The sequence below is a fragment of the Strongylocentrotus purpuratus genome, unplaced genomic scaffold (assembly GCF_000002235.5).
Source record: "Strongylocentrotus purpuratus isolate Spur 01 unplaced genomic scaffold, Spur_5.0 spur5_scaffold_16, whole genome shotgun sequence".
NCBI lineage: Eukaryota > Metazoa > Echinodermata > Echinoidea > Camarodonta > Strongylocentrotidae > Strongylocentrotus > Strongylocentrotus purpuratus.
The window spans coordinates 34,825,908-34,886,855 of NW_022145601.1; the positions used below are offsets into that span (position 1 = coordinate 34,825,908).

Here is a 60,948-nt window from a genome sequence, read left to right on the forward strand (position 1 = left end):
TGATACTCTTTGGATAGTCTACTTTGACATGACAAAATTGCCGTCCCTGATGGCTGTCCCGTTATATCAGAACTCACAAATCCACTTACAGAAACTGATGTTGGCTTCGTCGGGGTTTTTTTCGTACCCAAAATGGTAATGGCATCTGCGTTTTTGTCAGGATCAACTCTAGATGCGATGACTGTTGCGTGTTGCTTCTGCATTTCTGTCATGTTAGATGTGGTATGCGGTTTGCGACGTAAAAGGTCTGCATGAACCTTTGCCTGCCTGCGTAGGAATATAAAGATCTTGCAGTAGAGGGACAGGGTTAGGAGCATGACGACAATAAAGACGGTAGGGTATAGCACTTGAGATAATGCTACGACCCAAATTCTACTCCTGGCATCACAAATGGCATTACTTAGCGGTGTGAGCTTCGTAGCTCTGACAGCTCGAATTTTAGGGGTCATCAAAAGAAATCCGACTGAAATGCAAGATATTGACAAAATACCTGCACACTTTGTAGACAGTCGACATCTGAAAGGTCTACAAGCGACCATATAACGGTCACAGCATATAGCTAAAGTCAGGAAAAGAGTAGCAAAGGCAGCTCCTTCATCCGCTATTTCAATAGTTATACAAAGGCCGTCATTTACTAGAGATGGGAATCCTACACGCAACATTGGTAGTACTTTGAGGATACTTGCCGTTAAGTCTGTAGACGCTAAAGCTAGTATTAAGTTGTCCGTGCTTGTGCGACGCTTCTTCTTGAGGTAAACGGCGAGGATGAAAGCATTACCAAAAATTCCAACGAAAAAGAAAATAAAGAGAAAAACCAGTTGAAATATATCCGTCCAAGTAATACCAAAATCGATATCCTTCGGAAAATTCGTAGAGTTTCCTTCCATTTTGTCATAGATTATAATACGCGTAGTCTATCATGGAAATTATTCTACCCGCATCATGTTAGTCCGGTCGCTAGGCTGTAAAATCGTTTGTCAGATTAAGCCAGCGGAAAGTCAATTTAAACCATCTTGCAATATCCATGTTATCGTAACTGACTTTATGTTGGAACATGGGGTGACATTTTGCATAGTATTACTTCTTGTCATGTTGACACAAGCAGAGAGATGCAAGTGTCAATTGACACCTAATCGTGACAAAATCCCGAAACGCGTGGGTTCTGCATATTGGTTCATCAAAATACTATTTTGATACCCACGTCAATCATGTCAGTTGAGCCGATTCGTGTATATTATACAAATATTGCATGCTCCAGTGTTAACAAAATATGTGAATCGACAAATTCAGAATTTACCGACCGAAGTTATGATTTCGGCAGAGGATATTTACTGTCAAAGGTAAACATGCCAGTATTCCCAGGATTCAATAAAATGTCCTCATTTTCCTTTACATAAGTTATCATCAATCACATTATTCTTTGATAAGGCTACAATGAGATTTAAAAAATAAAAAAAAAAAAAAAAAAAATGTTAACAAAATAACGCTCGATAAGCCTTCCTATAAAACAATTCTTACCACAATATTTAAAAAAACTACGTTATATGATACATGTGCCGACAAAAAAATAATCGATTTTGTAACACCGTAAGTATTGTTTACATAACCCCGTCGTTGCATATATGGGCCTGTAATGAAAGTTCGTACAATATGTTAATGGTTACATGTAGATCAACTGCGTCAGTAAAATCAACGGATGCCCTATGTACATATCGAATGGTAGTCTGTAATCTGGCCGGTTCTTTATATTTCCTACACTTGATTCAAGCCGCCAAAGGACTATTTTTTTTTTAACTCAACGGGGGGGGGGGGGGGTGAGCACTTTTTTTTTCTCAACATCACCCCCCCCCCCCCACTCGAACAACAACAAAAAACAAAAAAATTCTAAAACACTCCCTTTTGCCAGGGGGTGGGGTGTTTGAACAACCAAATCTCTCCCTCGCTACGCCAATGCTGATACAAGAATACTTATTTTAGTTTAAGTCATCTCGAACAATAACATGCAGTGTATGATTCGGTTACATTACAAAACATGAGAGAAAAGAAAACCTAGATGTTTTCTGAAACCGTATCCGGACACCTACCCCCGGGACATCCACCCCTGGATAACCACCCCAAGTCAACTACCCCCTAGGGCAACCACCCTCTAGGACGACTACCCTCCGGGACAACTACCCCCTAAGATAGTTGTCCGGGGGAGTTGTCATAGGGGTTCGTTGACTTGGGTGGTTATCAGGGGGTGGATGTCCAGGTGGTAGGTGTCCTAGAACCCTCTGAAACATCGGGCGCTGTAATTGCTTAATTCTTACCGTGATCATGCCGCTGAATTTATTCTTGGCTGGTTAATAGTTGGCCCTCTGCCATTCTAGCTCATATAGTCGTATGCACTACCTAATAACTATTAGGCTCTCAAGTATTCAACGAAATTCTCTCTTAAAATCCAGGGTATGCCTACCTAATGTGGATTGATAGTATAATAGAGTTAATTGGCTTGCCTGGGCATGTGTTCGAACCATATTCAATGTCAAATATAGTCCTCTGATTTATTCCATGTAGACATTATATCGATTTTCTTTATATCGACAATTATTTCCATGGTTAAATAGTACGACAGGTCATTTGCTTTCACCTAATATACCGGACGCTTAACGCTATTTCTTCCTACAACATAATAGGTTATCAATGAAGTTTCTCGAAAACTTTGGTATTGACATGCAACTAAAATGACGATAAATGAAGTTCACTATCTGAAGTGGTGAATCAACGAAATTGCCTAACCAAGAATGCCTTCTTTTAATACCGGACATTCAATTTGTCGATGAACTTAAATCAAACACTGAGATAAAATTCAGATCAAGTTAGGCACAACTTGACAATACTCTTTGGTGGCTAAGGACAAAACAAAATATACGCCGTGCTGTGACCATCTAGAACCAAGTTAGTCAAACTTTGTAAATAGAGGTTGATGGCTTTGAATGCTGGTCAGCAAAACTGCCTTCATACAACTATACGCTATAGGGAGTTGTCCTTCTAGTAGTTTGGGTGGTAGCCAACGAATTACTTATTCCACAGTTATGGAATATCCTACCTTTTATTTTCAAAAAAGGCTATTCGACGCTGTGTTCATGAAGCAAAGCAGCATAATCATTTTATCATTTCGAATTGAACTTATTCGGAGTGCCTTTCATCAGTGATGTGCGTGTGGGTGTGTGTATGTTTGTTTCTGGTGATGGAAGGGGAAAAAACAACTTTCGAGAGCCTTTCATCATTTTTCCCCAAGTGAAAATATATTACATTTATACAGTAGCAATTATTTGTCCTGTTGCGGTCTGGACTGATTGGACATTTTACAATCTGCAAATGGATATCACCTTTAAGATATGAACGTGAGCAGGTAATCTTGCTGTATGTTTAGAGTTTATGTTTGTATGTATGCGTATGGGTTTGGGGCGAGGGTGTTCTGCCGTGTGAGTGTATGGTGGTTTGCAAACGTGCGTGAGTGTGAATGCGTGTACAAATTTTATTTTGCAGAATTATTTGTATTGTTTTGATACTGAATGAAATTAAACTAAAATATAACATGAAAAACAAGGGTGTGTCAGGTTTCCTTTTATTCCAGCATGAAATAATCGAATATTATTGTTTCCTTTTTCTTCTTATCATACAGTCTAAAACAAGTCTGGTAGCATCAAACCTATGTTCAATTCGAAAAATACATCGTAAGCTGTTCTATTCTTCATATCTACCTTTCCCGCGGTATTTGAAGTAGGTCCATGCAAATATTAGTCGATGAGCACCGCTCGAGAATCGTGAGAAAATGCCTTTGCAGGAAAGATGAGAAGTCCATAGCAGCAGCAAGTCACAATTGTAAGCTTTAAAAAGAAATAAAACATGAGAGAGAAAGAGAAGGGGTGGGTGAGAGATAGGGAGAGAGAAGGGGATGAGAGAGAGTAGGGAGGGGGCAGAGAGAGAGAGAACAATCAGACTGATGCACTCCGTTTAAAACATGTACATAGCAGGAGACAATGACCTTATACTCTTTTTCAACTCACAGAATTTCGGAGATTTGCTAATTCTCTGTCTAATTGAGAAAAGTGTCTTTATTCTCGTACTAGTTATACCCAGTATTAAAAATATTAGAATTTGCTTCTATTGTAAGTTTCCATGTGATACGTGCATATCATGAAACACATCTTCCGATCAGGGTCAGGTACAGGTTACGTGGAACTCTGGGAGTATCTCCTTCCAGGAAGTATATCAACGCTAGATCGGATAAAGTATAGTTGATTTCCTTCATATTCACACAATCTAGATAGAGGATAGATGAACCAGACGTCTTCTTAATCACACTATCAGGTAAGTTAACAACTTCATATATTGTGTGATTGATATTTATTTAAAGTGTTTAAAGTGTTTGTCAATTGATGGCATGGCCAGTTCTATTTCGAGTTGTTTCTAAATTTATTACAATGAATTTTATATAGGCCTACTGATTAGAACTCGAATGTCTTTTGGGGAAGTTTTTTCTTCTTCCTTCTACTTCTTCATATCGATATGTGTAAAAAGCTTTAAACTCTTTGTTCATACTTTATAAACACAGATTGGATTTACTTACTCATAATATTTTTCTACAAATTGACCGAGCTACGCTACCACCCCAATATATCTCTTTCTCTCTCTCTCTCTCTCTCTCTCTCTGTTGTCTTCGTTTACTTGCTAATCCCATTCTCCCCACATGAATAATTATCTAACAACGAACAACTTATTTTCATCAAAATATTAGGAAGCTCCGAATAACACATTATTGTTCTTTGGAGAACGTTTCACACCATTCCGAGTTGCACAATGCAGTTCTGGATGGACATTGTACCGTTCAAAAACCTCTAATTATGTTAAAGGTTGAAGACAATGCTTTTACGTGCATACGCATTGTAACAGTCTGCTGACAAGGAAATCGAAATACGAAATTTAATTTTCGTATGTAATTTTATACTTCTACGACTACAGAATTTTGGCCTTCGCTCAAGATACGAGTGAATAAGATTTTCACGGACTTACATGAGCATTGACAAAAAGAAAAGACTCGGCGTGATCAACGACTACGAATCTCGGAGTAACGATGACGAAAGTACAGCTTAGTGCTTTCATCCTGAGTGTCATTGCCCGGGGATGTATAGGTAAGTATACATGAATATCATCGTTTAGAAGAGTAATGATAACGACACCGAACAATGAGGATGATGATTATAGTGATGATAGCGATAGTGATAGAGATGATGATGATGATGAGGAGGAGGAGGAGGAGGAGGAGAAAAACAACAATGGCAATGTTATTGACAATGATGCGGTATTTTATGATTTTACGTATGTGATTTTCTTTTCTAAATTGCTTTGCAGTTCCCGTTTATGAATATGCGTGTTACAATTGGTTTTGTTAAAGTGACTAGGTAACATTGTTGAAGATTGATGAAAAAACTGCGTAATTTGTATATGATATGTTACTTATTATATTCCTTCTACTGCGATAACCCTCTAACATGCAAAACATTCTGAAAAGTTTTCAAACCACAAAGATGTTTATGGTTTTCTTTGAAGGCGTCACTGTGCGACACCCTCTAACAGTAAATTCTCCCAAACATTTTTTTAATTTTAATAAGATATTAAATAAGACATAAGACAGGCTTCCAGATCTTTCAACTCTGAAATGTCTGGAATATTATTTGAAGCCAATGTATTGCATTGTGACGATTTACATTTATATTAAATGTAATTAAATTGTAATAATATAGTTGGGAGAATTAAGGAATCGATCAGATCAGTTTTTTCACATTGTTATCATTAATAATAGTTTGTTTTCACTCAAACTTTCAGATTATCTTTAATTGTACATTTAGCATTAACGTCACTGTCTTAGCATCATCATACCTTAGACAAGTAAAGAATATTTGTGTTAATGCTTTGCAGTTCCTGTCTTTGAATATGCGCTTTATAATCATTTTGTTAAGGGAAACGACAATACGAATGGTCTCGTTCTTAGACACTTTATGACAATGAGACAACAACACATCTTGTTTTGATCAAAATTTATCGTCATAGTAGTAAACAAGAAATCCATGCGCAATAACAACATAAGGGGCTACAAGCCGGTTGTTAGTGGGAACCCCCACCCGCGCACCCCCACCCCCCCCCCCCCATATTTATAACAACTTACTAGATCATGCAACGTATAGATCGTTTGAAATTACCGTCCATCCACGTGTTTCCTATTAAAGTGGGACCATGGATATTCTAGTGACACATCATATACATTATTTAAATAGTGAAAAAATAAATTGATGAATGAAATGCCTCTTTATTTCTTCCAACAAGCTATTGACAAAATATTAAAATATAGACTCGAAAGTGATCCTGCACACCGGACGTGCCAAACGTCGCAAACCAAAGGAAGTTCTCTTGTGACTTCCTTGTTCAAGTTCTTGAATAAAGGGATCGTTTTCAAAGAAAGTCCAATTCAGAGGTTCTTTACCTCATATTAGGTTCCTGCTGGTGAATAGTATACTCTTGACCAGATAATCTTACATACTCCAACACCTGTAAACAGGATACAAGGTAGCAGGGGGGAGGGGTGTATCTTTCCTCGTCAGATATTTGTTGTTGCAAACGCAGTCATTGTCGCGACTCTTGTTCTTGTTCTTCTTCTTGACGTTGTTGTTGTTGTTGTTGTTGGCTTCGTTTTACCTTTCTTTATTGCAACAAGCGTATACTGAACCGGCCGAACCTCCAACGCTAGCTCTGATCCGATATATTTCTCCTAATTCTATGTTTTAAAGGTATAGACCGGTTCTGGTCAAGCGATTGCATTGTGAAAGCATATAAGTATTGGTGTGTACTGCAAGGTTTTTGAATCATCAAAATGATAATAAATTTGGCACATTCTTGGTAAAGTTACAAGCACTGTACACAGAAAGATGTATCTGGGACTACCCTATATCTATCCAGGCCGGATAGATATGATAATTTACCAAATAAATCCAGTAGTAGGCGGTTTCCCGGCAAAATTTGTATCATCACTTATTAGTCAAAACATAATCTTTCACATCATTGGTAATAAGAGCTTCCATCTCATTTTTTGAGAGGGGGACGTTTCCAAAACTGAACTATACCTTTAAACGTGTCATTCCCAGTCCCGACTTGCTACACGTGGAAGGGGAGGGGGAGAAGGGAGGGGGAAGGGAGGGGGAAGGGGAGAGAGAGAGGGGAGGGGAGGGGTTGGGAGTTAGTAGGAAGAGCAAACTAAAGAGAGTGAGAGAAAGGTGGAAAGTAAGATCTCTTATCGAAATAAGCAATTACAATAAACTAGTTTTAACGCCTTGTTTTTTAAACTAATGATTTCCATTTATGTATGCCAACAGAATGTACAGAAGATGTTACAGCGAGTCTTGATAGAAATATATATATATATTGGTATAGAGAAGAGTTGGTGGAAGGGCAAAGGAAGGGTGAACCGTGCATAACGATTTATAGTAATAACCATTATCAATCTATCAACATAATATGACGAAAGTTTAAGGTGGATAGAGAGGAGAGAGACAGAAAAAGAAAGAGAGAGATAGAGAGAGAGAGAGAGAGAGATGGGTAGATATATGGGGGTGTCTACTATCGAGAGAGATAGAATTCATCTTAGGGAGCTGAATAAGAATCACGGAAATGATATACAATCACTGTACAAAGCTCCGCTTCTCTCATGTTTATCTTCATAAGTACAATTTATCAATCTACAGCACATGCATATTGACCGTATAAATAACGATGATAGTACACAGTCAATACAACGAACAGAAGGAATGATTCTGATCTGATGTTTTTACATGAATAGTTTTGAGCATAGTTTTGACCTTCAGTCTCAGGATGCGGTGTAGTATTGCGGGGGGTAGGGCAAAAGCACCAAAGGCCGGTTATAGTGAACACTATATAGGGGAGGTTATTGCGCTCTGACATGGAAACGCTTCAGTTAACCCACATAACAGCAACATAATATCCTTACTACCCTCACATTATTAACCAAGTGTCAAATCGAAATAGACAGTTCCCGGAATTAAATGGTATCTGATTATAGGTATAATGCTTGTGGTACATGAGCAAATCCCCCTTACTAATAACAAATATGTGGGGATGGTAGATGGGATCTTTTTCCAAGTTGTGATAGCCCAGGGCCCCGTCATAGAAAAATTGCAATTCATTCAAATTGATCGTTATTTCAAATTAATTGCAACTCCGTACTGAAGATGTAGGAGTTCTTAAGTTTGCTATTGATTGGAGGACTTGTGTTTGAATCTAGATATGTCGCAACTCTTAACCTACTCAAAGACGGGATCCGGGTTTATTTTGGAGAGCTACACGCCGCTTACATGTTTCTATCACAGCTTTTCTACACAAGAATGTAAATTTGTTTCTGTACTGTTGAAAATGAATTCATGTTCCTCATTCCCCCTTTCTAAATAAACCGCTATACTAATAACACTTCATAAAAAAACAGGAAAATTAACTTACATTCTTCAGAAAATAGTCACAGATATCTCTGTATTATTCACATCTGGTTTGAAACCCTACACTGGCACATGTATGCATGGGATGAAACTCAATACCCGCCAGGCATTAGATCATCATTTTAACAAGGTATAGCTTTATAGGTCAACGACTATTCAGTATGATTTATTACATTATAGTATTTAATAACAAATAATATGATCCTGCATGGTTACCGTGGTTTTTCTTCATGTTGCTTGGGGAATTGAAACATGGATGTGGATGAAGAGCTCGAGGGCATTTAAAAACATTTTAAGGTCTCAATTTGTATTCAAAATGTTATCCCCAATATAGTTGATAACTTATATAGATTATAAGTACATGTGATCACTATAGAGGGGAGGCATTGTCATTTGATTCGATTCATTTTTTCTTCTGGCTGTGTGGTACGAAAAAAGAATCCAGATTATTATTAAAATAATCCCTTTGATTTATATTTATTTATTTATTTACTCAAGTTTTATTTAAAATAGAGGGTAGGTACATTCAGTTTAACAAAACTGCTTTCCAAGTACGCCCTCTGAATGATCTTTAATGACCACATTTCATGGGCATGATAGAGTTCTATGCTTTTTTTTAATGTGATGATTTTTTAAAGAACATGCATGATTATGTGTAAATTCATTTCATAAGACAATTTTGGACTAAATTTGCAGTATATTGACAGGAAAAGATTATTTGTTTTATAAAAACATACCTCTAAATGTATTCATTTAGTGAGATATTATGGAAATTCAAGCGATGAACTTTGTTCAGGTTGGTCTACAAGAATGCAAAACCGAATGTAGCAACAGGATCTGGAAATGTTTGCATTATCAGGCCTACTACCCGCCTTAGAAAATACAAAATATATGAACTCTGTACCTACTGTTGATGAATATCACCGGAAACAAGCAACTTGCAATGGCATAGTTTCATTGTTAAAAAAAACAGAAACCGTCTGATCATTTCTCCCCCAAACCACGATTCGGACATTTTGAACAAAACGAGATATAATTTTTTGAAAATAATTTGACCTTCGGACATAGAAGTCTTCGTTTGGATCACGTCATGTTCGGTCCAAATGAGGATGATAAGAGGAGACAGGAGAAAACTTTACTTTAGTTAATTATGTCATTTTTAGTTTTAAGGAGCCTATCCACAACAAGCTCTGCTTTTCCATAGGCTCCGCCACTTTATCTCTTAAGTTAAACATAATGGACAATATTCTGAATAGTGTGTACCGGCATTGTATGTACATGTATAAAATAATCATTTTCAATATGTTGTTACACTCTTTGTAAAATTAGATATTGTGGAAACCAATAAACTATCTATCTACATGTAGATAAACAGTCCAGACAAGAGAGAGAAAGAGAGAGAGAGAGAGAGAAGGAGAGAGAGAGAGAGAGAGAGAGAGAGAGAAGGGGAGAGGAAAGATGGATATTTCTCCCCCTCCTTTTGATATATAGGTCTACATACAATTTATCGTGCTTTCATGGAGAATACACCATTTTTTTAACATTCACAATTATATTTTCTCTGTTAGGTTTTTCTTCAAATCATACAGCTCAGTCGTTCCCTTACGGATCAGCAGAAGGTGATACGTTTCTTCCAAAAGGCGACGATGGAAACTCCGGTGAAATCCCCATCTCCAACATTTTTACTTTCTTTGGTGTACCATACGAAAGCTTATTTGTGAGTAAACTTTGGTTCCTATCTGTTGTATACCGTCTTGACCTTATATTTTATTTTAAAGGGATCCGGTAACTTTGTCTCAGATTCTTAAATAAAATCCTGGATTTAGCTCATGCTGCAATGAAAATTATAAGCATTTAGGTAAGTCAGGAACCCCATAACTTTTACAAGCCGATCGCTTGCCTGATCATCAAGATATTTATGATTGGAAATGGAAACCAAATTTTGCGTTTGGCAAACAGTTTTCATAACACTACAGTCTATTGGGGGAAACGAATATGGTAAAACCGGTCACTCAAAGATGTTTTACTTTTTGAGGCACTTCTTGATCATTTTGAAGCGCGATTTTTTTTTCAGGGCTTCAATATTACACCATATCACAGTCACCATGTTGGCATTTTGAATACCTGAAGGGGAAAAACGTAAACAAGCCTTTTGGATATAGAATACAAAGCAAGCTGGGAGAACGTATAGAAACGATAATCCCCTCACCATTTCCACCATGGTTGGAGATTTTCCAACAAGTGACAAAAAAGACGTTTTACACATACAAATTTGCCAATAATATATTATGCTCTTATTTCTCCCGGACTCCCACCCGCTGCCATGACGTCCTTGACTGTAATATGATTTTTGTTGTTATCTTTGTGTGAATAGGTTAATATCAATGGCGCTGTTTCGTTCTCCAAAGGAATTGAATCCTACACTCCCGAACGTTTCCCTCTTGGTGATGATCGTGTGATTATCGCACCATTCTGGACTGATATCGATACATCTGCGGGTCTAGGTCATGGTGACGTCATGTACAGACAACTACTTCTAACCAATCAGACGTTACCATTGTTCGATCGAGCCAATAGGATTGTACGAAATGCGTACGCGGATCAGAATACATTCACAGCGACCTGGATGTTCATCGTAACTTGGGATAGTGTGGCTTATTTCGATGCATTGGATCCTGCTGCACGTGTACGTATACAGTCAAGCAGGCTATTCAAAGTGTTTTAAATCTGTCTTCTGATTGTTACAGTAATACAGTCACTCATAAAATGCGATAGGAAGCCAGTATGCATTCAGAAAGAGGGCTTCCATAAATATTGATATTCCCCTCGCTTACATTCGAAAATGTTACGCTGCCTACCAATCAATCTCTGCATTCTATACACTTTATCTTTACATACAGGATAAGTCATTGTTCTCTTTGTTAGATCTTTATTGTTTTCTATGTATGCTTTTGTTTACTCATTTTCCTTGTATGATCTTGTTATATTTTAAATATGTATATTTTTAAAGCGCATTGAAAAGTCAATAGGCTTAAAAATGCGCCATAAAAGCATAGAGTATTATTATGATTACGTATGTTGCACACGAGGCGTCGTGGCTGACGTTACGCACGGTCTTTGACGCTCTGTGCAAGAGTGATATCGTACAAAAGAGTAAATTCAAATTCGACAGTTCAAGCATTGCTTTAAATTACTGGCGCTTACCCGAGTAGCCTTCACATGTATGATTCAATAGCATATATTATGTAATCTTCTCTTATACCTGCAATTCATGTTCGTATGTTGTGCTATTCATTTATGTGAAGTCACACGGATTGGGAAAGATGATCTTTGGTTTATAGTTTTTTAATGCTACGTTTACACTATGTTCCCGGCGGCCACGGCAGCCCCGTTTTCCCGAAACGTAGTGCGCCGTGGGATTTAGACAAATTTTATCTCTGGATTCAAGTTTTGTTACGTCTTGCCAAGTTTTCTCACGGTCTACCACGGTATCCGTGACGGGCCGTGGGGGGAAGGGGCTGGTGAGTCCCGGAGGCTTCAAGGCGCACTACGGTTCGGCCCGCGTTCTACCACGGATGCCAGAACGTTCCCTGCCGGCCCGTCACGTTCTGATGGGGTCCCTCACGTTTCCCACGTTCTGATCAAGGTCTGACACGTTTTTCACGTTCTGTCAAGGCTTTGTACGGATGAAACGTGGACGCAGGGCAGCTTTGGAGCACGTTTGTGCCGGCGGTATAAAAATAAGGTCTCCCAAGCAATAGCAATCATGGTATTCTGAGACCTCGCGTTGTGTCAGACCGTAGTAGAACGCAACGCGCCGTAGCGTGCCGGGCGCTTAAACCGTCCCACTACGGACCACCCCCAAGTTTTGTTACGGCCTATTACGGACTGTCACGTTTTGTTACGTTCATCCCGGTTTATCACGGCCTACTAGGTTTCTCATCCGCACCGTGACTGCCGTGGCAATTTTTTTGACAGTTTAAAAATCTGACACGGTATCCACGGCAATCACGGCCTGTCACGTTTGCCCATACGGTCCCCCGCGTTGTGTCACGTCAATCTCGTTTCGTCCACGGTGGCCTGAAACGTGGTTGCCGTGGCCGCCGGGAACATAGTGTAAACGTAGCATTAGTTAATCTTTTTGTTTTTCCCGATATCCATGTGACACACTTCAAAATCTACCATTGTTCTGTATTCGTTTTTTTCTTTGCCGAATAAAATTGTAATGACAATAATATTAGTAACAACGCAATTAAAAATTACGAACGTTGTGCAAATGTCATAATAGAGGCAATGACTTCATTTGTCTATCTTTCATGTTATCTTAATCCCACTTAAAGGTGAATACATTTCAGTGTATTCTTATGACGGATGGTGATTTCTGTGGTGTGATAATGGTTTATGATGACATTGATTGGGATGGTGACGAGTCCGGTGACGAGTCTATAGCTCCAACAAGTGATACGGATGATAAGACTGCACAGGCAAGTATACTGAATGTTAAGAGATGGAGTTTATGTTGATATTGAAAGTACCCTCTATAAGCTTCCTTTGTCTGTTCTCCTACCCCATACCCCCTCCTTTTCTCTCTCTCTCTCTCTCTCTCTCTCTCCCTCCCCCCTCTCTCTCTCTGTCTATCTATTTTTATCTCCATCTCTCTCTCTCTCTCTGTCTATCTATCTATCTCCATCTCTTCCCTTCCATCTCGTTGTCTCTCAGGCCCTCATGTCTCTCCCTGTCCCTTTACATTTCTAGTCCCATTTTCTTTCCCAACATACCACTGCATACCGAGTTCACCCGATAAGTTCCCCTTTTCAACAGGTTCATCGACTGTCATACTGATTCTTATCATTGTAAATCTAATTTAAGTACATTTTTATTCGTGCTCTTTGTAATATGTTACATTTTGAATACGTATAAGTTGCAAGTTGTTCTGAAAGAGCCGATACAAATATGCAATAAACTCAAAAGCACAAGACATAATTGTAACACAGTGTCACGTCCAACAGTCTTTTGCAATCGTGTCGTATTTGTATTGTGTTTTTTCCCATTATATTCGTTTTTTGGGGGTAAGATCACGGTAGTATTATTGAATTTAAAATCAAATGAAAATTATATTTCATTAAAACTGTGTTATGTATTCATCTGCTTTGTCAGGCTGGGTTCAATGCTGGTGACAACATCAATTATTATATGATCGAAATTTCTGGACCAGTCGGTATCATCGACATCGAAACGAGGTCGAACATTGATCAACCCGGGACATGGGTGTTTAGAGTCGACGGGGTTGACATAGTAGACGCGGCTTGCCAGAAATCAGGTATGATATCAACTGGAGAACAATTAAAATGTATACACTAAACTCAATTATTTCAGATATTTATGCAATTAACAGTGGGTATTTTTTATAGCGGCCATATGTCCACCATACAAGGTGATCATGGTGCTTAATATAAGCCCCGCTCTAGATGAGCTACTAATTTCGGTGCTCACAGTATTCAAAGAATTCCTTTTTACCAGTGCCCAATCAACACCTGGAAATAAACGTTTTTCTTGTCTTTTTCCCTCCCTTCCATTTAAATAACCTATTGTATCTAAATTTCATCGCTTTTCCTTTTGTCATTCATTTCACCAGATGAACAGCTGACTGTATATCCCAAGGTAGTTCCTATGTTAGGGGGTTCTCAGGTTTTTATATCAGTCCCATGTCTGAACCCGTCGAGTGACGTCATACATTGTGACTTCGGTGGCGCCATCGTAAACGGAGCTGTGACGTCGACCTCAATTGCTACTTGCGTGACCCCTGCCATGTTTGCTTCCGGGGTCATTGATGTCCATCTCTCACTTGACGGAGGGTCGACGTTCCCTTACGCTGGAACCATCATCGTAGGTAGGTGGTACAGACTTATCAATTGTCAGGCTTGGTCAGTCGGCTGCTTCGCTGATCGATTGAATAATTGATAGATCTATAAGATAATTCCAATGTGTGTTTAATAATGATTGAATGACAACCTGCATCATTTGACGAGTAATCCGAGTCTTTTCTTTGTGTACTTGTAGATGAAGGCGAACCATCCCCTGTAACCTTCTCGGCAGCACCAAATGGTAATTTGACTATAACATGGAACCCTACCGAACTCGATGGTGTTGACGCAGTTGAGGTCGTTGTTTATGAGTTTTCCAGTGACCCAAACAACTTCATCAGTTGGGAACCTGTTTACAATATAACACGGGTAACTTCAAACGAAGCCGGGCGTCTCGAGGTCACTGTTAGTCCACAAAGCGAGACAGATGATTCCTCTCTTAAAGTTGGAGCTCTTAGCATTATTGCACTAGATACAGCAAATCAGTCGTGAGTTCATAAGCTTTGTGTTTTGTATTTTCCATCCTATGTCCATTATCTGTCAGTATTTCCCACTACCGTTCTTACTTCCTACACATATACTACGTGATTTAATATCAACACCAGGACCTAAAGTCTGCCAATTATTCGATTGGGATTAAGTCGTAATGTTCGATACAATTATTTATGACATAGCTCACCAATTAATCAGCAGAATCCACAGTTGAGTCTTCATTAACATTCCGAATTAACGATGGAGCTCTGAACCCCCCGCCCCCCCGCCCCCCCCCCCCCCCCCCCCCCCCCCCCCGCCCCCCGTCCCCCAAACAAAATGATAATAATAACAATTACAATAATAACAATGTTAAAGTGAACAAATAATGAATAACTATACAAAAACTTACTTGAACAACAAGTCAAGAAATATGTCGAAAAAGCTTGGCACACGTAATTATAAACTCATCCATTTCACACACAAAAACCTGTTTTTCGAGTCAGTACAAAGTTGATATTTCATATGAACATAAGATATTAAACATATAAAATTGACAATAGATTTGTTTTCGTGAGAAACATCTGAATCTCGGAATTACAATACGATTTATTGTAATATCATGTGTATATTCTTAGAACCCTTATCTTTATATTAGCTTCTTATAATAACCGTTCTTCCTTTTCAGACTCGAAAGGAGAGCCATTTGGAGCGAGATCCACCCTCTCAATTGGTTGTATCCTATCAACATGACGTCATGGTGTAACTCATGGATAACTCGAGAACTCAATGAGCTTAATCAATGGCTCCCTCAACGACCAGTCTGCCCATGTACAGAGAGACAAGCAAGGAGAGATATAGGATCATTCACCGTTTCCTTAGATTGCCGACTCAGCAGGACAGACAAGGACTGTTCAACAGACAGACCGGGTGCGACGTTCTGTGTAAACTCCAACTTTCCAAGGTGATCCACAGTGATGATTTCTGATTCAACATAATTCTTACCAATTTTTTTTTTACTACCTTTCCTTTCATTTCATTTCCAACGTCATGCGAATATTTAATGAGGATATTTATACCACTGTGGTTAGAGATAAAACGTCCCAACGTTTAAATGCACATACCATCAAGCCTCCGTTGGCCATTTTAAAGGTGACACAATTGTATTTATAAAGTTCTTTCTTTCTTTCTACATCTTCATCACATTACTTAGTTGATCGAAATAAAGAAACAAATTATATGAAAGAACTAGAAATAACAGATTTAGAATGGTACTATAAACACACTATGTGTAACATAATGGATAATATAATAACAGACAGAGGTGGTGCAATATAAGGCAAAGGCTTGAGGCGTGCATACAAACCCTGATATTTACTTATCAATAATTATCTAAATCAAAGTTATAGAAAGGGGAGACCGTCAAATATCACCTAATTAACTAATATTTATATTAAAAATAGGAGAAATATGCAAAAGGGTTAACAAAAATGAGAAATCTTTTGAAAGATTGCTAGGCCTACACGTACAGTTCACATAATATAAAATAATGAAAACGAATAATCTGAAAACAGTCAAAACAATGTGCCTGAGAGTCCTACTGTCATTCGTCTGTACGGATTTGTACAGAAATAGGTTGGAGAGGTGAAACTGACATCGCCCTATGATTTTTCCGTCTAATTTCCATATTTCTTATTTACCACAATTACATACACTGACTCGCTGCGTTTTTAAATGTGTATCAATAAACAGTGAACACTTGTAAATAATACTCCAGTATCACCGGTTTCTCAAGACCGACTCCACGCCACTCATGTTTGGCCATTGAGGGTAATGTAATTGGTTGTTCGGTCCGGTGTTGGTCTGGAGTCGGTCCGGTGTCGGTCTGGTGTCGGTCTGGTGTCGGTCCGGTGTCGGTCTGTTGTCGGTCCGGTGTCGGTTTGGTGTCAGTCTGTTGTCGGTCTGGTGTCAGTCTGTTGTCGGTCCGGTGTCGGTCCGGTGTCGGTTTGGTGTCAGTCTGTTGTCGGTCCGGTGTCGGTCTGGTGTCGGTCCAGTGTCGGTCCGGTGTCGGTCTGGTGTCGGTCCGGTGTCGTTTTGGTGTCAGTCTATTGTCGGTCCGGTGTCGGTCTGGTGTCAGTCTGTTGTCGGTCCGGTGTCGGTCCGGTGTCGGTTTGGTGTCAGTCTGTTGTCGGTCCGGTGTCGGTCTGGTGTCAGTCTGTTGTCGGTCCAGTGTCGGTCTGTTGTCGGTCCGGTGTCGGTCTGGTGTAAGTCTTGTGTCGGTCTGGTGTCGGTATCGGTCTGGTGTCAGTCCGATGTCAGTCTGTTGTCGGTCCAGTGTCGATCTGGTGTTGGTCCGGTGTCAGTCTTGTGTCGGTCTGGTGTCGATCCGGTGTCGGTCTGTTGTCGGTCCGGTGTCGTTTTGGTGTCAGTCTATTGTCGGTCCGGTGTCGGTCTGGTGTCAGTCTGTTGTCGGTCCGGTGTCGGTCTGGTGTCGGTCCAGTGTCGGTCCGGTGTCGGTCTGTTGTCGGTCCGGTGTCGGTCTGGTGTAAGTCTTGTGTCGGTCTGGTGTCGGTATCGGTCTGGTGTCAGTCCGGTGTCGGTCCTGTGTCAGTCTGTTGTCGGTCCGGTGTCGGTCTGGTGTCGGTCTGGTGTCGGTTTGGTGTAGGTCTGGTGTCTGGCATCGGTCTGGTGTCGGTCCGGTATCGGTCTTGTGTCGGTCTTGTGTCAGTCTCGTTAGTGTGAGTGAGGTGAAAGAGGTTTAAATGGTTTTCACTTCAATTAATAGTCATTCAGGTGCAGGTCAGGAATGCTGCTACAACAGAGACGGTCACCTGATTGAGTTGGATGCGATAGGAGCCGGGTTTTCACACCGTCAACATGAGCGCGTCACCTCGCCCTATCTGTCTGCCGGACTTGGCCCATTACCAGTTCTGTCCCACTATCTGGCTGACACAATGCCATACTTGCAATGCTGTGTAGCCGATCAGAGCGAGAACGAGCAATTTTGTGATCTTTACCGCACCGTCAGACCGCCAAACAGCTGCTACGGCTACCGCCCGCCTCAACCAGGTAATAATTATACGCCCGGGCCCAGTTGCACAAAACTTACCATTGATAGTAACTATGTCACCAATGGTAACTACCATGGAAACCTTGATTTTGATTGGCTATTTAGCCCTGTTACCATGGTAGTTATCATTGATAGCAAAGTTACCATAAATGGTAAGTTTTATGCAACGGGCTCCTGTACTGTAGGGTTTAATTCTAGTCCATTTTCTTTTGTTTTCCCTCTTTGAATAGTTCTTGCTTTCTTTCCCAATTTTGCTACTACATGTGTATTTTTTTTCTCCCTCTTAATACATTATTTTCTCTTCTTATCTGTGTGTTTTTTTTTTAGCAGATGTTTCTGCATTTATTGATAAATCAAATATAAAACATTCAAATAACAATAATAGTATATAATATAATTGATTTACATCAAGAGTGACAACTTAATACACACAAAATAAAATATTTTTAAAAAAATACATAATTAAAAGCTTGAAAGTATGGAGGTAAGTAAAAAATAATCAAGATAAATGCAGAGGCCAACTATCATAAGCAAAGAAGCTTGAGTCGATAGCAGCCGGGAAGGGGGGGGGGGGTACATGGCGCTGTTTTAGGAGAATGTAGGGGAATAGAGAGTCACATATAAAGATTTTGTTCAGAAAGTATCTGAATAAAAAGTGGAAAGAAATTAATAAAAGAAAAAAGAAGATGTGTGATCATAATTTCTTCTATTCTATATCTTCTATTGTCTATTGTCTTCTATTGTCTATTGTCTTTCAATTTTTATTCAAGCGTTTGCCTCATTTTTTCCCTATTTTGTTTTCATTTGACTTATATCAATGCAGTTAACATCTCTTAGAAGTATATAACAACCATAGAGGTACTTTTATATCCATGGAGGTACTTAAAAAGTCCACCGCACATCTGATCAGATACATTCATGTTAGTAATAAAGTTATGCTCTCGTGTTCATATTTTATGTCCAGAAAATTAAAAACCAAGCAATTATGTAGAGCAAACTCTGTTCACTATCACTCTTTACTGCATAGCGTTGGCTTTTGGAGACCCACATTTCATTACATTCGACGGTCTCAATTACACATTCAACGGATATGACGAATTCACTCTGGCGAACTTGAATGAAGACGAGTTTATACTACAAGCAAGGAGCCTACCTATGAAAGGTATAAATACTGAATGCTTTTGCGTCTGTAAAGTAATATGTCAGCGTTGTTGTTAGGGTTTCTTTATACACTATTTGGTTTATATATTATATCTACGAAAACACACACGTGTATGTATTATGTATGACTTGGGTTAGGTTTCTTCTAGTAATGATACATATATTAAACTAATAGATAGGGGAGGAAGGATATTAAAGTTCGAACACGGGGATAACAATATAAGTCTTCCATTTATTTAAAATTCTCTGTGATAGGTATCATTAGGATCAAATAACCAAACTATTGAAGAATAGATAACATAATTGGGGCGGGAAAGATAAAGACGTATTTCATTTGATAGATTCGTTCGGGCTTAACATGATGGATATGTTTACTTGAACATAAGTTCATGGCGCTATATTCATGCCACTATTTTTCCAGAAACACCGAACGCTACAATATTCACCGCAGTGGCCGCAAAGACTAACACCAGTGACGTCATACACGTCGAAGCCAATCAGAGACGAGGAATGACTGTACTTTTCCGGAGGGACGGAAGATACTTCGAGGAAATGAACCTTGATCAGAAGAAAACTTGGTATCTTCGCGGTAAGTCATAATTATTAAACCAACATTTCCGTTGACCGTCAAATGGTGAATGTAATCAATATGCTTTACAGACTCCTTGGCAGGTTTTATAATATAAATTTGATTTTTTATCAAATATAATCTATTTATCAAAATATTTGTGATCTGGATCCAAAATTCCTTTTTTTTCTAGAATCATATTGAAATTATTACAAAAATTATTTTAAAAAGTGTATTTGATTTATTATGTAGATGTTAAAATATTATTGTATTACAAGTATATATATATTTATATAATACCTTTAACAAATACCGTTAAAAATGGAGTAACTATTTCATAAAATACTGATAAAGCAAATGAAGTTAGACAAAAAAGTGCTAAAGAAAATAATACTTATCATGAATGAAATTTGCATCAAACCAGGTGTGACTGTGAAAGCAGAAGATGATTTGAGAGCAGACGGTTTATCAGTCGTCTTTGATAACGGTATCGCCCTCAAAATGACCACACACGATGATGCGCTCACCATACTGGTCACCGTTCCAAACAGGTTCAAATACAACACGCAAGGCATGCTGGGAACATGGAATGATGATCAGAGTGATGATCTACAAAGACCTGATGATGACGTCATCATACCGGCAACCTCATCCATGGAGACAATATTCCATGAGTTTGGAAATCTTTGTAAGTATACCTTTTCCCTATTTGTTTATTAATAAGCTTGCAAGCTGTTCTAGATCTTGCGTGATACTCCTAATTTCTGTTATTGCATAAGCTTTACATTTAAAATGTGTGAAATAGCCCCCTGTTTCATATTCATTGATGTAGCGGGATCCAGTAATTTTATAAAGTACCGAAGTGAATAGTCGTATTAACGAAGCTGTCAAGGCTGCTGCTTCCAAACAATTTGTTGCTAAACAATGGACGGTGTGGTTTTTGCACCAGCTCTGAAAAACTGAATTTGCCCAGCTCTAGCCCGTTGCATGAATGATTTTGCGGTGAACCGCATGCACAGGCTCTGTTGTATAAAACAAGTAACCACAACGACGGACGAATATGACGTTAGCATTTCGTTACTCTATGGAGGCACATCATCATCGGAGATAGTGGTCTTTCCAGATAGACAAAATGCGAATTACATAGGACATATACGACGATGTTGCGGAAAGGGTTCTATAATCGTATATTCATTAGTAAAAGGACGGTTACCCCCAAGGAAATCCAGCCCCGAGGATAACCACCCCCGAGAAAAATAACCCCCGGAAATATCCCCAAGGACAATTAAAAGGCGCTATATCAAATATCTTTTGGATTGGATTGGATCCCCTTAGGAGAATAACATCACATAGAACAATTACGCCCCCCCCCCCCCAGGACAACTACTTCTTTAGGACAAAAACTCCGAGGACAATTACCCCCGTGAACACCCCCCCCCCCCCTCCCCGAAAAATAACCCCTTGGACAATTACACCCTGAGGATAATTACCACCTAGCATAATTGCCCTCAGACATGTATCCAGAAAACTACTCTCCGGGCAATAATACGTCCTAGAGATTACCCTCCCCCCCCCCCCCGAATAGATGACTACCATTTTCACAATCGTCACCATTAATATGCATGATTGCCTTCCAACCGGCTTGCACTGTTATTCATTATGATATGTTTATGATATATAAATGATGATTAAAACAATTGAGGAAAAACAACTTTATTATGACCAGTTTCAATTCTATTTCTTCAGATATATGATACATGTTTTTTTTTTATTATCATGATGTACTACCTATCTATTGTTGCTACCATTACGAGTATACCTACTCTCATCATTCTAATCTCATGTAAAAATAATGGCTTCCAGCAATATCACTGAATTTTTGTGAGTGTTTTTCTAAACGTGCACGCACTCGCATACCTTTATTTTCCTCTCTTCCTTTATTTCCCATTCTTTCCTTTTATTATTATTCTTTATTTGTTTTTGCTGGTCGATGCGTCGCCAAAAATTCTATTTTGTAAAAGCCAACGCTTTAACTCCGGAAGAGAAGAAATAACACGCTTTCTTTCTTTACATATGATAGGGCGTGTCAAGAAGAACGAGTCTTTGTTTTACTACATGCCGGGATACAACCAATCATCGTATACGAACTATAACTACACACCTTCTCTGATTGATCCAAAATTCTTATTGGATAGTCGTATCCGTCACGTGTGCGGCACTGACCAATTATGTGCCTTTGATTTGTTGGTGAGTGGAAGCGAAGGGTTTGCTTCACAGACGTTGAACGCCATCAGTCTGTACAGGTCTACTAGTAATGATCTTATACCAGGTATGCTATTTATAAAGCTCTCTTTTACTACCAAGCTTCCTAGTAGTTTCGTTTCACTAGTATAAGACCACATAAATAATGTAAGCAGGGCTCAGAGTAACTCTTCAGTTTTAATCCACCAACCCAAAACACAGCAGGTTTTCCCCCATTTTGTAAACGCATCTTTAAGTGTCATGTTTACAGAATTACACATTCGTTTAGCGCAAACATTTTTCCCGAAATGTGCAAATTATGAACATGTACAGATATTCCCTTGTTTTTTAACGTTATCAGATAAACTACCTCATTTGAAAAATATGCTAAGTACTAACCTTTCACTTAAATAAAAACAGTACCCGAATGCATGTTAAAAACATAAAAACCTAAACAAATGTAACTACATATTAAAGCAAGAAAAGCGACATATTGGATACAATTAGACACTGAAGTAAAACCAACATGATCAAAGGTTATGAAACCTAATATGATTTCTCTTGAGTGTTTCAAACCGAAAAATTGCAAATGGATATACTAATCGTATTTATTTCCTGTTCCGAGCTAAGACGTTATTTCAATAATAATAATCCCCCCCCCCCAAAAAAAAAAAAAAAAAATGAAAAAAAAATGAAAAAAAATGAAAAAAAATGAAAAAAAATAATAAATAAATAAAATAAATAAATAAAAAAATATTTTAAAAAAAATAAAAAAATAAAAAAATTAAAAAAAATTGGAAAATAATCTTAATTTAAAACACCTCTTTTATGCGTTGTAGAGCGCCACGAGCGGCCCAACAAGAGGCGGAGAAGACGCCATCATCATTATCATCACCTTCATAATATACTCATACTAACATTGTACGTTTGTAAAAGGTCACATAGAAGATATGTATCTTATTATCATTTATAGTAATTGGGAATTGGGGAGAAAGGAAGAGAACAGGACATATAGAAGATACTGTATAAGGAGAAAGGGAAAACTATGTTAGAATGTGCCAGGGGCGTAAATCCGTACCGAGGAGTTGGGGGGATGATCGGCGATAGCCATCACATACTAGCACGAGCACACGCCCACACTAATTTACGCAAGCGCGCGCGATCGCGCACGCACAAACACACAACACACACACACACACACACAACCGCACACACACACACACACACGCACACACACAAACGAACAAACAACAAACACTATTAGAGAAAGAAGACGATTCGTTGTACCGTTCTCGACTTTTAATCCTCATCTGAATTCAGTTTTTCCCTTCCCTCTCCCGCGCGAAGCACGGAAGCTTTTACGTTTCATTAAATCATTAGAGAAAGAAGACGATTCGTTGTACCGTTCTCGACCTTTAATCCTCATCTGAATTCAGTTTTTCCCTTCCCCCGCCCGCGCAAAGCGCGGAAGCTTTTACGTTTCATTAAATCATTAGAGAAAGAAGACGTTTCGTTGTACCATTCTCGACTCTTAATTTCTTTTAAAAGGGGGTGGGTTTTTTTTTTCTTTCTCTCTTTGGACTCCTGAGAAATGTAAAAAGAAGGTTATAAAATATCTGGAATATCATAGAAAAATTGATCAAATCCCGGGATCAAATTCCTGAAATTCCTGAGCTTTGAAAGCTCATTCAGGATTATTTCATTTTGAAAAGTAAAAACATTGGCCCCCAGTCCCCTCGATCGACTAGAGCTCACCTGAAATTGGGGGGGGGGGGGGGGGGGGTGGCACATTTAGCAGTGTTCCGGATTTTTTTTTTTTTTTTTTTTTTTTTTGGGGGGGGGGGGGTCTCCAAGGCAGGAAAAGCCAGCGAAAAGCCGGCGAAAGGGGGATTCAGAAATGTTGGCAGTCCTGAGATAGGGTGGGGGTGCTTTCAAAGGGAAGGAACGAGCATACGCGTACCCTAAATAACACTAAGTGGGGGGAGCCGGGCATCTACTGTACATGATTGCATTTTTTAAGCGCTCGCGCGCTGGCGCACTTTACGTCTGGGCTATAATAATACCTTGCAAAATAACGAAAAATTATTCTGAAGTTTATGAAGTGCTTGTTCGCGCACGTCGCGAAACTACTCTCAATGATCGTGACATACTGTATACGTGTAGGCTATACAGTTATACATACATTAAAAAAACAAACTAATTTCTCATGCATTATGCTGAAATTGAAACAATCACATTTTTTCTTTCTTCTTCTTCCTTTTTTCTCTCTTTGTTTTGTAATATCAGGGGGGATGATTGTACAGGCCACCCCCCCTACTTCAAGCCAGGGGGATGCAGCCCCCCCCCCCCCCATCCCCCCGGGATTTACGCCCCTGGAATGTGCAGCATTCTAATTCTCTGCAATTTTGTTTCTTATTTATTTAGTGACTTGTCCATCACTAACATTGGCGAACGGTCGTATGATATCAACCGAATCCTCGCCGGGATCTCTGGCTACGTTTAGGTGTGATCCTTGCTATGAATTACGGGGGCCTAGCAATACTACTTGTGCTTCTACTGGCACCTGGTTATATCCCATTCCTTCATGTAAACCGATAGGTAAGTTTATCTGTTGCTGTCGCTGTCAAACAAAATATTTTTAGAGCCCCTCTTTTAAATTAATTTGTAAAGACGTAAGAAAGGGACGTCAGTAGAACAGAAAAGTTGGTGTCATTTTATTTTTCATTCTTCAATTTCTTTACAAAGACAAAACAAAAAAGGAGTATAATCTCACACATAGATTGCAATCAGATCACATACCTAAATTTCAAAGTCGGTAGCTTCGAATATTTTTCATTACCAAATGACAACTTATCCCCCCCAACAAGCGTAGGCAAACCTAGCCATATCTAGCTATGTCGAGTTATGACACTGAATTCCATGATACATCAATATGTTTGTTGTTCGTATTATTTAATAGAACTTGACTGTGACACGCCCCTAGCCCCGCCCAATGGCCACGTGATGGTTGGTGGTTGTCCAATCATCTACGCTACATTCACATGTAAAGGAGGGTATGATCTCGTCGGAACATCAATGATGGAATGCATGGCAGATGGTCATTGGTCAAACTCATTCCCCGTATGCAAGAAGATGGGTAAAGGTATATAATCAACACTATTTAGGCAATGTCATTATGATGTTGATAAATATGATCAACAAATTAATATCATATTTTTTCTGTTATGGTGAATTGCACTCGAAGACGGACCAAACAAGTCCGGCTAGTGGCGGGGATCCCATGGAATATGTAAAGAAGAAGTAGTAGTAAAAGCAGTAGTCATTTTGGTAGTAGTAGTAGTAGTAGTAGTACTAGTAGTAGTAGGAGGAGGAGGTGTAATAGTATGGGAGGTATTGGTAGTAGTGGTGGAAGTTGAAGTAGCTGTAGTAGTAGTGGTAGCAGTATAGCAGTATAGCAGTAGTAATAGTAGTAACATAGTGGTAATAATAGTAGCAGTAGTCGTCGTTATAGTAGTCGTATTAGAGGTGTCGTGGTCGAGTGGATATATCACCGGACTGTGGATCACAAGGTCCGCGGTTCAAGTCCCACCGCGGCACTAATTTCCTTTGGTAAGACATTGATCTACATTTGCCACTCTCCACCCAGGTGTTAAATGGATACCCGGTAGGATACGAAAGTTAATGTGGTTGGAATAGCAGGTGGCGCTTGTACAATGGTGGCTGGCTGGAATGCTCCCCATGTAGTGGAAAATATGCACACAGTGTGTGTGAACAAGTATTGAATCCAATGACCGGGGTATATCTGTAAAGCGCTTACAGACATTTGTATTAAGCGCTATATAAAAGCGGAATATTAATATTAGTAGTAGTAGTATTACTAGCATTAATTGAGTGCTGATATTTTCTTGCACGAAATGTAATTCAATTATAGTAATTGATTCTCCTTTTCATCACGTAAAAGGTATGACTATGACACTTAGTACAGTGCATGCAGCAGCAATAGGAGGAGGAACGGCTGTCTTTCTTCTTTTTCTTTGTCTCACCATCGCCTGTCTTGTTACTAGGCAACGACATCTACAAAGAAAACGAGAACTTAAGTAAGAAATGTCTTCCTTTATCATCACATATTGATTTTAATCTCATCTGCTTTACTTATCCTCCATTCATCATTATCCTTCTGCCTCTCCCATCTGCATTCCTCTTTGTTAACTTTTTACATGTTTCCCTCCCACATTCCTCTTTCTCTAATCTCTTTTTCTCTCTATTTCTTTCCCTTTTTACAAGAAAGCAATATACAGGTACTCGAATATATGAGAAAGTTGAACAATCCCTTAAATGTGACGTAAAATTATATGTTACTCAAATGTAATCATATACCAATTGAAATCAGTTGTAACTGAAATTACAACTTTGTTATAAGTGTTATCATAAAAGTTATATTACAACATTATGAAAAGACTTGTAGCATTCGTAGTATGATCTAAGAAAATCTAGTCGCGTAATAGTGCAAAGTTATATAACTGTTTCATCGTCTGTTTGCTTTATTATTTGTGCCTAGTATTTTTGAGACATTACATCATTATTTCTAATAATGATTCGTGTTTTTTCTACCGCTAGGAAGCGAGCATCCAACACGTGGTCCACTACTAGAAACCCTCTCTACGATCCTAAGAGCTGAGCCAATGGCATTGCATCATAGCCCAAGACTCTAGCAACCCTCTCTTTACGATCCTAAGAGCTGAACCAATCACATTGCATCATAGCCCAAGACTCTAGCAACCCTCTCTATACGGTCCTAAGAGCTGAACCAATCACATGGCATCATAGCCCGAGACTCTAGCAACCCTCTCTATACGATCCTAAGAGCTGAACCAATCACATTGCATCATAGCCCAAGACTCTAGCAACCCTCTCTATACGATCCTAAGAGCTGAACCAATTACATTGCATCATAGCCCAAGACTCTAGCAACCCTCTCTATACGATTCTAAGAGATGAACCAATCACATTGCTTCATAGCCCAAGACTCTAGCAACCCTCTCTATACGATCCTAAGAGCTGAACCAATCACATTGCATCATAGCCCAAGACTCTAGCAACCCTCTCTATACGATCCTAAGAGCTGAACCAATCACATTGCATCATAGCCCAAGACTCTAGCAACCCTCTCTATACGATCCTAAGAGCTGAACCAATCACATGGTTTGTTAAAACTTCCTATAGGTGCAGTACTAATACAAATTGAACTGGATATTTGAAGGTTATCCTAGGTATAGACTTTTTGGTATATTTATCACAGATGGTTGAACAGAATTATTGTAAAAAGATGTGAACATTAAAAGTCAAATGAACCCTTGGTCGAAAAGTTCATTGACCCCTTAGGACGAGTAACCATTGTTCAATCGTTATTTATACCCAAATTAAACTGTCTGCTTCTATCACTTCCAGAACCACACTCACAAATTATTGGATAGGTAAATCGATGATTTTACTCGTTTATATGGGGTAATAACCCTGACAAAATAAGAAGAACATAAATATGTTACTTGCATAAGGATGGTGGAGTTAATAATGACAGATACTTTCATACGTATGAAATCTTTTTGGATCAGAAGATCTTTAGATGAAAACTTTACTTATCACATGTTTCTTTCGTTTTTGCCTCCATCATATTCTCTAGAAGGTAAGCATGGTGTTCGTATTGTCTGATTCCTTATCAAACAACTGTCGATATAAATATGAGGTGGTTCCAGTTAAATATTTTAAACAGAATACGTTTCATGAAAGATTCATTGCTGAAATGTCTAATAGTCGCTGATAAACATTTTACATTTTGTAACAGCAGTGAAGAGACAATTTTGCATATTTTTTTTACTGCCCATATTCAAATATAATATGGTAAAAACTTGAACAATGTCTTTTCAGTAAGACCGCTTTACAGGCCAAACTCACAAACCAAAATAATTTTTTTGGCTTAAAAGGAGGTCATAGCAATGCTTTTTATTATATCTTAATTATTGTAAGAAATGAAATATATTCAGCCAAATGCAAGAATCAGATACCACTGTTTGAAAATGTTTTGTCAGCTGTTAAACTTATTATGATATGGAAAGATATAGAGAAAAACAAATCTTAAAGAAAATAATTTCGTGAAAATAATGGTTTAATTTTATCAAACGTTTCTGAGTGTCCATGTTTAGTATGCTTGTTTGTTTTAGAATTTTAGAATTTATGTTAAAGAATTGATGTATACATTATATAGTGTCAAGTTTAATATATTATATGTCGGTGTGCGTCCGAGGTTATTTTGTAATATTTTATTTTTTGATTTTGTATATGACAAGTCATGGAATAGTACATGTTTCGGTCTTTTGTGAAAATGATTATGTTAATAATTAATACTGGAACCCTGTAAAAGGATGAATAGAAAAGAAAACAAAGTGAGTGCATTACATATTGTAAAAAATCGTGTAAATATTTTGCACTACTGTTAATATTTGTCTGTTCTATAATCCTCTTTATGCAACTCCAAGTTTAGAGGATATTAGAGAGTCTTAGATTTTTCTCTGGAATTAAAAAGTTGATTATCTGTTTTCACAAATGTATGTATATAAAACATGTGGGCAGAAAACTAATGTAGAGCATGTACAATACTAAAGCTGTTTTTATAAAATTAGATAAAACAGCTTATACATGTTTATTTATAAGTCTTCTTCTCTATTATCTATAAGATACGATGTGAATAACTAATTATCAACAAAAATATGTATTGACAATTATCACGCATATTTATATCGACTGAGAATATGTACAGATAAGAATTAAAAGAATAGGAGATATTTTCGCCATCTGTGCAGCAAACTATGGAATAGCTTGCCAATAGAAATAAGAAGCACTCCATCTCTCAATGTTTTTAAATCCAATTTAAAAACTTATTTGTTCAACTGAGTGATCTTATTTTGTATAATTTAGTAAAAAAGGAGCTCTTAACCAGCGCAGCTGAATATATTTTGTATAAAAGCTGCGCTATATAAATTTATTATTATTATTATTATTATAATGTATATTGTTTTTGTAAATATATCATGACGTAGATTACTCCTCAACGATGTGAATGAACAATTTTGTATGAATTCTTAGAAATGAAATAAATTAAAAGTAAACTGCTACAATTTTTGAAATTGTTTGTAAGTTATATTCATGGGCCGGTGTGTGTCTACTTTCAAAAACAAAAAAGCGTATTTAATGATCGGTACATAACAATATCATCTGTAAGTGTTACCTATTAAGCCTAACCAATGCATTAGCGTATTCAAATAATGACTCCAGTCATTGTCAGTGGGTGAATGCTAATGCAAAATATGGCTTTGGTATAATAAATATAGATTGAGCGTGTACAGATCTTAATTTCAAAAATTAGTCTCATGCACATCGTTATTAGTGTCAAATATTTCTAGGCAAGGGTCACGCTAAGTAGCGCTTTTGCGTCCCAGACTCACTAAAAACCGAATCCAACGCACAAACTTTGCAAAAGCAGTGAGTAATTGCGTCTCGTAGGACGGAATAAAAATGTCCAGGTTGGATTCCGATAGAATCATTTTCGCACAGTGCCCCCAACACTGTTGCAGTTACCCTCTAAAGTGCCCCTTTTGACATAGCAAAGGTGCCCCTTTTACTTTAGATATTGTGCCCCATTTCAAATCTCAGAGGTGCTCATTTTACAAGCGCCCTTTTCTTTTGTAATAAGTGCCATTTCTCACCTCTGATAAGTGACCCTTTTCCTTCCGATAACTGCCCCTTTGCCTCTGTGATAAATGCCCCACTTTGTTGTGATAAGAGCCACTTCCCTTTCTTATGCCACTTTTGACACCTCTGATAGATGCCTCTATTAAAATCTCATAGATGCCCGTTCTCCTTCAACAAACGCCCATTTTCCTTCCTAGTAAGTGCCCATATTCATCTCTGGTAAGTGCCGCTTCACCTATTGCAATAACCTCTTAAAAAATCTGAGAGGTGTTCCTTATATTTTGTGCCTCTTTTCTTCTGTATGCCCTCTTTTCATTCTTATCAATTTCCCTTTTTATCTCGGATGAGTGCCCTTCTTCAAATTTAAGAGGTGCTTCCTTTAACTCTGTAATAAATGGCCTATGTCTTCTTTTCTGATAAGTTCCCCTTTATTTTAACATGTGCTCCTTATCCCTCCTAATTAGTGTCATTTTTCTTCAGGGTTTTAGGCATTTAATAACCACCATATGAACATCTAGGGGCCCGCCAAAGGGTGGGTTCCTAGGGGCAGAGCCCCGAGAAGCTCAGGGGTTTAAGGCATTTAATTACGGTCAGATAAGCATATTTTGTTACCTTATTTGTGACACTTGTAGGTCACTAATTGTCGTGGGGTCCACAACTTGTTTGAGGGAAAATTGCAACTCATACCCCTTATTTTCTTTTTCTTCTCCTTCTTTATTTCCTCCCCTTTATATCCTCCTTTCTCATTTTCTTTCCCTTTCCTTACTTCTTTCTTATTTTCCTGATTGGGGGGGGGGGGGGCAACAGCTGGGAGGCAACCCCCCCCCCCCCCCCGATCTCCTTTATTTCCCCCTTTTATTTTCTTCTTCCTATTCTTTCTTTCCCTTTCTCTCCTCTTTCCCTTTCCCTTCTTTTCCTTCTCTCTCTCTCTCTCTCTCTCTTTTCGCTCCAGTGAATAATCACTTGGCTTGTGAAAGTCTATAGGAGTGGACGAAAGCTACTAGAAGCTAAAACTACATGTTATAATTACCCCCGATTACCAATGACAGTTTTCTGTATCAAGTGGGATATTATTCCTCGTTTTCGGAGCAGTCACGTACAAAAGGGTTTTTCGGTAGATGAGAGTCTACTAGAGTCAATAACTTTTTCGGAGTTTCTGTTACAATCAATTCACATGACCAGTTTCCTTTGTGTGTATCCTTTCATATCTCTAGGCTCTTATACGATGTACGGTTGAGTTAACCTATGACGTACCATTACAATAATTTCTCATTTTTTCAATGACCTTCGCATTTTATTAGGACAAATAGAATCGATGAGCCTTAAACACAGTACTATGCCTTTTATCAAAATCGTTACGGCGTGCAAAAAATAAAACCTGATAACACTGCTTTCAAAATATAAGGACACGATCGAAGTACCCATCCGATTTAGAAGAATAGGACGCCATTTTAAAAACAAGCTACTGCAGCAGTCTTACAACACGAAATCATTCTGGTGACGTATCTTTCTACACATTATCCTTTTCAACATAATCATGGAGGGGCGTGTGATCACCTTGGTGTGTTTGGCGTTCGTCTTTGACTTTGGTCTCAGCTGGGAGTTCCCTGGTCTCAATGAGCCAATGTTTATGGACCGCGATGCGTCGAGATGCTTTGTTCCAAAAGTTGAGCTCAAAGCGGTAAGGCTATAAATCACTCTTTGACTCTATGCCCTATCCTATCCTATTATCTCTCTATACTCTAGCAGTGTATGCTTCGTACTTTAGATTTGCTTTTGGTTATCGGGCGGTCACACAATTAGGAGACGAACGGGGGACGCACGGCCCGCGCATTAAAAATGTGCTATTTTGGCCAGTGCGTCGTCGATCGCTAGGTGTTCGTCATCATTCGTTACTTGTTCTTCGAGCGCTGTACCAACGTTATGCATTCGACGTCATTCACTGTGAACGTCGGGATTTATTTAGCATGCTCCAAAATGTGCGCGGAGTTCGACGCATGAATGTAAACGCAAAAGAGACACCATACTTGCATACCTATAGTGCGTTTCAAACGCATGCCCAGCGAACATGCAGCGATTATGAGCGTGTCTCTATCGCACCCAACGTTCTTATTAACATAAGAAAAGGAATATCATGGGGGACCAACATGTACCGATTGGGGAAGTTTTTTATAAAGAGGAAGCAAGTAGCTACAAGTAGGACAGTGTGGTTTAAAATGTTTTTTGTCGACAACATTAAGTTTTTTCCAGTTAAAAAAAAACTCCCATTTAATTTTATTCTTAGTAATTAAAGTATTTAAAGACTGTTGGTATATCCCATTCATTTCTATTCACATTTGTTCGTTCTTTCCTTTACTATATGTTTTGCTTTGCACAGCTCAAACCAGGGATACACACTCATCGATCATCGACCAGTCGGTCAGGGAGCAGGACGTTCCAACAAATGAAGTTTGAAGTATGGTACGACGAGTCAGTCATGCATTCATCGATGAGGGACCTCATCATGGTAAGTGATTTTATGCCACATCTACGGACCGTAAACATGAAACAAGAGGGCGACTTGTTAAACTCACCAAGGTAGCCTACCTTGATTAAGACGAGAAGGTTAGAAGGTGACTTGTTAAAGCTCGTCAAGGTGCCTTGCTTAAAACAGAAGGCGTGAAGGTGACTTGTTAAAACTCGCCAAGACGCCATGTTTAAGTTGAGAAGGCGAAAAGGTGACTTGTTAAAACTCGCCAAGGTGCCTTGTTTAACACAGAAGGCGAGAATGCGACTTGGAACTCACAAAGTCGCCTTGTTTTCGGTTTAGAAGGGGGGAAGTAGCCTTGGCGAGTTTTTGCATCTCGCTTTTTTACCTTCATGTTTTGAATCCCATCTGCACTATTTTCGCCAGGAGGGATTAGACTTCCCTGCATGGTCAATGACAGGTGGTTATCTCATCAAATCAGCTCTCAATTAACATAAGAATAGGGGGACCAAGTGGGACCAGCTGTCACCGATTAGGATTTGTTTGCTATATAAAGGGCGCAAGTAGCTATAAGTAGTGCAGTGGTGCTTTAAACAATGCGCCTTCGTGAATCTTAAAAAGTCACCTTTTTGCCTTATTGGCCTTAAAGGCACTATGCCCTATTCGCAGGCCAAAATATAAAAAGGTTAAATTCCAACGGCATTTGAAAAACAATACGAATGTAGAACTTCCCTAAACAAGAAGGGCTTGAAAATGCCTTTAAGTGGGAAAATAAAGAATATTAGTTGTCTAATCGACGCAAGTGCTACCAACTCGATCCTTCGTGACTAGGTGATTTTGCGAATGCAGGAAAGCTGAGAAAATAATATTCACTTTAAAAAGATATTGAACAAACTATTGTAAACTTTTGAAATATGGTATGATTATTAAATCTATTCCATCGACTTTGACGCATTTAGGGACAACGCCCCGAATCGCTGTGCAATTAATACTTTTCAATCGGGACTGTAGCATATTGACTTTGTCGACTTTGTTTCACCCATAAAAGCTTCTCTGATAACTATCCAGGGTGTTGTGTGTTTTCAAGATACATTGACATATGTTAATATTTCTATGTTAATATTTTAAAAACATTTTGGGATTTTATCATTCAAATGTTTCTATTAAATGTTTAAATGATATCAAAATGTATGGTCTTAGAAATAGATGGCTCACATTTTAAAAACATTTCCTTCAAACATTAATAAGATATCATTACAACATTTAATTAACATTTCTAAAAATAACATATTAAAAACATTTAAGAATAACAATATTGTAATGTTTCTTTGAAATGTTATAATGATATCAAAATGTATGGTCTTAGAAAAAGATGGCTCACATTTTAAAAACATTTCCTTCAAACATTTAAAAGATATCATTACAACATTTAATTAACATTTCTAAAATAACATATTAAAAACATTTAAGAATAACAATATTGTAATGTTTCTTTGAAATGTTATAATGATATCAAAATGTATGGTTTTAGAAATGATGGCTCACATTTTAAAAACATTTCCTTCAAACATTTATAAGATATCATTACAACATTTAATTAACATTTCTAAGTTAATATTTTAAAAACATTTTGAGTTATTATCATTCAAATGTTTCTATTAAATGTTTAAATGATATCAAAATGTATGATCTTAGAAATAGATGGCTCACATTTTAAAAACATTTCCTTCAAACATTAATAGGATATCATTACAACATTTAATTAACATTTCTTAGTTAATATTTTAAAAACATTTTGGGATTTTATCATTGAAATGTTTCTATTAAATGTTTAAATGATATCAAAATGTATGGTCTTAGAAATAGATGGCTCACATTTTAAAAACATTTCCTTCAAACATGTATAAGATATCATTTCAACATTTAATTAACATTTCTAAAATAACATATTAAAAAAATTTAAGAATAACAATATTGTAATGTTTCTATGAAATGTTAAAATGATATCAAAATGTATGGTCTTAGAAATAGATGGCTCACATTTTTATAACATTTTCTTCAAATGTTTGAAAAATATCATTAATATGTTATATCAACATTTTTGATAATATCTTATTGATATTGTTATAATGTTTAAGCTTAATGTTAAACAAACATTTTAAAAATGTTTTTTTGATGTTGGTGTTGAATGTTATAAATATGTTTTCTTGATAATCACAAGACCATACATTTTCATATGATTTTAACATTTGAACAAAACATTTCCCAAACGTTTAGCCAAACATTATCATGATGTTCTTATAATGTTTTTGTGTTAGCTGGGATGACCGCCGACATGGTGGATGGCATATGTTTAAAATGTCTCCACTTAAAAAAGAAAATCCCGCCTAGGATAGTTGTCCGGGGTAGTTGTCTAGGGGTAGTTGTCCTAGGGGGTAGTTGTCTACAGGTAGTCTACTGGAGTAGTTGTCCTAGGGGGTAGATGACTGGGGCGGTTACCCTCGTGGTGAATGTCGAAGGGGTATAGGTGTCCTAGAACCATCTAAAGCACTAATGTAGACGGTATTTCGTATTCAGTGCTATAAAACCAGATTATTATTATGATAGTACATGTACATGGCATTCAACCAACATATATTCTCCATTTGTGAAATCTAGAATCTAACCCGAGAGACAGTGGACTTGATATCCCGACAACTCCAAGTGAAGGAAGAATTGAAGGACTTTATTTTCGACAGGTAACGTTACCAAGGTTATTTATTAGTTTGTTTATTTATATAATGTCATGGTTTTGCCGCGTCATATCTGAATGAGGCCTTAGAAAAAAAATCACTGTAACTTCGCGTGTCAAAGCAAACACTAGATATCACAGGAAAATAGTTCTCAAGTAATCCCTCTATCTCTCCCTCTCTCTCTTGAAATAACACCCAACAAACAAACAAACTAATTAATAGATAGATTTCTAACATTGATATTCTACTATTTCTCTCAAAACACAGGTCTTGTCGAACTGGTTGGGATATGAACAATGGAACAGTGGTCAATTGTACATGTGCTAATGTGACAAATTGTGGTACAGCTACGTTGCCCGAACACCATTTACTAGTAAGTGATTGTATTAAAGGTAAAGACCAGTTCTGGTCATGCGATTGCATTGTGAAAGAAACGTTGTGGAATCGATCAGAAAAGGTTGATCATCTAGCATATATTATGGGAGTGTACTGCAAAGTTCTAGAATCATCAAAATGATAAGAAATTTGGCCCAGTCTTGGTAAAGGTACAAGCACTGTACAAAGAAAGTTGTATATGGGACTACGAAACACGTGCGAGATATCTAGCCTATCCGGTCCGGATGCGTCTTTTTCGTACCACGGCGAGCCCAGATTCCTGTTATATCATGAATATTCATTACGCAGGGTCGGGGAAAGTCTCGATTATGTTGAATATTCATGTCTGATCGAGGCGGGAATTCTACTACGCACGTGCGTACCATGCGCAGCATCAATATCGTGTGTTAAGAGGCTTTTACATATACACTCCGGGGCCAGTACGGCGAGTAAAACATACTTTTGGGGAATTTTTGGCCGGTGTCCAGCTAGCCTTTAGTCAAGGCACTCGTGCTGTTATTTTCCTAAACGCGCCTGAATACATAGACTAATCGCGCGACGACTGCGATTCGTGGGACGTGGTGCGTCAGCATCTCGGCCTTTACTAACCTGAGTGGTTGTTGCAGTTTATTTCTTTTGTTTTGTATTATAACCGGTAGACAATTAGATGCAAAGTAGCTAATCCAGATTGCCGGCCGAACCGCCCCTTCCAATCCAACGCACCAATCAGAGTAGACGATTCTAGAAAACTTTATGAATATTCATTATCAACATACATATTCATAAATACATTTTTGAGCGATTACAGAACATGGCGAGCGGCGAAGGAGATCTGGCGCTTGTTCAGAACCCTATCCCGAATTTGACCCGTAACTCCGGCGTGGAGTTACCCAAAATGAAGTAATATTCATTAAATGTCCAAATAAAGATCATGAGTTAAAAGTCGTTATGTTTATTACCTGTTTGGTGTCAATTATCTCGTTATTTTTGGAGTATTTTTCGGATAAACGTTGATATTAGTATACACTTATCTGTTATCTACCATAATGAGGATCTGAGACATTACGGTAGATAACTTTACAACAGAAGGCGTCTGCCGTCCGGGTGCCATTTGAAATAAATATTGCCCGTGCGGGTCCATCACGGCGGCATCTCAAAATGTACAACGTAGCTTTAAATATAGGAGGCGGGGATGCCAGAGGACACATATTTCAGTGCACCGGGAGCCATGGGTGCACCTGCTCACGGACGGAGCCCATAATCTTACCGGCCGGCACTCGGGCGGCACCCTGCCGGCACCCTTACGGGCGCCTTGCATTTCACTCGACCAATTTTCACCGGGCACCTCCTGGGCGCCGCAGAATATGTGATCACAAATGCAGTAGAAATGAAAATCGGAAGGTTCCTGTACGGTCTATAAATCCACGGCAAGCCGCCGGGTAGGGAAAATCGTACGGGGCCCGGCTTATATGTGACCTAGGCATTACACGTTGGATTAATGGTATACAAGGACATAGAAAGGCAATTTCATGGTCATTTAGATAATACAGTCACAAATGCTGTGTTTAATTATTAGTAATAGGTCACATTTGTCGCGGCTGCCGTGCGGTCTAAAATATCAACGGCCAATAGCAATTATAGGACCGCCGCAGCATTCCCATGGTCACATACGGTAGCGATCACATTATGTTATGGTAACCGCACGGCGTCTTTTGAATTTGTGGAGACAGAAAATATGTGATTTCCGCTCGGCCTTTAAAGTGATGACGCATGGTCGCCTTTAATAGTCTCTGCGGCGGCCGTAGCTTTTTACTTAAACTAAGACAGACGCAAGGGTGCCGTAAGGTGCCCGCAAGGTAGCCGAAGGGGAACCATACGGCGACTGTGCGTCCAAACTGATGCTACCGCTTCACCCCTAGAGTATATAAAACGCAAGGCTACCGTAAGCCCGACGTACGCTCGCTGTGGAACCGCCTTGCGTCATGGCTACGGCGTGTCTAATCGCTATGGCGAACCTAGGAATGAAAACAGTTATAATTCCGCGTTATAATCCAACGGCGACCCGTACGGCCTTTACAGATAGGGATACAAATAAATCCTCATTCGTTTAAAACGAAAGAGTGTCTTTACGAGGATAAAGTACGTAGCTATAATACAAACAAATATCCCTAGGAAAACTACCCCCGGACAACTACCCCTAGGATAGTTGTCCGGGGGTAGTTGTCTTCCTAGAGGATGGTTGTCACAGGGGTTAGTTATCTGGGGTAGTTTTCAGGGGGTCGTTTTCCGGGGGGGGGGGGGTAGTCGTCCTAGAGGGTGGTTGCCCTTAGGGGGTATTTGTCCGGGGTGTAGTCGTCCTAGGGGTAGTTGTCCTAGAGGGTGGTCGCCACAGGGGGTGGTTGTCCATGGGTAGTTATCCTAGGGGGTGGTTGCCCTAGGGGTTAGTTGTCCTCGGGGTAGTTTGCCTAGACGGTGATTAACCTAGGGTGGTTATCTGGGGGTGGTTGTCCACGGGGTAGGTGACCTAGAACCGTCGGTTTACTTCCTCGCCAAAGTTGTACGCTCGCATATTTTTAGAACTTGGAAAGTCGGTGTTCATACCAGAAATAACAGCTGACAAATGTCGTGCTCTTACTCCGGTGATATCGTAATAATATTCCGACCATGCGCCTCAATCGTTTGTGTTGTGGTCCAGTGGATAAGTCTCCGGACTGTGAAGCACAAGGTCGGGGACTTGAATCCTACTACTGTCCTCTGGCAATACATTACTCGTATTGATTACCGTACTCTAAATTTGCCAAACTCCAACTAAACTCTATTAACAATGCTCGAGCGCTGTAATGGCAGCCGTGCTAAAGCGGGGGTAATGATATAAGGATAATGGAGCGCCAGGAGTGGCAATGTGCCAGACATGAGGTCTATATAAGACTCGACGACTATTATTATTAAAGGCACTTTAAAATGAAATCTGTGATATTGTTAATGATATGCAGCGGGAATAGGTTTTTAACGTCTATTGTATGATATTTATTAGCCATGAAAAATCAAAGAAAAACGCAAACCTATCCAGCTAGAAGATGGCTTTTAGCACAAGTTCAAACTTACAACAACAAAAACTATTACAAACATTAATAAAATCGGAAAATGAACGGCCCTGCGACGTAAATTATCGATTGCATTAGATATTGTGGCTTTTAACAAAGTAAGCTGAAAAAAACTTCAAATGTTCAGTACTTGTCGTGGTATGGTGGTTCATTCACTTGAACTCTAAATACAAGGTTTGATGGTTCAAATCTCAGCCCGGCACAACATTATCATTTGAAAGACATTAATCCACATTTGCCACTCTCCACCGAGGTGTAAATTGGTACCTGACAATCGCTGGGGTAATAATAATTGCAGGGCCCTCAGGAAGGACAGCACCAAAGCTAATGACGCTTTCCTTCGTAAAAAAATTATTATTATTATTATTGTTATCATTCTTCTTCTTTTTTTCTTCTTCTTCTTCTTCGATATGGTTATCGTTATTAGTAGAAGTAGTAGAAGCAGAAGAAGAAGTAGTAGTAGTAGTAGTAGTAGCAGAAGAAGAAGAAGTAGTAGTAGTAGTAGTAGTAGTAGTAGTATCATTATTGTTATTACTGTTCTAATACTATTTTATTACTATTAATTTCATAATTACTTTAATTATTATCATTGAACCCTTTAATGTTTATAGCCGTGCTCCACATGCAAGCGGTATGAGAACGGGACAGAGTACGACTGCGTGCCCGAACCAGGAGGACCCGCCGAGAGAGGCGTGAGTGACGTTCATTACGTTCTCTATGTCACCTCCGTTGGTCCGTGCTCGGGAGGCGTCGCCGGGTTTGCTAATTCGTGTTATATTGACCTAACACTAAATAGGTAGGAATGTTATAATATATAGTACCCAAGTACTGACGTCTTGTTAATTCGTCGTCCAGGATACTGCGGTTCTAATTAACAGAGCATGCGCGTACGTTTCAACGTGAATTCACTCAAGCAACGGGCTCGGGCAGGGCAAAGTCAGGGTATATATTGGGGCTGGTGTGATCACCAGGCACGTAGCTACGGGGGGGGGGGGGGAACATGCCCCCCGAAAAATGTCCAAGATCGGTTGAACTTTTTTAGACCCCTCCCCAGGACGTCGATCAATTTACATGTATGTGCCTCCCCCCCCCCCCCCCCCCACCCCCAAACATCAAACTCTGGCTTCGGGCCTGGTGACCACGGCACCATCGGTTAGCAGAAAATTATAAGGAACCAGCCACCTTGACAACTTGGCCAGTACGACGTCATACTTCGTACTTTGTTGGCTTGAGTTGGATCCTCCCCCCCCCTCTCCCTCTCTCCCTATCCCTCTCTCTCTCTCCATTTCTTTCCCTCTCCTTTTCATCGTATTCTGTGCATGCATACTTCTTGAACAAAAGCTTCTCTTAGCAACTGAAAAAAAACTCGCCAGAGGATTGCCAGATGGCCTCCATCTAGAAATGCCAAATACAGAGGTTAATCAAATAGTTAGTAACTAGGAATTCTGGAGAGGAACATCATTAACATGCATGAGTTGAAATGTATTATATAACAGGTCTATTCGTACAAAATAAAGGAAGTGACCTCAATTTTGTATTGGAAATGCCATTTTTTAAAGGCGTAAATAAACTCACATCGTGTCTGGATTAGATTTATTTTCTAAAATGACTTAGATCCTATTCAAATATGTATTACAGAACCTACGGATCGCGCAAATTCACGATTTGGCCACTTTTACGACCGATTTAAGAGTTGGTTTTTACGAGCTGTTTACGGTTTATTACGAATTATTAAAAGTTATTACGATGTATTTATGGCGAATTTCCGCGATTTTTTATGAGCTGTCCCGGATAACTACGAACAACTTACGAGCATTGAACGACCTGTTTATGTGTTGTTACGCATAGTTACGCGTTAGTTATGAGTATTTACGAGTCCTTACGATTTTCATTACGATTTGCAGCTGTTATACTTTTCCCAAAATCTAAAACAATACGTCAGAATACGTAAAGTATACTATCTATTTGTAAAGTACTCGTAACTACACGTAAAGTGCTCGAAATAGCTCGTAACAATCCGTTAATCAATCGTAACACAACCCTGAATGATATTGTAAACGACAGGTAAGCACTCGTAATAATCCGTAAATAATCCGTAAACAAATCGTAAACTAACCGTAACAAAATCATTACAAAAATTGTTACGAGTCATTTACAGATTCTTGTAAGCAGTTAACGGACAGTTATTTGTTGTTGCGAGCGGTTTGCGATTTGCGGATTTGTTACGAGCTATTTACGAGTTATTTACGGAAAATCAATCCGTGGACAATCCTTTCACGGACCTTTCAGAGTGTCTGTGAGTTATTGCGAGTTATGACGAGTTATTTACGGATACCAGCGAGTTATTTGCGGATTCTAGAGACTGAATACGAGTTGGGCGACCGGTAAGGACTCGTAAGAAAAATCCGTGTATGTGAAGGGTTATAAAGTAGATAGTTCTTTACTATTTCTCTCTCTCTGATGTTATAGGCCTATACATATATTTGTTGATGAAACTTTTACGAGGCAAATAATTAGGTGATATTTAAATGTCTAGTTGCTCATACTTTTTTTTTACGGGGGAGAAGCTATTTGCTTATGCTACCCCTGCACAATTTCATGTGAAGGAAGCATTAGTTATAAGATTAAAAATTTCTTGTAAACATACTTCTCTAATTTGGATTTTGACTGAGTAACAGTCGAGCATTTACAGCACCAATTTTACCTGTTATTTATTTCTTCCTAAGCGCATGAAGACGATACGACAGTGGTATTTTATTTTCATCATACTAATTTAGGATTTATGTGTTACTATTTTATTGCTCTCTGACTCAAAGGCCTATTGGAGGGTACATCAATATCTGTCCACAAGCCACAACAATACTTGAACCTGAAGATATTCAAGTGCTAATACAACATGAAATCTACCATGCAATAGTAAGTAAAATTAGATAGAGAGTGATATTTTCCCTCGTGATCATATATTTTCCCTCAACGATACGCGCTTCATGGAAAATATAACCACTTTGGAAATTATAACTCCCTTCGACGGCCCAAAGAAAGTTGTGTTACACCCCATGCCATCTGTGTAGAAACAAACAAGATGACAGCTGGTAGTTGTTCAGCTAATGTTAATCAGTCCGCACGCAGATCTTTGAATATCATTGTATACCTCTCTCTAGAAATCTAGCCATCTGATTGGTCGAAATTACAGTCGTGATTTTGAATATTCCCTGAAAAAGACGAACAAATGGTTATCTGGCCGCATAAATCAATTGTGCTCAGATCCCTATTGGTTTCCTTGTGAAAAGTTTCATCCGAGGGTATCGATAATAAGGGGTTATCACTATGAACATGACTGACAATGAGAGCGGACAAAATATACAGTTCCTCAGGTAGACAAAGGAACATCCCTGCTATTATGTAAAAATGTGTAGAACAGGTGTCACATGCATATTCACCTTTTTACATAATAGCTGTGAAGGGATGTTCCTTTGTCTACCTGAGGAACTGTATATTTTGTCCGCTCTCATTGTTAGTCATGTTCATAGTGTATGTTATTCACGAAAGTTCGTAAATCGCGATAATGAAAGAGAAGGTTGAGTTCTTGTTAGCGTTACCATTGTTATTATGCAAATGTAGAAGAAAATCAGATTAAAAATATTCCCTGAAAAGCATGGCTCTTCAATTGCCTTCATATTCTAAATATGGCATGTATATAGCATACAAATCGGGACGGATTTTTACACCACATGTTCGTGTAGTCCCATATACATCTTTTTGTGTACAGTGCTTGTTACTGTACCAAAATTGCTTATCATTTTGATGATTCCAGAACCTAGCAGTACACACCAATACTTGTATCCTAGATGAACTACCTTTTCTGACCCATTCCACACGTTTTCTTTCACATTGCAATCGCATGACCAGAACTCAACCTCATCTTTAACACGAAGACCCAATGCAAATTAAGCCAAGTGAACAAATACCTTGGACTTGGCCTTTAAAACATTGTTTCTTATTCTTATTATTTTACAGGGTATCTCACCAGTCTTGTATGCTTTATACCGGGATGAAAATGGGGACCCCTTGACCCCCCTTGGGGACGATGGCTTCCCCACTGAATTGAACAGGTAAGGTCAACAAGTAGATCTGTGTTCTTTAAAAATGTTCAAAATGTATTATTAAAACAAATTATGTCTGCCAGCTTCTCTGTCTGTGGCTTAGCTAAAGTAAGAGGCACTATAATGTTGACTTTGTGTAAGTGTGTACATGATAGGAATTCCGTAAAAGGGGGAGGGGGGGGGGGTTTGAGGCTGTTCGCGGATTTTGTTGAAAGAGCAATTCACAAAAAAAAGGTCCTACCGATGAGTGCGCAAGTATTTATTTATGCAGGCAAATAGCGTCCCTTTATAAATATGAACTGAAAAGCCTCATATCAGATCATATTTTAAGCCAAATATGTACCTGTATCTTACGCATAAGGTCATATTTTGTTGAAGATGTTCTCGAAAGTATGCCTAAGAGGGGGCCATTTTTGAACTGCCCTATTGATCATGTTCTACACCTTTTAATATGAAGTGATACCAGCGGGCACGTATTCCCTCCCGTCGAATGGGGAAAAGAATATCGAACATTATATACCTCTCTTTAGAAATCTAGACATCCGATTGGTCGAAATTGCTGTCGTGGTTTTGGATATTCCCTGAAAGAGACAAACAAATGGTCAATGGTTCATGAGTGATATCCGTCGCCCCGGGTAACAGGCCGCATAAATCAATTGTGCTCAGATCCCCATTGGTTTACGTGTTTGAACAAAAATTGTGCGAGCGAGGACACTATACAGTACTTTTTGTCTGCGATTCCTAAACAATTGAAACTTTCTGTCATTTTTCAAGCGAAGATAAACAGACAGTTTCTAAGATTTTCTGTGATGTTTTAACAAATCTTTACTCAATAAAAGGATAAGGTAAGAATTATTGGTAGATTTTTGTTTCAATTCGGCATAAAAAAGACATATCGAATGCTTTAATATTCGAGGCATGGCTGTTTTATATGCTCTCCGTTCCCTTGAGCATATACAACAGCCAGGCCTCTAAAAGCAGTCGCTATACCATCGCATAATGGAAAAGGGAGACATATGACCCCCTTCGACAACTCTCCTGAAACAATGGCATTATTTTGAAAACTTTATCCACGTAGTAAATTATTCGGATGGGAAAGCTCCGGGTGTACTGCATTCTCGTTGACACGATATCTCAAGAATCACTTGAGATATGAACTTGAAGTTTAATGACAGCATGTTTTAACATAGTAAGACAATCTGATTAGATTTTGGAGTATTAACTACGTCAAAGGTCAAAGCTCACTATGAAATTACAGGTATTGGCCTCGTTATCGCGATATCTAAAGAACCAAACGAGATATGAGACTCAACCTTGGTGATTATTTGTATCACCACATGAAGACGATCTGATTAGACTTTCGGCTAATAGGTCAAAGGTCACAGGTCAATTTCGGATATTCTAGATATCGCCTTGTTCTCGCGATATCTCAAGAACGACTTAAGATAAGAAGCTCAAACTTGGTGATAGCATGTATCAACATAGGTAAATGATCTGATTATAGTTTGAGTTTAAAGGTCAAAGACCAAAGAGGTCAATTTCTGAAATTGCAGGTTTTAGCCTCGTTATCGCAAAATCTCTAGAACCACTAGAGATATGAGATTTTAGCTTGGTAAGGTTCAGGGTCACAGAGGTCAACTTCTCAAATATCAGCTAGTAGCCTCTTATTTCCCTGCAAAATCTCTTAAAAAACCATTAAAGATAAAAGGCCAAAACTTGGTGAGATCAGACTTTGTGTTATTAGGTCAGAGGCCAAAGGGCACAGAGGTCAATTTTTTAAATTACTTGTTTTAGTAGGGATAGTATCTATCGTCATTGGAAGATGATATAATTAGATTGTTGGTAAATTGTGGGGCTAGTAGGTCAAGATCATAGTCAGGAGCCGATATATTTATAGGATTTTTGTTTTAATTGTGATATGTCACGAATAATTCCATCTATATTTCCTATACTGAAATAATGCAGAGGCATAATAAGGATACGCAGTTGCAGTCTTTTTGTTGTTGTAGATGTTGTTGTTTTTGTCTTCATATGTTATTGTTGAATGCACATTTTCCTGCTTTTCGAAAACTGACACCCTTTAAAGGGAAAGTCCACCCCCAAAATAAGTTTGTTTCGATAGAGGCAGAATAATAAGAAAATCAGGTGAGTGAAAGTTTGAGCAAATTCTGAATGAAAATAAGAAAGTTATGAATTATTGAAGTTGTGATCAATCAAATACAAATTGGCAACTCTGTGACTTATTATACGAGCTCTCCTTCATTTGCTTTGTGCATAATATTCCATAAAATCATGTTTTCTTCGTTATTGATGACGGAATATATATTTGTTCCTTGCAGGGGGAGTATAGAAACATATTTGCAATTATTATATTTAGGGTGCATGTATGGTTGAAATTTTTCTTGAGGGAAAATGAAAATTTTAGATTTTTTTAGTACTGAGCAAATGAAAGTTGAGCTCGCATGATACGTCATAGAGTTGCCAATTTGTGTTTGATTGATCACAACTTCAATAATTCATAACTTTCTTATTTTCATTCAGAATTTGCTCAAACTTTCACTCACCTGATTTTCTTATTATTCTGCCTCTATCGAAACAAACTTATTTTTGGGGTGGACTTTCCCTTTAAGGTCGGTGTCAGTCTTATGAGCCCTCAGATACGTTCTTTCAGAAGGCCTGGGAGACCGACTCGTGAACCCTCGCGTAACTCTTTCCAGAAAGGCCCGCCAGAATGACCCTTTCGGTCTCTTCTGTCTGTTAGTCTCGTGGCCTGCAGCCATACGAGATATTATATAAAGGCACAGGTTGATTGTCCACCATCTCATTAATGCAATATTTGTCATCCCCAACAAGCTCTTGGTTTTTATGATTGCGCCACCCCGCTCACTTCTTGTTCTTTTTTACCTTATTTTGGATTTTGAAAAGAAACAGTAAAAGAGAGTAGAAATTAATACATTCATTCTTTCATAATTATGAATCCCAGTCAGAGATACATACATGACTTTCATTTGGGCATGAAATGTCACATATTCAAAAGACCTATCCAAAGCTGAACAAGTCTTAAATGATGATGATTATGATGATCACCGTTGGTGTCACGTGAGAAGACAGCAGGGATGTGTTTGTACTAGCTGCTTTTGAGTAACAAATACACATCTTTTATCGCGTTTAAAAATTGCTTCATTTAAAAATAACACCTATGATATACCTCGTTTGAACTGTTTCCTTCATTTTACAGTGGCGGATACCTTCAATGGAGTGACCGTGTAGCTCGAACCCAAACCCTAGATTGGGATATCCGTGGGGGTCAAATAGAACGAAATGTGACGATCATGGTAACACCTAACCTTATAGTAAGTATTTATCATTATGAATATAAACATGATGATGGTGCTGCTGATCAAAAAGACAACACCCCCCCCCCCCCCACTCAGTGTTATTTCAAGTACGCGTATGCTTGTTCCCTCCCCGTGAAAGCACCCCCTATCTCAGGACTGCCAGCATCGAACCCCCTTTTGCGGGCTTTTTCTTCTGTGGAGACCCCCTTAAATCCGACACACTGCTCAATGCAACCCTTATCTATGATATAAAGGTATTTTATAACCCCCTTTTAAACATTTTCAGGAGTCCAGAGAGAGAGAGAGAGAAAGGAACACGAATGTGGTCCTCCGACCCCAGAATGGGGGGGGGGGGGAGATGATAACCATCATCCTTTATTTCCATTTCATCCGAAAAAAATTGCACCTATAATTATTGTACCTAAGATATCATGATTGGCTGTATGTTTATAGACGATTAAGTAGACGCCCTTCTCTATGAAATATATATTTTTCTTTATCACGATGTCGTCAATTTGTTACGATTAATTTACTTCAAATACCATATTACTCATTTTCGTTCCTATTTACTACATAATCATCCAATTTAAAAAAAACTTATAGACATTGTAATTTCGTTCACAATGATTGTGTAAAGAGTATTATCTTTGATCTGCGCAGTATACACACACACACGCACATGAATATATATATATATATATATATATATATACATGTTTATATAAACTGTATTATATACACATTGACATATACACAGAAAAACACGCACACATACTGCTCAGATCAAAGATATAGATATAGATTGGTTTTCATCAATGTAGAGAGAAGCTCGTGAATACTACGGATGTGACACCATTGAGGGAGTCGAACTGGAGGACGATTATGGAAGGTTTCCATCTGGAAGCGCTCTCAGTCATTTTGAGGCCCGATTGATGCCGGTAGGATTCTTCAGATGTGTCTTTCAATGGTGTACCTCTCATTTTTGTTATTCACCTACACAATTATGTAATTAATTTATGATAATCTAAATTCAGATAAGAATATTGAAAATGTTACAGCCTGGGTTTCTGTTGCATATTTTACAATGTCCCGTCACCTTTTTTCTGAAATTGACTTCCCAATGTTCCAACACCCCTGTATTCCACCGATCCGATATCTCTATGTTCCATCATCTCTGTGGTCTTTCCCTCCTGTCCCAATAAACAAAATCACGTGAAAATCACGTCAATATCAAGGTATCGACTTGAGGAGAGTTACGTTCTTGAAACACCTGACATTTACGTAAATGTGTTAATACGTTTATTGCACTAGGTAACTTAAAACACACGTACACCAAATCACGCAATTGTCACTGCAATATCACCATTATAATAACGTGATTATCCCTACCTTGGAGACCATGGTTTGTAAACCTAATACTCCCGTGTTTGTTTGGTTATGAAATTACATCTTCATAAACGAAATTATCGCGTCACAGAAACACGTGAAGCGTTAGTGATAGTTTTGGTCAAAATATCTGCGTGAAATTGAGGCTGACTTGAGATGAATCATGTTCTTCATTCACGTGAAATTTACGTCGAAGAGGAAGTATGTTACTGTAACCCGCGTTTAACCCAATAATTACGCAAATGTTACACAATAAATGAACTAAAATAATAATAATCATCCCGTTTCTGAACATCGTGTCTTGGATCTTCCATAATTACGTCCAGGCGTGCTGGTAGCAGTTTGGGGTTAGAGGGGGTTGGGGGAGGGGTGGGTGCAAACATCCCAGAAGAGAAAGCTAGTTGCAGCAACTGGTCCAGTTGATGAACCATTTAATGCCAACTGGTAATCCTGGAAATTAAAATGGGCTAAATGATCCAGTTGATCCAGGCCAGTTATACTTCAACTGGTCTAGCTGAGCCATTAGAACCATTTGGTTAACTTCCAACCAGTTGTACAGCAACAATACTTCAATACTGGTACGTCTGTATTTCCGATGTAAAGGCATTGGTAATAAGTAGACTTACGTAATTTAATTAATCTAAAAATTTCGTATACTTGTACTTTATTGAAATTATTTTAGTTCATAGTTAATGTTTCCCTTATTCATGTTTAACTAAATGTAATTTATACGAAGTAGCGAAATGTCCTAATAACTGGTAATTTATATTTGTAGTATTTTCGAAATGAATTGCATATAACTAAATCATCAGTTATTAAGAAATATGCTGTAAATTCAGATAAATTGTTTAAAAAACATAGATCTGCACGCACCCCATTTTCAATATGCAAATTAACTGGTGTCAGCTGGTTCAACTCGAAATATGCCGACACTCAGTCATCAACCGGTGCAACTGGAAATATGCACACTCCAGTTATCAACTGGTGCAATGAAAATATGCCAACAGTCAGTTATCAACTCGTGAACATAGAAATATGCCAACAGTCACGGTATTATCACCACGGAACTTAAATGGTAACTGTGAAACCATCAAGACACCCAAGAATAACTCATTTACACACCTGGAAAACACGGAATACCCAGCTTATATAAATAATCCGTTTGAGTCACGAGATCATCACCGCGGAACTGCTGGCAACGTTGACTACCATTTAAATAGGTGTTTTAAGACACCTAATAATTACTAATTTTTCACACCTAAAAGTCACGTATGCCCAGCTTAGATTAATAATCCGTTTGACTCACGGGATTATCACCGCGGAACTTATGGCAACTTTGACTACCATTTAAATAGGTGCTTTAAGACACCTAATCATTACTAATTTTTCACACCTAAAAGTCACGTATGCCCAGCTTAGATTAATATTCCATTTGAGTCACGAGATTATCACCGCGGAACTGCTGACAACTTTAACTACCATTTAAATATGTGTTTTAAGACACCTAATAATTACTAATTTTGCACACCTACATATCACGGATTCACAGCTCAGATTAGTAATCAGCTTGAGCCACGTGATCATAACCAAGAAATTTATGGTAACTTTGAAACCATTTAAAGAGGTGTGTAAGACACCTCCGAATTACTAATTTAATATAACCAGAGATTCACGGACAGAACAATAAGACGATTAGCCGGTGTAAGTAACGTGATTATTACCATCAACCTTGGATAACATGTGAAACCAATCGATAAAGGTGCTTACAAGACCAAATAATTACGTATTTATCGCCACCATCGGTTAACGGACAAAAAACTCGTTGCTTGGTCAAGTGGTTATTTGGTCATAAACACTTTATTTACAGAGGTAAGTGGAATCACGTTACTCCAGTCGCGTGATAAACTGGTGGTTTTTAGGTTAGATGAAAACGTGAACAGGAATACCTTTTTTGTTTAAATGAAAGCACGTGTCGATAACGTTTAAATCTAGTTCAAAAGGCACTATACTTTAAAATCACTTAAAATACACTCCCAAAAGAGGTTACTTTTTAGTGTTCTGTTTATTGGGGTGTTGCAATACCCTTATGTTCGACAATCTTATGTTCCAACGCCAACACCCTTATTTGCTGACACCCGTATGTTTCCGATACCACTAGGTTAAAACATAGACGTAATAGAGGTTAAAACATCCCTATGTTCTGCCACCTTCATGTGTCAACACCTGTATGGGCACCTTTGTTCTGGTGTATCTGGGTCGTTTAGGTAACTTATACCCAACCTCATCAGCTTAATGATAAAAGGTTAAGGCTACAGTAATATAGCACTCAATTTTTAACCTTTTGTTTGTTAGACCGAGTCAATGGGGCCGGCTTTCACTAAGGGGCGAAAATTCTCTCGTTTCACTTTGGCATTCCTCGAAGATACCGGATGGTATAAAGTGAACTATGACCTCGCTGACCCATTTACTTGGGGTCGTGACCTCGGGTGTGGCTTCGTCAACAAGAGTTGTAAATGGTGGATGGACACTCAGAGAAACAGGTGAAAAAACGGGTGAATAAACTCGAGTAGGAAACAAAGAAAGAACAAGAAGCGACTGATAAATATTAATTTTTAAACGTAATGTGGTCTTTTGTGGGTAATATTGAAAAACATATCGATACACAACAATATGGCGTATAATTTCATACTAACTATAAAATTTGATACATAAATTCAATTCAATTCAATTCAAATAAAGAGGTATAACTATGCCAACCAGTCAGCTTTGATTTTTCGATCGGGATTCTTCGTATACTGAATTCCAATTTAACCTAGTTATATATTTAAACGTTACTAAGAGCAAATCAAAGCAATTTAATTATCGTGTGTACTCAATCCAAAATACATTTTAATTAGTATTATTTTATTGTGACAAAACTGAGGAACTGACTAAAATTACTTCAAAATATGATTCTAGGCCATTATAATCTATTAAACATTTCTTGTTTTATTTTTTTAATATTTTTTATTGCTAATAATTTGATTTCTTTTTACATTCCTTTTCGCGGTCTGTCATGAAGAGGGCTGTCCCTAATCCCGTACTGTGAGAACCCCAGTGAACTACTCTGTATGGAAGGCAATGCTGCCGTCTGTACTAACAAAAAACTCGATGAACCACTGCCGGATCAATATCAGGTGCCGACAAAGATCGACAGTTCAATGTCGAAGACAATTTTAATGTTATGATGTGTTGAGTGTTCGGAACCCAGCCAGGCACTAACGTCATTTGGCAAGACGTTATTCTATATTTCAACTATCCACACAGGTGTAAATGGGTACCTGGCAATCGTTGAGAAAGAACAGTATTAATATTGATGTGGCTACCGAGGAAAAATAAGATCCGATTATTTGTTTAGTATTAGTAGCAGTATTATCATTAATACTATTTTTGTATTAATATTGTTATTATCACTGCTATTATTAACATTGTTTTAATATTTGTACATGATTACACTATATCTTTGATTGTCCATCATTGGCGTAAAATGAAAACAGATAAAGAAGATGGTAATGCATTATTCCAATAAATGAAATCATTATTGGTGATCGAGGCAAGTAACAGAGGATAACGATTTGATTTCTCTCATATCATTTTATGATATTGAATATCAGAACATAATATTATATATTGTACCAGTATAAGACTTACTTATGACCCATCCATCATGCGAACAAAAATACATTTGAAACTGCAAAAAGGATTGATCTTAACGTTTCTTTTTTTTCCTAAATTATTTGATTCTACTTCAGTATTTTGATTCTCTTCCCGGCTTCAACGAGACGGAGATAGCTAGTGTTGGCGGTTTGTTTATGTTCATTGATCATTGCCCTGTTATTTTCGTAAGTTGAACCAATTTTCTGTTGTACCAACTTACAAACCATGAATATAATGTATTTTTAAAGCGGGAGAGTCGAGAATTCATTGGTTATGCTCACGTGCAAGTATATGACTCCTCTTGATTCAAAATAATAGTATTAACAACATGTAAACATTTCAAACCCAGGTCATGACGCAGTCACATGACAGTGTAACATTAAATACAAGTGTTTATTTCACTTACAATAAAATAAAACACAGACAAAGGTTTTTCAAAGTCTAGAATATTTGTAAGAAAGATATTATAGATGAAATATGTAAATTGTTGAAAGATGCTGTCACCAAAGTATAGAAAGATGTGTATTTGGGAACATACGACTGTGTATTCGATAGGAGGTTTAGCTAAGGTATTTTGTAATATATTTCATATCTTAAATATTGAGAAGAAAAGTATGAAGAACAAGTAAAAGATGATCAGAAAGGCTTTCAAAAACCAACTTATGTAAGGGCAATCTGTATACACTATTCGGTCATGCTAATAGAAATCTTCAACGAATTATGTTATATTTCATTGTTTTTTCCCACACTTCAATACGTGATGTATTAGGCTATTGAAAGTGCTTTAGTTTGAAGTTTGAAAGTCTTTGAAATCGTGTTGTAAGTTTTCCTGGTATCACATTATTTTTTTTGTACACGTTTGTTAGAGATAATTGGGTATTCGGAACATATTAGTTATTATATACCTCACTTAAGTAATCAAGCAATCTTATTGGTCGAAATTGCATTCATAAACTTTAACTGTTCCCGAAAATTCCCGGTAACCATGGTTAAAAAACAGTTCAAAATCCCAATAACCATGGTTATTGGGAAAATAGGTCAGTCTCCATGGTTACCTCATAGGTTTACATGTTAAAAAATGGTCTGAGCGATCGAGGATACCGTACGTGTGCGAAGAATTGGTCGGTAATTTCAATACAATTGAATATCGATCGATCTTACCGACAATTTTATCTTGCATTGTTGACATTAAGACGAAAATAAACTTCCAAAAACAAAAAAACAACATCTGCCGATAGTCTTGATCTAAATTCGTGCCAATATGCATTGCAAAAGTAAAAGAAGTGCCTGTTTAATGGAGCAGCCGCGAAGCTTGCACCACGCGAAGCCGTTTTCAATCCATTTTAATGTATATATAAGAAAAAACTGCTATGTATGGTAACAGAGCGCGATAGCCGAGCGGTTTAAGGCGGTGGTTTTCGTTATATCACCTTTGGTACGCAAGAGATCGAATCCCATCTTCGACAAAAGTTTTTTTTTTTTTTTTTCTTTTTTTTTCGGCATATTAAAGTATTAATGACTGCTTTAATATTCGAGAAATAGTTGTTTTTATACGCTCTCGGGAATGTTGCAATTGGGCTATTGCCCTCGGCACGCCTCAGGGCAATAGCACAATTCTAACCTTCCCTTGAGCGTATAAAAACAACTATTTCTCTCAAAGCAGTCATTAATACTATAATATTTTCATCTGTGACTCTTTTTTGTGTATAGCCTGCGTATCGACTACAAACCAGTGATTATCGGCGACAAATATGTGACAGAGGTTAGTGAAAAAAGTAAACAAATAAATTATCAAGATTTTTGCTGGAGTAAGATTTAGTTTATCTTGCAGGCATTACACCCTCAATATTTGATTTGATTTGATCTGCTTTAATTTCACTTGAGTTTATTTGTCAAAAAGAACAGGAAAGGGGGATATTTTATTTTAAAACGTTTCACGTCTAAATACAGCCGGGCATCATTTGCAATAAATATTAGGCAGCGAAGAAAAAGTAATTTGTTTGAGACTATTCGACGAATTACATTAAGTTCTCCTATGATAACATAGTTTTTTTTTAATGGCAATTGTTATATGCCTACTTTACATCGTGAGGAAGAGTTAAATGTGATCCGTAGAGATCGAAAGAGCCTTGCTGATGTAAATGACTTTTTCAACTTGGATGATTAAAGAGAAGGTTGATATTGGGAAAGGTGAAAAAGAATTTGCGAACTTGTTCATTCTTTTTTCAGTTGAGTGAAAGAATATCATAGAAAAATGTTTCAAAAAGATTGCTCTTCTAATCCCCTCATATTCAAAATATTGCAAGAAAAAGCGTAAGTGCTTGGAAAAAACTTTCATGCCACATATTTGTGTAATTCCATTTATATATTTTTGCATGAGTAATTGAGAATAACAACAAGACTGGGTCAATTTATAATGCTATTTTGATCATTCCAGAACTAACTGTATACACCAACTCTTAGGGCTGCATCATCAACCTTTTTTTTCTCGCTTGCAGACAGTACTTTATTTCTTCACAGTGTAATGGAATGAACCATATCCCTAATAAAAAACTTTTTTTTCACTTTGTGTGATATAATTATCACGTGATTTGTTAAAAAATAACATGTCAAATTTACATTTATACATTCTTCTTCATAAATTAAAAGGTATAATTGCATAAAAACAAGTAAATATTTGATAAACCTTTGTGACATGATGAACTGTCCTATCACCCCACAGATATCAACGAATGTGACAGTGACCCTTGCAACTATGGAGCGACTTGCTCGGACATAATAACGGGCTATTTCTGTACATGCACCGCAGAATATGCAGGGCGCCACTGCGATTACAGTAGGTTAAAGAGAGCAGAAAAAACCAAGGTTTGATTCATTGATGCATGCGAAGACTAGCGATGGGAGTGTCGTGGCCAGAGGATAAATCACCGGACTATGTGGCTTACAATACGGGGTTCGAATCCCTGCAAAGGCACTTATATTCTCTAGCAATACATTAATCCATATTTGTCACTCTTCGCCGAGGTTAAGTGAACGGATACCAGGCAGGTTGATTCCTCTAATGCGTAAGAAATTATTAAGATTAATACAGAGCCATCAGGTAGTAGTTATACCAAGGTCTTAAACGAACTATAATAGACCTTATTAGTCCAAAATATTAATAGTCCATTGACTCGAAGAAAAGAAACTGGAACTTCTTTTCTTTTCTTCTCGCAGGTAAAACCATTTGTTCCAGATTAGACCAATGTGCACAGAATGAGGTTTGCAAAGATGGGCTGTGCAGCTGTGGACGCGGTCGGATCAGAACAGAAGAAGGTTGTGAAAGTAAGTATTATCACACGAACTTAATACAACTTCATTTGAAAAGTTAGACAATTATATAATGCCTGTTGGAATTATATAGCTACTCTGTTTTGCTATTAGAACACAATAATCACTACATAGGTGTGAGAATAACCACACCAACGCATACAAATAAACAAATGATATTGTTGAAATTTAGGATTCTCAGAAAGTCGGCCAAGGTGTCATTGAAAAAAAGAAAGGGTCATTCAATAGACCTTTTGCATGCCTCATTTCTTAGTTGAAGGTTTGCCATGACAGGCTTCATGGGTAAACTTTACATTAGTATTATTATCTTTATTATACGATTATGATTATTATGATTTTTGTGATTATCATTATTATTATTATTTTGTGTTGTTGTTGGTGTCGCTGTTCATGTTACTTATTGTTACTTATAATATATTGCAATTAATAATCTTTTTTTCTTCAGTTCCGAGACGGTTCGAATTGTGGTTTCAAGTTACGAAGATCAACGGGTCACTTGCAATATACCCTGACACTTTCAAATCTAGTGATGAAATAATCAGAGGAGAGCTAGAGTATGCGGTACGAAAACGTCCATCTTACGACAATTTACTTCAAAAATATTTAAAAAATCATTCAATCAATCAAGAGACTAACACATAGCTCAGTTGGTAGAGCAGTGGTTTCGTAATCCGGTGACCCGGATTCAAAGCCAAGGCGATGCGCTTGTGACATTTGGTAAGGCATTACTCCTATTTACCAAGTCTTTCGGAGTGGACCTAAAGCCGTTGGTCCTCTGGTTGCTTACTAACAAGCATTATGCTTTCTTAGCAGTCAGGTTAAATAACCACCACTACAGATACACACAGTTAAATTACATAACATAGCTCAAACAGGGAAGAAATCCGCCACTTCCAAACGCTGCATTTATGGTATTATGCATTATTTTTGGAAAGGTGGAAGTAAAGTGTTCAAAGATATATGCAGTTTTATTTACTGCTTACCAGGCATGTAAATGCTGTTAACCATTGAAATTAAATATGCTATTTGAATATTCGTTTAGTCGGCATTCAAAGTTACTCGGTAACATTGACTGAGATTCTGAAATGAAATCCTGGATTTAGCTCATGCTGCAATCATAATTATAACGTTAAGGTCAGTCAGGAATCCCATGGCTTTTACAAGCCGATCGCCTGTCTGATTATCAAGATATCTGTGACTGGAAATCAATAATTAATTTTTCGTTTTCCTAACGGTTTTTATAACACTACAGTCTATTGGGGGAAAATGAGTATGGTAAAACCGGTTACTCAAAGATTTTATGCCAGACCGGATCGCCGTAGCACAGCCGAGTTCTAATTCTGCTCGGGATACTACTTTAACAACAATCATGGAGAAAGACAAATTAATTTCTGATGGTACTATGAAAAATGTTACAAATGCTGATTATTTTCCTATTTTTCACGAATTGGTCATAATTATAAAGACGAGGGAAAAAATCAAACCTAATGTTTACTATTACAAATGCCATGAATGGAATGCTCATTATTTGCCCGCTTACTTCCTTCAGATTTTTCACCGGTTATCAAGATGGCAGATCTTCGTTGACTCAGTATTCAGTGTCGCAATCAAGTCCTTCAATGGGAGTCTCGGAGTAGAGATGGACATCGTTCTCGATGCAGGCAGTACACCGGATGACGTCATGATTTATGATCTTATGACGGATTCTTATATTTTTGCCGCCGAAGATCTGTCGTCTGGATACACATCTTACACCGTGGATGTTAGCTCTATCGATGTTCAAGGTATGCGATGGGCCATGGCTCTGTGGATAGCGAGTTTGGAAATCGAAGGTTCCGGGTTCGAATTCACGATCGATATTCTTCCCTTTTGGGGCATTATTTCTTAGATACGTATATTATTAGTTAGGAACTAAAGCAGAATTGAGAGAATGAAACCTGAAGATAATGAAAACGGGTTCATTGATGAAGGTCCTAATATTTGTCCTACTTTTACACTACGTAGACCTTTTTTCCATGATTGTTGTACAAATCAATTCAAGGGTAACTTTTTTAATATACCTTATTGTTTGGCCTTTAGAAGTTATGTCCGGACTAGGCAATACGTCATTGTAATGAAATTGCCTGAGGTTGATATTTCGTATGTTTTTTTGTGATTGTGTTTTTAAAGAGTTATTTAATAAACGAACAAATGACATATAGAAAACCCATCTTTCTGTCTCAGATTTGGATGAATGCGATGAAATGGAATACTCCGCTTGCTCTGTCTATTCTACTTGCAACAACACGATTGGTTCCTACCAGTGCTCCTGTCTGCCTGGCTTTGGAGATCAAGGGGATCCGACAGATGGGCAAGGAACGGTCTGTATTGGTAAGATAATGATGCCGATTTAAAGATTCAGACGCTAACTTAGCTAAAGATATATCTCTACTGACTATCTACATTGTTTTGTTTGTCATTTCTGTTTTTGCTTGATACTAAATTTATATTTTCTACTCCATTCCCGCTGGGATTGACATTGGATAGGCCTTACCCGTTTGCCATTTCTCCAAACATATGCTCTGCGTATTTTATAATTGTTTTATCATTTATATTATGTACCGTAATTTTTATTCCACGTAGTAGAGGTGTCCTGGTGTAGTGGATACAGCACCGGACTGTGGATCACATGGTTCGCGAGCCCAGTCTTAGAGCTAATGTCCTTTGGAAAGATATTAATCCACATTTGTAACTCTCCACCCAGGAGAAGTAAATGGGTACCCAGTAGGATGACTTTCCTTGAATGCTTTAGCGCCTTTTCATGACGACTCAGCTACAGCCGGGGTAATATTATGATACTTTGTATCAATGTCGGCAGAGTTTATTCAGATAGTAGTTGCGCTATATAAATAGACATATTATTATTCTAAGAAGGTAATCCACAACCTATTGAAACAACTTTAGTTGAGTTTTGACAGTCTTTGTGACCACGTTCTTTATACATTTAGATATCGACGAATGCAGTCATTCATCCTTAAATGAATGCTCTCCGTTCGCCCGATGCACGAACAAAGTCGGTGGATATAACTGTGTTTGTCTCTCGGGATATGAAGACTCTACTGGGAGCTCTGGAAGATTATGTGCAGGTAGGCTGTGATAACCAATAATAATTTCCCACTATCGCCAGAACTAAGGCTTATAGGCTACTGCAAGAGAGGTGCCTATAGGACAGGGGCGGTGATTTCTGTTCATGTCCGGGGGGGGGGGGACGAAATGCGAGGAACAAGGGAGCAGTGGCTTAATGAGCAAAAACGTTTCGGAGGCAGAACAAAATCGGCATCACCCTCCACTCGTACATGTTACATGCAAACCCCGTGGAACGTTTTTCAAAGTGAGGTGGGGGGGGGGGCTAAAGTATTTACGATCAGGCAAAGCGAGCGAAGCAAGTGGAGCGTAAATTAAAGTAGGTCTTAAACTAAACGATCTAAGTACGATCCGATTTTTTTTGAGAATTTGCAATAGTACTTTATACGAACATTCTAACATATGAAATCTAGGATCTAAATAGTCATATGATTGGGAAAATCGAAATTTAGTGGGTTTTCATGATTGCTTGGAAAATGCTCAATCGGCTCCAAATCGTTGTGACGTTAGACCAGTAGTGCGATTGCCTACGATTTTTAGACGATTCTTAATATACTGAATTCAGGTTGTAAGTATTCTTATCAATATTTAGAAGTTAAATAAGGAAGATGATTTTTGCCTAGATTTCCAATCTAATACAAATACAATTGAAGTGCATTTATTTGATTGGAGGACGGTTGTGTGGTGTGCGGTGGGCGTAACAGGCATTATAATTAACCCTACTAATCAAAGAGAAAGGCATTGGCACTGTCTTACACCCACATCTCATTGCAGGAGATGCGCGCGTTCCCTTGAGCATATAAAACAGCCAGGCCTCTCAAAGCAGTCGATATCTCTATACCAATCATCTCCAATGCGCTCTGTATATCAGGGGTTCCATGTTGATAAATAATATTGAAAACATGAGTTTCAAACACATATTAATTCTACAAAGAAATAATACAGGGTTATCATGTGCTCTAAGTCAACATTAAGCAACTTGTGACTATATTTTAATTGTTTGGTGATTAATTAAAATATTTGCTCCTCTCTGTCTGTTTCTCACATTCTCGATCTTCCACTCTCTTTCTTTGTCGTTCTCGCACCCTCCCTTTCTCTCTATCACCACCCTCTCTCTCCCTCTCAGACCAGAATGAATGCATCTCCGCCAAGCTGAATGACTGCTCCCCAGTGGCGGCTTGCACCGACGAGCCTGGAACTTTCTCCTGCGCTTGTCCTCCGGGCTACACAGATATCTCACCTACTGGTGCGGGCCCGGGAAGGGTGTGTGAGAATGGTAAAATATACAGGAGCGTCTTCTATTTTAAGTTAAGAGGCACTGGGGTATGCAGTAATATATTTGTTTAAATGGGGGAGGGGGCATGCAGACTCATGCAAGGGCGGGGTGTTATACACCTGGCTTGCCCAAGGAAGCCAGAGTGCCATAGACTCACGACAAATCGTTGTTGAGTAATGGGCGCGCGCGCGTGTGTGTGTGTGTGTTTGGTGGTGCGTGTGTGCGTGTGTGTGTGTGTATGCGTGCTTGTGTGTATGCGTGCTTGTGTGTATGCATAAACCTTTGAATGGAGGGGGGGGGGGGCTTCACACTGTTTTAGATATTTGAAGTGTGTTTCTTTCTTATCTGAATGTATTAAATGGACCAGCCTGGGGTGTGGGTGAAGTGATGGGTGTAGTGGTTGGGTACATGGAGTCACAATGATGCCCAAAGCAAGCCCTCTTCAACCATGTGAAGGAGGGGGGGGGGGTATTTACCGACATCAAGGGAAGCCACTGGAAGTAAACGTCGACAAATCTTGTGTATCTTTGTGCATTCTCTTACTTTTTCTCGTATATTTCTGTAACTTACTATTTTGTTTATGTTTCTTACAGAACAAGTTAAAGAAGGTTCCATGACCTTCATCGTCATTATCTCAATCGTCGTTGGTGTCATGTTCGTCCTCTTTGTCGCATTGCTCTTATTATCCCAAGCGATGAAGACCAAATTCTAGATCGCGCCCATGATCGAAATGCTGATTGAGTGGTTCGTCAAACCCGTACACGGCGTTCGAAACAGTTTCTATTCGACCTCTATGAATATGATTTTGCGGTCTGTTCAAGCTCAAAGAATATAGCCGTTGTCGTAACGGTAGTCATCATTATGGATTTGCCGTTTGTCTGTTTTATAATATCAGAATAATCAAACATTTAAACGAAGTAGATGAATTTTCACGTTTCCGTCAATTTATTCTATTCAGTCTTTATCGTGTGGTTGCATGTATCTTAAAGGGAAGGTTATGTCTTTTAAAAGTGAACAAAAGAACAATTGTGAGCTTTCTCATTCTCTACATAGCCAAATGTGACTACCGATAGATTCCTTCTGCATGTGTATAGAGTACCGAAGCTGTGACGTCATAAAAATCTATTTTTAGAATTTCTCAATTTTTTCTTCATATTCCGAAAGAACATCAAAAATAATGTCCAAATGTCGAAAACCAATTGAATATGTTAAGTATTGGCTGAGATATGACCATCTGAATGAATATATGTCCTATGGGAACTCAGTGTTATATGCTCTGGCTCCTAACCATTAGGAGCCAGAGCATATAACACTGAGTTCCTATGGGGAGTATATTTATTCAGATGGTCATATCTCAGCCAATACTTAACATATTTAATTGGTTTTCGACATTTGGACATTATTTTTGATGTTCTTTCGGAATATGAAGAAAAAATTGAGAAATTCAAAAAATAGATTTTTGATGACGTCACACTTCACCACTCTATGTAATCAATATTTGATTTGATTTGATTCGATTTTATTTTATTTTATTTATTTTCCACTCAAATATCCACAAATTAAATGAAATATATAAACCATACAGTAATACAATATATAACACAACAAATATTGACATATTTGTGTGCAGTGCCTTTCACTGTATGGTTTTTTTTTAGCGAAACTGTGTCAGTTCTCTTCCTCTCACACATAATAGAGATTAGACGCATTGGTGTATTGATTGATTTATTTATTCAGTCTTCTTTAAAATACAGGGTAGTCCCTTCAGAGCCGCAAGTCCTGCTTTTCAAAGGAGCCCTGTAGGAAAGTGGTAAATACATAAGCACATTACAACAACAACAAAAATCAAAACATATTCACAATACATAATTCAGTTATTTACCACTAAACAAATTAGGTATTTTAACAAAGAACACGTTTCAGATTGAAAAGACGAACTACTTTTTAATGGGTAAATTGAATCGGCAGTCAGTAGAGGATAGAATAAAATATAAAAAATGCATCTTGATTTTTAAAATCATCAACGACCTATCACCACCATTTCTAAATCCATGTATTAGTAAATGACCGGTATTATATTATACTCGTTATGCTCTAAACAGTCCATTATTGATTCCATAATTTAGAATTAATTCTAACATTACAACCTAAGCGATTTTAGGGGCTAAATTATACAGCAAATTTAGCTGTGATATCCAAAACTGTAGGTCTTTGTAAAGTTTTAAAAAGTATGTTCAAACTTTTCACTTTCTCTTGTAAATATATTTTTACGTTAATTTGACCTTTATTAATCACATTTCATTTTGTTCATGATGGTTGTATTGTTTTCTAATAATTGTTAATGTGGGTTT

General features: G+C 38.1%; 2 protein-coding genes across 2 annotated transcripts; both read left to right on the forward strand.

Moving 5' to 3' along the window:
* The first annotated feature begins 4,273 nt into the window (after positions 1-4,273).
* LOC753679 (sushi domain-containing protein 2) lies at positions 4,274-28,075 on the forward strand. The gene is made up of 18 exons (XM_001177888.4): positions 4,274-4,356; positions 5,008-5,177; positions 10,115-10,263; positions 10,921-11,232; positions 12,887-13,030; positions 13,704-13,866; positions 14,182-14,436; positions 14,607-14,898; positions 15,570-15,845; positions 17,667-17,950; positions 18,979-19,113; positions 19,534-19,701; positions 20,105-20,368; positions 21,761-22,009; positions 24,346-24,519; positions 24,881-25,063; positions 25,883-26,018; positions 26,539-28,075. The coding sequence occupies exons 2-18, from the start codon at positions 5,120-5,122 to the stop codon at positions 26,597-26,599; spliced, it is 3,303 nt and encodes a 1,100-aa protein (XP_001177888.4). The 5' UTR covers positions 4,274-4,356; positions 5,008-5,119; the 3' UTR covers positions 26,600-28,075.
* Positions 28,076-31,117: 3,042 nt separating this feature from the next.
* On the forward strand, positions 31,118-59,683 carry LOC105439444 (leishmanolysin-like peptidase). The gene is made up of 21 exons (XM_011668451.2): positions 31,118-31,348; positions 32,045-32,173; positions 34,793-34,872; positions 35,134-35,239; positions 38,957-39,141; positions 41,162-41,261; positions 42,363-42,457; positions 45,687-45,801; positions 46,608-46,724; positions 49,525-49,712; positions 50,234-50,348; positions 50,964-51,053; positions 52,579-52,630; positions 53,591-53,704; positions 54,085-54,192; positions 54,644-54,759; positions 55,748-55,982; positions 56,422-56,568; positions 57,186-57,323; positions 58,448-58,597; positions 59,191-59,683. The coding sequence occupies exons 1-21, from the start codon at positions 31,205-31,207 to the stop codon at positions 59,307-59,309; spliced, it is 2,643 nt and encodes an 880-aa protein (XP_011666753.2). The 5' UTR covers positions 31,118-31,204; the 3' UTR covers positions 59,310-59,683.
* Positions 59,684-60,948: the final 1,265 nt, after the last annotated feature.

Excerpts from the sequence above, each read along its gene's own strand:
- LOC753679 (XM_001177888.4), top strand. The coding sequence starts at position 5,120 with ATGACGAAAGTACAGCTTAGTGCTTTCATCCTGAGTGTCATTGCCCGG. Across the intron at positions 25,064-25,882 it reads ATGCAAGAAGATGGGTAAAG|GTATGACTATGACACTTAGT; the intron begins GTATATAATCAA and ends ATCACGTAAAAG. Across the intron at positions 26,019-26,538 it reads CAAAGAAAACGAGAACTTAA|GAAGCGAGCATCCAACACGT; the intron begins GTAAGAAATGTC and ends TTCTACCGCTAG.
- LOC105439444 (XM_011668451.2), top strand. The coding sequence starts at position 31,205 with ATGGAGGGGCGTGTGATCACCTTGGTGTGTTTGGCGTTCGTCTTTGAC. Across the intron at positions 53,705-54,084 it reads AGGGCGCCACTGCGATTACA|GTAAAACCATTTGTTCCAGA; the intron begins GTAGGTTAAAGA and ends TTCTTCTCGCAG. Across the intron at positions 58,598-59,190 it reads GGGAAGGGTGTGTGAGAATG|AACAAGTTAAAGAAGGTTCC; the intron begins GTAAAATATACA and ends TGTTTCTTACAG.